The sequence below is a fragment of the Rattus norvegicus genome, chromosome 5 (assembly GCF_036323735.1).
Source record: "Rattus norvegicus strain BN/NHsdMcwi chromosome 5, GRCr8, whole genome shotgun sequence".
NCBI classification, from domain to species: Eukaryota; Metazoa; Chordata; class Mammalia; order Rodentia; family Muridae; genus Rattus; species Rattus norvegicus.
In genome coordinates, this window is record NC_086023.1 from 6,351,866 (window position 1) to 6,423,954 (window position 72,089).

General features: G+C 38.4%; 1 pseudogene; it reads right to left on the reverse strand.

Moving 5' to 3' along the window:
• Nucleotides 1-20,617: 20,617 nt before the first annotated feature.
• LOC102548339 (uncharacterized) lies at nucleotides 20,618-32,647 on the reverse strand (annotated as a pseudogene).
• Between the last annotated feature and the right edge of the window lie 39,442 nt (nucleotides 32,648-72,089).

The window sequence follows — 72,089 nt, forward strand, 5'->3', positions numbered from 1 at the left end:
ATCATGTTGCCTATACCACCCATGTAGTACAAATTTAGACCCTACACCAACAAATGATTAAGCTCTAATGTTCTAATTTTCAGACAGATTGCTTTTCCCATCACTAGTCTCAGATAAAAAATAACTTGCTGTTGTTTGGGTTTTTTAATGTAGGAGGCTTTGAAGTCCTTAGGGATTGATTTATCCAAGACTTAAGATTTGTTCCTATTATTTCTCAGTGTAAGAAACAACTAACTTGTTATGGCTCTTTATGGGTTCTAATCTCATCTAAAAGGAAAAATGTATAACACTGCATTTTAGGTGGTATACAATATACATTTAGATGAGAACAGCATTGTTTGACAACTCTTAGGTGAAATATTGCAGAAACACTACTAACATACAAACTTGTTTTCTTTTCATTTATCTATTAAGAAAATATGATTTCTAACTAAAAAGATATTTGCATTTTTAACAAAACAATAACTATGACACAAGAGGACCTTGAGCCACAGTACTGAAGCTACTCTTTTGTGCTCCTGTGGAGAGGAGGCTAGAAAAGGAAGTGCTTTTGAATTATGCATTCTGCATTATTGGACCTTCTGCATTTGCAGTTCATTTCTTTAAAATTCATTTGTAAGCTTCAAATCTATGTTCATTCATAGACAAGCACAGGGAAGGTATAATTCCCTCAATTACTTTCCTATTGAGTACATTGCTGACCAAAGTGTGCCTTCTTGCTTGAATGCTAAGAGAAAATGCACTTTGGGGAATATATTTCACCCTCCTTTTTTCCTTTCTTTTTGTTTTTGAATCTGAGTATCTTGTTGGTGATTTCACTGTTAGAAATGGCTCTAAATTTGCATTAAGTGGTTAGCATTTCAAGAGTTTCTAAGGGCAGAGGCTCTGATAAATCTTGATAAAATGGATGCAGCTATTAAGGCAGACAGACAGGACCCAAATTAAGAAAGTCAGAAATGAAATGAGAGACATAACAGACATTGAAGAAATTCAAAGAATCATTAGGCTACAGTCCACAAAATTGGAACAGCTAAATGAAGTGAATGTTTTTCTATACAGATATCATTTATCAAAGTTAAATCAAGATCAGGTAAACTAAGTCATCTTATATAAGCCCTAAGGAAATACAAGCAATCTATAAAAGTCTAAAAACCAAGAAGAAAAAAAAAAGCCCAGGGCCAGGTGGTTTTAGTGCAAAATTCTACCACTCCTTCAAAGAAGAGATAATGCCAATACTCCTTAAACTATTCCACAAAATAGAAACAAAAGGAACATTGTCAAACTCATTCTATTAGGCCACAGTCACCCTAACACCTAAACCACATAAGACTCAACAGAGAAAGAGAATTTCAGACCAATTTCCCTATGACCATTGATGAAAAATATTCAATAAGATACTTAGAAATCAAATCTAAGAACACATCAAATACATTATCCACCATAATCAAGTAGGCTTCATCCCAGTAGTACAGGAGTGGTTCAATATACAAAAGTTCATCGACATAATCCACCATGTGAACAAACTAAAAGAAAAAGTGAGGAAATAAAGGAGAAAAGAGGTAAGTATGTGGGTAGGGGAATAGGTGGGTGGCTGGGTAGGTAGGTATGTAGGTGTGTAGGTAGGTAGGTATGTGTGTAGGTGGGTGACTGGGTAGGTAGGTGGGTGGGTGGGTAGATGGGTATGTTGGTAGGTAGGTGGATAGGTAGGTAGGTAGATAGGTGGGTAGTTGGGTAGGTGGGTGGATAGGTAGGTAGGTGGATAGGTGGGTAGTTGGGTAGATGGGTGGATAGGTAGGTAGGTAGGTAGGTAGGTAGGTAGGTAGGTAGGTATGTAGGTATGTAGGTAGGTAGGTAGCTGAGTAGATGAGTGGGCAGGTAGGTGGGTAGATGGGTAAGTATGTGGATAGGTAGGAAGGTGGGTGGGTAGGTAGATAATAAAGGAAATAGAAATAAAGAAAAATAAGAAAAAGTTGAAGAATTGTAAAAGGACTACCAATAAGTTGGTAGTATTGTCAAGCAAAAAGCTGAAAGAATTTACAGAAATATTTTCTGAGGTAAGGAAACTGAACGTTTTAGCAAGTGCTGCTGGGAATGCATTTTCAGTGGGGGATAACACGTGAAAAATATTTAAAACACAAGGTTGGTAGGTTGTACAGACCAGGCAGCTACAGAGGAATGTACAAAATGTGTTATTTTATAGAAGGTTCACTTAGAAAAGCTGATTTTTAATACTGTAAAACTGATATGCATTGTAAAAATGTTGGCAAGCAAGTCTATTTATAATGCAAATAGATTCAGATGCCTCTGGCGTTAAATCACTCACAGACTTTGAAATTAATTGTTAATTAGATATGTATTTTTTAATTGGTACCCACAAATGCACAATAAGCAAGTCTATGTTTCACCAGCTAACCAGTCTGTAATCAATAGCTTACTGAACCCTGTTTCTACTAGGTACATAGACCCCTTATATGATGGTTCAATGTTTTCAGATTCTTTCTGAAATAAAACTGAGAACGCTAGTACATATCTATAACCTGAATTGTAATAGCTGTGAAATATAAGACACATTCTTCCCTCCTAAATATAAATACATATAATATATTTGAATGTAAAAATCAAACCTCAAATTTAGGAAGGTGGCACCAACAACTACCAGAAATCTGGAGACAACACCACCCATTAGCTAGAATGAGTATTTTCTGAAAGTAACTAGTCATCTCTAGCATATGGTATCTAGTACCACGTTTCCTAGTGAATCTTAGTCATACATTATCATTTATTTCATGAACAACAGAAGCAATTACATATTAGTGCTTTATTCAGTTGGCAATCACAGCAACTGCATCATTCATCATATGTCCATCTGCTTTTCATACCTTCTGAAAAGAGGAGGACCCATGGGCCCCATTTCAGTATCATTGAGACCCAAGGTAGTATGCAGTACATAGTGAATGCTTTTTTGTATAAAAAAAAGTCTGTTAAGCAAAATAAAGTACAAAAATAAAATTCATAATCACAGAAATTTTAACAATAGATTTTTTTCAAAGACAGTCATAGCTACATTCAATTAAAATTTCCAGAAGTATGATTTAGTATTAAGCTTCTATTACTCTTTTTCAGAATGTTATTACTGAAGGGGTTTGCAATCCCATAGGAAGAACAACAATATCAACCAACCAGACCCCACCAAAGCTCCCAGGGACTAAATCACCAACCAATGAGTACACATGAAGGGACCCATGACTCCAACCACATATGTAGCAAAGGATGGCATTGTCCAGCATCAATAGGGGGAAAAGTCTTTGGTCCTGTGAAGGCTTCTTTCCCCAATGTAGGTAATATGTTTGGGAGGAAAGTTTGTCAGAATAATAATTGGATGCACACTTTTCCTGGTCATATAATTCTAACAGGGTGTCAGGGTTGGAGTGGGTAAGTAGGAGTTGGAGCGTCCTCATAGAAACAGGAAAAGGGGGAGGGGTATGGAAGGGGAAGGGGATAACATTTGAAATGTAAATACTTAAAATATCCAAGAAGAATAAAACTTAAAAAAGAATGTTATGACTGTATAAATAAATACTGAATACTTAATTATAGGAACAAAAGTACTAAATGTTAGAATTATATGACCAGGAAAAGTGTGCATCCAATTACTATCCTGACAAACTCTCCTCCCAAATACATTTTTATGAATTGACAACAAAGATAAATATAGCTACTAGAGCAGCATACCAGCAACATTCATGCACACATACAAACACACAGTTTGTTTTGCTCTTTTGGTATTCATGACTTGACCCAAATACTAATTCAGGAATCATTGGATATCCAGTGATAAGGATATTTGTTTTGAACCACATCCCCCATCCCCACCCCTACAAGTAATCCATGAATGTATTCCTCTTAGGCTGTTCACCTTTCAACCTAAAATGTGTTTGATATTAAGTTTTTCCAATCAGTGACGCCATTGTTGTGACTATATTTACATGACCTTTGCATTTCTTCATTTCCTGTGAAAGGCCTGGAGGACTTCATGAGCCTGCCATCTCAGTGCACTCAAAAATATTTGCTCCAAAGAAAAGATAATTTTATAGTTCAAGAAATCTCCAAATTGAAATAAAAGGTAGAAACATATCACAGTTCAGAAGCATTCAGTTGTGGCAGAGTGCATCTAGCGGTTAAAAAGGCTTAGAGAGGTCCTGAGGTTTACATGTCAAGAACTCTACATCCTAGTAGGCTGAATGCAGCAGCTTATAGTTCATTTCACAACTTGTATGCCAACCAGTGAAAAGACCATTTATCAAAAGATTGATGTCAATGAAAGATGTCACTGTAGTCTTAATAAAATTATATATTATATATATATATACATACACACACAAATACAAATTCAGAAACAAGAAAACTACTCATTGTATATTACCAGTTGTTTACTCTTAAGAGCATCACAAACACACCAGGCTTTCTGTTTAAGGACTGGGTTAAGAAAGGATGTCCCCTTTATTCTCAGACCCCTTCCTTCAAACAATGCTGAAAATCTGTAAGCTCAACATTTTTCTGTTACACTCAATATAAAGGAGGAAAGTGAAAAATGCACAAGTAGGTCAGTTGGCATCACTCATTCTTTCCTTCAAGATCAAAACAGTTTCATCTTGTGGTGGACAATATTTTCTTATATACTTTAAGCTTAATGCATGCAAGTCACAACACAATATTCTTTATCTAAGGTGCTCCCATTATCTACATTCATTCAGTAACCCCATATCCTGTGAGCCTACAGTAGGGATTATCTTGGAAGTTGGTGATTTGGGGGAATAGTCACTATTTTCATGACAGTAATTTATTCATATAGACATCAAAGTTTTAAAACTATTACTTTCATAAACACAACTTATTGAATGTCACCTGTGCTATGAATTTTAGTACACATAAATGTCATAAACATGAGGACAGTACAGACTGTTCTCTCTACCAAAAGGGCTTCCAACATGAAGCAGCCTATGGATTTGATGGTTTACCTGAATTCGGTAATAACTACCACTGAGCAACGAGGACACAGATAGTGCAGGGATTGTATCTTCAGGGTACCTGTATTAAAAAGAAGAGACTACATTTCTCCTTCAATCAATATGAAGAATTTGGTTTACGGAGAACAAATGTCAATTGAACATTGAGTGCCAAGTAAGCATGAAAATCATTAGGTAGATAGGTAGCTTTGAGGTGGCTAGATGGCAGATAGGGAATGAAAAGGCTCACTTTGCCATTTATTCTTCATGAACAATGAAGTGTCTCACATATTTAGAAGATTATCTCTGTGAAAATAGATATGTCTCATAAGGGTTAGGATGACAGCTGAACAGGAAGGCAATGAGAGGAATAAAAAAAGTGAAGACTTCACCATTTACAGCCTAAATTTTAGGGTTTTCAACAAGAATATTTACTAGTTATAAAACTGTTAACTTCAAACTTTGGGCAAGATGGTGGCATGTGGCTTCATGACTCGCACTAGAAAGCATGTCAGAAGGCCAAGTGTTCTGAACATTAAACACACACACACACACACACACACACACACACAGAGAGAGAGAGAGAGACAGAGAGACATAGAGACAGAGAGACAGAGACAGAGAGACAGAGACATAGACATACACACACACACAAAAGCAAGCACATCCATCCACCGATGTACACATATTTCAAGAAGGCACAAGACAGCCTCTGACTAGTTCCAGATTGAGCTTCCCCAAGCATACAAAAGAAGAATATTTTGCTGGGCAGGGACCTCAGCAGAAAGCAAGGTGGTTACCAACACTCTAAATGATCAGAAACCATTGTTGTCTGTGCAAATACACACAGGAACTCAGGGCTAATTATTCTTGAAACCTATGAGCAATTGTTTATTTTTTTCAACATGTGTTTATTAATTATTTAATACATTTACATGTTGTACCCCAATTATATTCACTTCCCAGGTCAATCATCTCTTTGTAATCTCTCCAAAACCCCCCAAAAAGAAAAGGAATACCAAGCTAAATTGGGATTACCTATAAATTTCAGTGGAGATCCCCTTAAAGAAACTGAGTCCTACCCCACCGCTATCCATTTCTCTCACCTCACGATAACTCCTAGGAAAGTATTCCTAATATAATGGACATGTTTTTCACAACTTTTTCAAATTTGTGAGCTAGAACACCTTTCAGAGGTATTTTCCGAAATTTTTTACCAAGTAGAGAGAGGAGTGTGTACAAACATGTCTGTTTTAAATAAATGTAATAGTGCAGTGGAAAAGGGACTGTCAGGAGCAACTTGGAGAGGATAGGATTATTTGGCCTACATATCTCAAGTTGCAGTCAAGGAAACTAAGGCAGGAACTCTCACAAAGGGAACGAACCTAGAGGCAGGAGTGGATGCACAGAGGAGTGCTGCGTATTGGTTTCTCCTCATGGCCTATTCAACCTAATTTTTTGTAACAGTCAAGACTATCAGCCTAAGAGTCCTGCATAATGCACTGGGCTCTTCCACACTGCTAATTAAGAAATGCCCTACAAGTTGCCCAAAGCTAGATCTTGTAGAGTCATTTCCTCAGCTGGTGTTTCCCCCATCTCTGATGACTCTAGCTTATGTCAAGTTTATATAAAACTATCCAACACAATCAACCTTAAAATTGAACATGATCCCCAATAGTTAGCCAAATAAGGTCGCAGAAGGAAAAATATAAACATTTATCAAATGTGCATTCCAGTGGCCAAGAACCAATTATCTATCTTTTTGCATTTTTAATAAGTAATACATAGTGTTTCATCAGTACAAGAAGCTGCATTTATAGTATTGGTTGAGGATAAGAGCATATGTTGAATTAATGGTTGAATTAATATCAGTTAATTAACTGAGTTTATACAGTAAAAGAAAAATGTGATTCAAATAAATATGCAGATTGCTCCATGATCATCTTTGATGTCCTATCACCTGACCATAATATTCAGCTTAATATTTTTACTCCAAAGCAATTTATTTGAGAAATGAACAAAGGCACATAGGAAGGAAGAAATTAAAATTAAAATGAGCTGGGGAAATAAACATGGTTTCATTCAGAATTCCTTCTGTCAAAAGGAAATGCAGGGACAAAATGTGGAGCAGAGACTGAAGGAAAGGCCATCCAGAGACTGTCCCACCTAGGGATCCATCCCATCTACAGGCACCAACACCAGACACTATTGATGATGCCAGGAAGTGCTTGCTGACAGGAGCCTTGTATAGATGTCCTCTGAGACTCTCTGCCAGAGCCTGACAAATACAAATACGGATGTATGCAGCCAGATATTATACTGAGCATGGGGACCCTAATAGAGAAATTAGGGCAAGGACTAAGGAGCCAAAGGGTTTTGCAACCCCATAGAAAGAACAGCATATCAATCAACTAAACCCCCTAAAGCTCCCAGGGACTAAACCACCAACCAAAGAGTACACATGAGGGGGCGCTAGGTGGGACACATAGCTCCAGCTGAGTATGTAGGAAAGGATTGCCTTATCAGGCATCACTGAGAGGGGAACCTCTTTGTTCTGTGGAGGCTCCCAGTATAGGAGAATGCTAGGGTACTGAGGCAGGAGTGGATGGGCAGGTAGGGGAGTGTTGCATGTAATATTAAAAAACAATCCACAATATCACTGGCTAGGCACCGGTCAGTGGTCTTGGTCTGTTCCCAGCTCGGTACTGAGCCCAAACCCACATGTTTTCCCTTGGCAAGGCCTCTCCAGATCTCCTAGGTAGCTCTCTCCTCACCATGGCATGCTGCTGCCAAACCCACTCAGCACTCCCAAATTTCCACAGCTAGCTTGGGTGCACTCTCAAAAACCCATGCTCTGCCATGGTTACTTTTAGAAATAACATTTTTCTTTGTCAGTTGTTATCAGTTGGAGATAGTGTCTGGTTTAGAGATAGGGTCTTCATTTGTTTCCTTTCTTTGTATTATGACTCCAGTGCACAAACACCTGTAAAGGCCCTGTGTATGCTGTCATGGTCTCTGTGAGTTCATGAGCATCAATCCTGTTGTATCTAGAAGGCCTTGATTCCTTGGTGTACTATGTCTTTTCTGCTCTTATACTTTTCTGCCTCCTCTTCCAGAGTTCCTTGAGCCCTGAAGATTTGACAGAGACACTCCATTTAGAATGTTTTGTGCCAAGGTCTCTCACTCTGCATTTTTTTCAGTTGTAGGTCTCTGTGTTTGGTCCTATTTATTTAAACTTCCAATTAAACTTTGTTTGTGGAATCATAGCTAATTATTTTCAGGTAAATGACATGGATCATGTATCCTGGAAAAAATTTCCGGGAGTATATGGTCACACATAAAACTACTCATTTATAATATCCTACTTTTACAGTTATTATTCCTCTCTTTTTGGTTCATGAGCTTCTGAAAGGTCATTGTTATATATGCTCATAATTACATTTAATTGGCATCCATCTTAGAAAATTAATATAGTGTCTGACCCTGCATAAAGATGCTCAAAATTAGAAAAAGAGGATGGATCCTAAGTCACTTATCACTTACAATTGAAAGTCACTCTTGCACGACCATTGAATTTCTAAACCACTTTTTAGGGGGACATAACATCATATAGTTGTCTCCTCTCTCTTGATGCATACATGTACTATGTAGAACAGACTCTCTTCTCCAGTGTTTCATCCAGACTAGTCTTTCAGTGGTGATTCTCCAGTATCTTTCAGGTATTCTTTATGGGTGGCCTCTTCCTGGAAGCACAGCACCTGTCTGGATAAGAAGAGTCCCTCCACACATCTTTCAGAATAGTTGTAAGTTCCTCAACATCTCTTTCAATATACAGAGGGTAGCTCACTAAAGGTGATGCTATGTGAGTTTCCCTGCCTTTACATCAGTTTTACCTAAATTCACCAATAACCATTGTGGATGAGTCTTTGCTAGTAAAAGAGGCCAGGAATCTGGGGAGTCCTAGAGCCAAAGTTGGCATTAAAGTAGCTTCTAATCTTCCAGGGATAGATTTGCCTTTGCAGCTTGTCTATACTTAGCAACTAATCCAGAATATCCAGAGGGACTATCCTTGGAAGGGAACAATTTCAAGTGCAGAAAATGGGCTCTGGGTCAGTTTTGATCCTTGAAGCCAGAGATCTTCATTTTATACTCCTAGCCATCACATAGGATAAGTGTTCTGAAATACAAAGAATAAAAATCCTGTGAAATACCAATTTGACATAATATATAGTGATGGAAATTAGTTATTGCTATGCATAACACTGTGGATTAATATCCATTCCCATCCACATCTTGGTGATGAATATTACTAATCATTTTTGTTAATCTTGTAAGCAAAAGTTGGAATCTTGGTGCATATAGGTGCATAATATATCTTGATCTCTAATAACACATTTATTATGAATCTTATTTCTTGAGACTAGGGAGAGGTACAATGCTTGGTCTATAGCGTGAGGACCCATGTTCAAATTTCTCGTACCCAAGAAGCCCAGCCACAGGCATAATATTTTGTACGCTGCATAAAGTTTACACATGGGTTATTTAAATTCTGATTTCTCTGCCCTCACATCTTGTTTTATTTGGGGTACAGCATTGTAATACTAAAACCAAGAATCTCCTCTCTCAAGTTTGTGTAAATAATTCTTAACATTTATTCTCTGCCTTGTCACTAAGTGCTGACCACCCAGTGGCTGGGTAGAATAGAGAGTAGGGTAGGACATCCACCAGATAGAAAAGAGAGAGGGAGAGGGAAAGACTCAAACCAGGGCAGCATAGAAGAATTGGAGCCCTGAAGAAGGGGTCTGAAAAACCAGATCAATAATACTGTGCAAGTACCATGGCATGGGGCTGGAAGGTAGCTAGATTAGCATATGTGGTAAAAGTAGATCACTTAACTGCTCAGCTCTTTTTTTTTTATTTAGAGAATACTTTATTAGTTTTTGTAATCAAACCCACGTATATAAGACCTTACATATTTAATACAGTGTGTTACCCCTGTACAAATGGAAAAAACTTAAGTTCAACATTTCTAGACCAATATGGCTGTTAATTTCTGTACAGTGCCAACTCAACACAGTAAACGGGGATACTTTTTTCGAAAGTTGACAGCACAGGTAAAATTTCAAAAAATTCAAATTATATATCTGTATATATATATTTATATTTATATAAAAAGACCAATAATAGCAGTGTGTTATGCATCAACAGCAGCAACAGCTTTTCCAGGTTCTGCAGTCATCTGAACAAAACTGTAGAGACATCCAGCACACTCCATTAAAAAAAAAAGTAAAAAAACAAAACCCGAGAAAACAGCACAGTTCTGTTACTCTTGTGGTACCTGGCACCATTTTTTTTTAAATTAGCTTCTCAATCATCATCTGGAAAGAAAACATTCTGAGCAACATCATTAAAAACAGCTCTGATAAAGCACGGTCACTACTACTTATCATAAAGCAGGTACAAGCTATTTTACATCCACAGAGGTATGATACAGTACTGTCCTACATCTATAATACTAGAGGATACAATTTAAAAGACATTATTTGAGACTTGATTCTACTTTTCCAGCAGAGGGCCAAAAGGATGGTGTGACACAGCTTTGTAAAGAAACATACTCTAGACAGGATTTCCTTTCACTAGTGGCACACTTCTAAGGATTCATTCTCTCCATGAATGTCAGCTAAAACTGTTATTAAAAAAATGAAATATCCCTAGAACAAAACCGTATAACCACCGGATTCACATGAAGATGACCTAGTGGAGACAAGCTGGACCTCACCTTACCAACAAGCTAGCAAATCTGTTATGTTTAAACAGTGAGACCTCCAAGGAAGGAGATGCCAAGTAGTGCTTCAAAGCTTCTGACCACAATCAAACACAGCATCCTTTTCAACAGAAGCAGAAGCTCATCTGAATATGCTCATGGATGCTGACATCAACATTTAATCATCTCCTCACTCATCCAGGAAGAGGGGGAGATCAGTTACTACTGTACTTTAATGTGTTCAACCAAATCACCATGTTACAAAAATAGCAAACTGCCATAATAAAAAATAAGGCTCCTCTATCCAGCACCAGATAGCATCATTTTACTTTCAAGCCTAGAAATTGCACACTTGTATATAAACCAATCAAAGATGAGGATTGAGAGTTCATCTTGGTGGATTTTTCCTTTGATGAATATGAAGTGTCCTTCCTTATCTTTTTTGATGACTTTTAATTGAAAATTGATTTTATTTGATATTAGAATGGCTACTCCAGCTTGCTTCTTCCGACCATTTGCTTGGAAAGTTGTTTTCCAGCCTTTCACTCTGAGGTAGTGTCTGTCTTTGTCTCTGAGGTGTGTTTCCTGTAGGCAGCAGAATGCAGGGTCCTCGTTGCGTATCCAGTTTGTTAATCTATGTCTTTTTATTGGGGAGTTGAGGCCATTGATGTTGAGAGATATTAAGGAATAGTGATTATTGCTTCCTGTTATATTCATATTTGGATGTGAGGTTATGTTTGTGTGCTTTCATTCTCTTTGTTTTGTTGCCAAGACGATTAGTTTCTTGCTTCTTCTAGGGTATAGCTTGCCTCCTTATGTTGGGCTTTACCCTTTATTATCCTTTGTAGTGCTGGATTTGTAGAAAGGTATTGTGTAAATTTGGTTTTGTCATGGAATATCTTGGTATCTCCATCTATGTTAATTGAGAGTTTTGCAGGATACAATAACCTGGGCTGGCATTTGTGTTCTCTTAGGGTCTGTATGACATCTGTCCAGGATCTTCTGGCCTTCATAGTCTCTGGCGAAAAGTCTGGTGTGATTCTGATAGGTCTGCCTTTATATGTTACTTGACCTTTTTCCCTTACTGCTTTTAATATTCTTTCTTTATTTTGTGCGTTTGGTGTTTTGACAATTATGTGACGGGAGGTGTTTCTTTTCTGGTCCAATCTATTTGGAGTTCTGTAGGCTTCTTGTATGCCTATGGGTATCTCTTTTTTTAGGTTAGGGAAGTTTTCTTCTATGATTTTGTTGAAGATATTTACTGGTCCTTTGAGCTGGGAGTCTTCACTCTCTTCTATACCTATTATCCTTAGGTTTGATCTTCTCATTGAGTCCTGGATTTCCTGTATGTTTTGGACCAGTAGCTTTTTCCGCTTTACATTATCTTTGACAGTTGAGTCAATGATTTCTATGGAATCTTCTGCTCCTGAGATTCTCTCTTCCATCTCTTGTATTCTGTTGGTGAAGCTTGTATCTACAGCTCCTTGTCTTTTCTTTTGATTTTCTATGTCCAGGGTTGTTTCCATGTGTTCTTTCTTGATTGCTTCTATTTCCATTTTTAATTCCTTCAACTGTTTGATTGTGTTTTCCTGGAATTCTTTCAGGGATTTTTGCGATTCCTCTCTGTAGGCTTCTACTTGTTCTCTAAGGGAGTTCTTTATGTCTTTCTTGAAGTCCTCCAGCATCATGATCAAATATGATTTTGAAACTAGATCTTGCTTTTCTGGTGTGTTTGGATATTCCGTGTTTGCTTTGCTGGGAGAATTGGGCTCTGATGATGCCATGTAGTCTTGGTTTCTGTTGCTTGGGTTCCTGCGCTTGCCTCTTACCATCAGATTATCTCTAGTGTTACTTTGTTCTGCTATTTCTGACCGTGGCTAGACTGTCCTATAAGCCTGTGTGTCAGGAGTGCTGTAGACCTGTTTTCCTGTTTTCTTTCAGCCAGTTATGGGGACAGAGTGTTCTGCTTTCGGGCGTGTAGTTTTTCCTCTGTACAGGTCTTCAGTTGTTCCTGTGGGCCTGTGTCTTGAGTTCATCAGGCAGGTTTCTTGCAGGGGAAAAGTTGGTCCTACCTGTGGTTCCAAGGCTCAAGTTTGCTCGTGGTGTACTGCCTAAGTCCTCTCCGCGGCGGCAGCAACCGGGAAGATCTCCGCCGCTCTTTCGGGGAGCCTCCGTGCACCAGGGTTCCAGATGGCGTTTGGTGTTTTCCTCTGGCGTCTGGATGTGCACAGAGTGCAGTCTCTTCTGGTTTCCCAGGCGTGTCCGCCTCTCTGAAGGTTTAGCTCTCCCTCCCACGGGATTTGGGTGCAGAGAACTGTTTATCCGGTCTGTTTCCTTCAGGTTCCGGCGGTGTCTCAGAAGCAGGGATCCTGCTGCTCCTGGGCCCTCCCCTACGGGAACCCAGAGGCCTTATACAGTTGCCTCTTGGGCCAGGGATGTGGGCAGGGGTGGGCAGTGTTGGTGGTCTCCTCCGCTCTGCAGCCTCAGGAGTGCCCACCTGATCAGGCCAACTGCTCAGCTCTTGAGGTGCAGTTTTGAACAAATCTTATTTCTTCTGTGTGATTATTGGGGAATAGCATAAGGTAAAGAAATATAGCCACTGGATTGATTCACTGCTACATTTATACTAAGATTAATTCATTTGCACCCAGCAACCCTGTCTTTCCTCCACAGCAGGGTTACAAGCATGAGCATAGCCAAGTCCAGCTTTCTAAATGGGAGCTGGAATATGAACTCAGGACCTCATGCTTACAAGGTGGACATTTTCATCTGTTGAACCATTTCCATGGGCTGTTTCTTCCTGAATGACAGATGAATCATTCTTGCTTTTCATCTTTGGGCTATTTCCATCTTCTAAGTTTCTCTTATTTTTCCTCCAGTAACTCTCCCTAAGCCATTACTTTTATACTTATATATTAACAGTCCTTCAGAAAGATCTTTCAGTCACATGAAAAGAAAGAGGTAATTTAATAGCACTGGCTGATCCTACTTGAAAGGATAAGTAACTGCCAATATCTGTATCACATGTCTCTAACCACATCACTCTTCATGAAACCCATGTGTGGGAAATTGCCCTTAAGAAAATGTGGTGCATGTGGATCATGCCACCACCGGAACTGGAATACAACTGGTGAGAGCTTATGAGGTGGAGCATGCTCAAATTCCAGAAATCTCAAATTTGAGTCCAGCATGGTTGGGGTTAACTTGCTCTCTATTTTCCTGTCAGTCTTGAAGCACCTAACTCAGAGAACCTCAATCAGATTGTCACAGACATTTGGTCATTTAACCCAGCATATGGAATGCCTTTCCATGCTAATGAGGCATCCCTGTAGCCTTAGGCTTTAGCCTTTCCCTTCCTGGTTACTCTCATGCCCTCACCCCCATAACTGGTATAACCCTTGGTTCACCTTGAATAAAGTATATGCACTCAAACCCATCCCCAACTAAGAAATATGAACAAGCTAAGATCATCTCAGGGAGCTGGTTCATTAAAGATCATTAGACTTCACTCCCTTGACTCCCTCCCTTCTTGTAAGGGACTATACTTCACCCCCTCCTGGCCTGGGTCCCCATAAGGAAGAAACAGACCACAGACCTTACCCATTCTGGAAGCACCCTGTCCTCTCCAAACCAGTGTACCCAAGACACCCAGACACCCTGAGAGGTGAGGAGGAAACCAGTCCTACAAGCAATGACTGACTGCTTTACATGGTCAACAAACTAGAAAGTCCATTACAAGACCCAACTTTACTTAATATTATAAACCTTCCAATGTTTACATTCCAGAATACAAATGTTTTAAATTTCTAAACTAATTTTCTATTAAGATCTTTCTTCCTGATTCTCCTCAACATAGAGAAAACTAAAAGCATCGAATGTATTGCATCAGTATTTCTCATTATTACTGAATATAGCTCACAATTTCTAAGATACCTAGAATTATATTAGTCAGCATTATGTTACTGGATACAATACTTGGTACATGCTGCTTGTAAGGTAGAAGAGGGTTATTCAGTTCAAAGTTTGGGGATAAAAATGTCCAAGCTGCTTATCACAGCCACTCTAGTAAAACCCAGCTCTTGGCTGCATTATTTCAAGGGCTGGCATCAATGGCAGGTGTGTGTATCAGAGCATGTAAGCAAGTACATTTTGAACAAGGGCAGGAGGAAGAAGCCAGGTTTGCCTTCATTTGCCTTGACTCTGTAAGAATTCCAGGAATCACGTAGGTGCTACTTCATGCTTCCAGTGATCTAAGAACTTCCTATAAGACTCTGACTCCTAAAGGTTCTACCTCCTCCCAGTAGGACAACCTTGAGAACCAAATTATTAATACATGACACCTTAAGTGACAAAATTAGGTTTTGTTCAAACCATAGCACAAATTGATTCACATTTTAATTTCTCTAAAATTGAGAAGTATCTCACAACGGATACAATACTATAAATAAATGATAGGCTTCTTATTTCTCTACTTATTCATGTGGAGTAAAATATTCATGCATGTTATAACTAATGATTCACATTTCATGAGATTAAACCATTTTCCATAAAGCCATTGAACTTTTGTTCAAGTTCAGCCTCCCTATCTAACTATTGTTCAAATGATTTAATATTTGGCCCTAAAATAAAAACTGAATTCCTCCAGCAGTCATATCAAGGGAGCTTAGCTATTGAAGGTTCTTTTTGGAGTTGATAAAATGTCTGCATGAAATGTGTGAACAATTACAATGATGTGATTGTTGGAGCTAAATATTCCTTTGCTAGCTGGGAAAATATTATTAACCTAATGATAATATTTCCCTTTAAAACCAAGAGATTTTTTAATACAAATAATTCCTTGAATTTTGCAGACTCTTTAGATTAGAATTGCATCTGTGTCTAATAAACTCTATTTGTCCTTAGGGGAAAGCTTGGTGGTTATTTATAGTTAAGTAATGTTAAGTAAAAATAAATAAATATATATATATATATATATATATATATATATATATATATATTAAGGGTTCCTGCTGAACAATGTAAAAATTAAAACTAAGAAAAGAAAGTGTTTGTCATTGGAGCATGGCCAGTATATTGTAAATCTTTACTGTCTTCAGGTTTTTGCAAAGACTGTTATCTGACTGCCGCCCCCCCTTTTATTTTTTATTTTGCTATGACTGCTTGCTCTTCACTACTGATTATTTTCATGTGGTTTTCTTCTGGGTAGCCTCCTTCTATATCCTCTAACAGGTCAATAAACCTCAGCTATACAAACTATCATAGTTGTGTGAAATAATGTGTAACTTCCTCAAGACTTTGTGCTTCTAAAAGATGATGCAGCATTACACATCAAGGGTCTATTGAATCAATATTGTGGTTTGAATGAGAAATGTCTTCTATAGGCTAGGTACATGAATACTTGGTCCCCTGTAGATGGTATCATTTGTATGGTGGATTATGGAACCTTTGAGACATACATAATTGCTGGAGGGATTAGCACATTGGGGACAGACTGAGAGCTTATAGTCTCACCTCACTTCCAGCTCACTTTCTCTGCTTGCTTTGAGTGAGTGAAATTGTGATCGTCCAGCTTCCTGTTCCTATTACCATGTCAGCTGTTTCCTGCTATACCTCCCACCACGATGAACTCTCATCTCTTTGGAACTGTAAACCAGTATAAATGCTTTCATCTATGAATTAATTTTGGTCACAGTATTTTATCACAGCATTAAAGAGCAAGTGATACAGACAGGTTTCTGAACATCTGGTCTGGGATGAAACAAATCCACAGCTAACTCCTTTGGTACTCTCAGCTTTCTGAAGTTATTTATATCCATGTTGGCCAAATCTGGAAGGTAGATCCCTCCATTTATTTCTCAAGATTTGGTTTCATTTTTTGCCTATATCTTTACTGGCACATTCTTCTATTTTCACAAGGTCTTATTGTACCACAAGCAAAACACTATAAACTGTGCATCACAGAAATATAAAAGAGTTCCTAGATTAAAACCAATGGCAGAAGCCAGTATCACCATACCCGAGAATCAAAGCAATACCCACTAAAGTAATCCACTCCAGCTTTAGAGATCAATTTATCATCTGTCGGATTTTTTAAGATCGATTTATTCATATTATGTGAATATACTCCCACTGTCTTCAGACACACCAGAACGGGACATGAAATTCCATTATAGATGATTATGAGTCACCATGTAGATGCTGGGAGTTAAACTTAGGATTTCTGGAAGAGCATTCAGTGCTCTTAACCTTTGAGCTATCTCTCCAGCCCTATCATTTGTTTTTAATATTTTTTCCTTAAGTACTCATAATTTCAATAGAAAACCAATTCAGTAATGTGTATTAATAATACTAATAAACTAAAGAAACATACAGGTCTGTCTTTCATACTGGGAAACTAATATACTAGTATCCTTGTTGTGATGCTGTGTCTCAGACGAAAACTGCCATGTTATGGAAAAACACTATCATTTGGCTCTCTAGAATGTGACCTTTCTAGTGGTGGCTTTGTTCTCTCTTAGTTTCTATTCCTATTAAAGGATAGTCTCTTCGTGCTTTATTGAGGCAAGTACCTGATATGCACTCAGTGTTTGTGCAATGATGGAAATCACTGTAACAAAGGCTAAATACAGATCCACATTTTGCACACTATATGAAATTTTCTTCCTGAGATTTCCTCACCAGTACACTCATAACTAATTGGCTGATAGTCACAAGATAATTCCATCTTGCCAAATATGCAGTTCATGCCATATTCAACAATCTTCACTTGTCCCCATCCTCATCAAATTTTGAGTTAAATTTTAAATCTGTATGTGTAGGTATATACCCAGAGTGGAGCAAGAAGAACATATTTAGTATCCCGAACTAAATATATAAATTTGATACCAACTTTTTAACAGACATCATTCATTTTTTTCCTTGGCCTGCAGGTTGAACTTGTCCATGAAGGCTGGATTTTTTTCCCAAGAACCAAGAAACAAGCTGATGTAATGTTCATTTTCAATTCAAACTTGGCATTGAAAAGATAACAAAGTAAATTCTAGTTTCTGCCAAAGCTAATAAAAACATGAGTTATGCCAGATGCCCCTAAAATATATTGGGCAGCTCATGAACACACTCATTTAGTACTGTGTTAAAAACATAGGGCAGATTTCTGCTCCTAATGCTCAAGAAAATTGTCAACATGAAGTCCAGAAGGCCCTGCTATGTGTAGTACACCCCAACCAAGCTGGACAGTACAGCACACACTTGTTTTAGTCCTGGTTTGTAGATGAAACTGTAACTATCTTCAGTTCAGTCTAATTGACCCAACAGAGAGATGTTTTCAAAACCAGCCCTATTCTTACTTTTTTCCGACAAGTCAATAGTGTGTCTTGAGGTAATTTTAACTAGTTCCTTTGTGTAACTTCCCTTCTGTCATCAAAAAAAAAAAAAGGTTTCAATAAAACTCATCAAAAGGAAATCATGAAATTATTCCTTTTAACTTTTTCTGGCTTAGAAAAAAGAGATGTATAAGACTCTAGAGGGAGGAAAAAGGTGAACTTTGGGGAAATCCTTTTAATTGCTAGAACCCAACTGTGATTTTAGAAACAGTGTTTAGGATCTCCTAGCCAACTAAATAAAAAGATGGCAGATACACCAGCAAATCCATTTGGAAATAGGTTCTAGACACTTGGAAGGAAAGGACATATTTGCTAAGAGAGAGAGAGAGAGAGAGAGAGAGAGAGAGAGAGAGAGAGAGAGAGAGATGGAGGGAAGAAGGGAGGGGGAGGGGAGGGGAGGGAAGGGGAGGAGAGGGGAGGAGAGGAGAGGAGAGGAGAGGAGGGAAGGGAAGGGAAGGGAAGAGAAGAGAAGAGGAGAGAAGAGAAGGGAAGCTAATGTCACAAACATGGTTTGAAAGTCAAGCCATCACAGGGGCAACTACAACAAGGGTTTGAACATTGGTTACAATCTCTAGAGTTCAGCCTCTGTTTGAAAGTGGTTACAATGATTAAGTTTCTAAGTTTCTATCTGTGTGTGGAGTTAGTATGCTGTGGTCTTTGCTTTTTGTTGATGTTCTTTCTTTCTTTCTCTCTCTCTCTCTCTCTCTCTCTCTCTCTCTCTCTTTCTTTCTTTCTTTCGTTTGTAACAGTTTCAAGAGTCTTTCATGCTTAAAAGTAGCAATTACCCTGAGGTTACTTACATTCCTGATGAGTTAGGAGACAAAGGCAGGTACACATCCTAGACAACAGCAATTAACATATACTTTGCTTGGTTTGGTACTTTGAGCTACAGACTGAGGAGGGAAAAGCACACTAATTAGTTATCAAACACCAAATGATCAGTTAGTCTTTAAAACATCCATACAACTAACGATCAAGCAGTTTATATTTAGGAAATTCTTTGAATACAGATACCAGTAAGAACAGTTAATGAAAACAGAGACTATGAATTTGAGAATGAGCAAGGGGGAGTATATCGGAGTGTTTGGAGAGAGGAAAGGGAAGTGGCAAGGAAATGATATAATTATATTATAATTTCAAAAAAAGAAAAAAGAAAAAGTCTGGGACTGTAGCTTAGTGGTTGAGTGCCTGCCAAGGAAACATGAGGCCTTGGTTTCAATCCCCAGTACTGCCAGAAAAAAAATTAAAATTAAATATTTTCCAGATTAATAAATTTGAGTATGCCATCACTGGATGAGAGGAATAAACTCAAGAGACCAAAGGGAAATTTGAGAAACAAAGAAGAGCCCAACATCCATTAGGCCAAGAGGGTATGAGGCTTCTACAATTCCCATCCTCACTTTCTTTGATAGGTGCTTGGATTGAGGTGGTTAGAGTTCTACCCAATATTCCTCTGTTGTCATTGTTCATTCCAAATCATTATGCTAAGGAAAGAGCAAGAATTCAATCTCAATCTCTTATTGAGGACTAATGATATGACAATAATCACAGTCTGCAGGGCTCATAAAAGAGGAACCACCTTAGCATTCCTAGGCCTGAGCACTGAGTCCATGCTTCATCCTTCTTTCCATCATGAGCCAGTTATAAACACATGGTAGAAGCTTTGTAACTATGACATAAATGAAAGAGGACAGCTCACAGAAAGTTACCATCATCGGGTTCAGACACTATCAGAATTGGGTGCTTTCTTCATTTAGTTGTTTTATATTTTAAGTAATAGTTTTATTTATTCTTTAAAAACTTTTGATAATATCCGATCCCCTCCTCTGACCCTGTTTTAAAGACATTTTTACTCTAGTCTTCACAGCATGTGAAAGCTTTAACACACCACAAATTTTTGTTCTTATACTGGGGATTTAGCATAGATTCACCGTAAAACCCATTATCATGGAGACTTTGGAAATGGCCTGAGTATTTTCATGAGGATGCATACATTCCTCAAGAAAGTAAAGATTTTCTGATCTGGGGATATGGTTTTAGTGTCTCTCAAGAGAGAGAGAAAAAAAAAGGACAAGGAAATCCAAAACAAGCAACAACCATCAAAGAGGAAAATAAATCCACAGTGTAGTTATACAATGAGGAGAAAGGCATAATGCTAGAACTCTGAATTCCTTTGAAAGTTATAAATCAATCTCAACAATTTGCATAACCAAAGTAAAGGAAGAAGGCAAGAAAGACTGTTTTAAAAAGTGGCCTGTTTACCAAAGCCAGAAGCTAGGATTTAGCCTGATAGAACAAGAACTATCAGCATCGGAAATATTTGAGTGTCACATCTGTCCACAAATTAAATTCCATGATATGTTTGGAGTAATCTGGGGAACCCCTCTCAACAGTGTTGTTCCTTTCTTAACCTGTTGGTTTAAGGGCATTAGAATTCCAAAATGACCAGGGAAAAATTTGCGTTCCTAGTCCATTGGAATGTTCATTATGGCTCCAGGTAGGAGCACTCCCCCATCTGGGACCAAAACTTCTAGGCCAGCAGAATCTAGAGTTGCAAGGACAGTAAGCAAAAATTTTCCTAGAGGGTCACTACGAGTGATAGTAAGTGTAACTATTCCCTTTTCCACTTCTTGATTCCTAGACCCATGGACCCTGATTATCAGAGAAACTATACCATATGCTGGACACTGATTCAAAGCATATACTGCCTTCTGAAGAACTCTGCCCTAGCCCTCCATGCTGCTGCCCCCTAATTAACTCTGTAACTGCATCTTTAAAAGGCCATTCCATCTTTCTATCAGACCTGAATAGATAGATGATGATGGGGACATGGTAAGACCAGTGGATTCCATAATTGTGGGCCCACTGTCACACTTCTCTGGCTATGAAATGAGTTCCTTGGTCAGAAGCAATACTTTATGGAATACCATGACTATGATGATGATGGATGGGGCATTCTGTAAGTTTATGGATGGTAGTTTTGGCAGAAGCATTATGTGCAGGAAAGGCAAATCCATAACCAGAATAAGTGTCTACTCCAGGAAGAACAAAACGTTGTCCTTTCCACGGAGGAAGTGGTCCAATGCAGTCAACCTGCCACCAGGTTGCTGCTTGGTCACCTCGAGGAATGGTGCCATTTCTGTGGCCCAGTGTTGGTCTCTGCTGTTGGCAGATCTGGCATTCAGCAGCATCTGTAGCCTTGGTGAGTGAAAATCCATGTTGATGAGCAAACGCATAACCTCCATCTCAGTCACCATGGCCACTTTGTTTATGTGACCATTGAGCAAAGGAGCATTGAGCAATTGAGCTGAGGAAAGAGGTCGACTGTCCACAAAATGGTTCTTATCCATTTGATTATTGAACTCCTCTTCAGTGGAAGTCACCTTTTGGTAAGCATTTATATGGGACACAAATACATTCATATCCTTTGCTCGTTTGGAGAGATCAATCCATATACTTCTTTCCCAAATGTCTTTCTCACCAATTTTCCAATTATGATCTTTCCAAGTCCCTAATTAGCCAGCCAATCCATTGGCTACAGCCCATGAGTGAGTGAGCAATCATATATCTGACCATTTCTTTTTCTTTTTCTTTTTTTATTAACTTGAGTATTTCTTATTTATAATTCGAATGTTATTCCCTTTCCCGGTTTCCAGGCAAACATTCTCCTAATCCCTCCCCCTCCCCTTCTTTATAGGTGTTCCCATCCCCACCCTCCCCCCATTGCTGCCCTCCCCCCAAGAATCTAGTTCACTGAGGGTTCAGTCTTAGCAGGACCAAGGGCTTCCCCTTCCACTGGTGATCTTACTAGGATATTCAATGCTAGAGGTCAGAGTCCAGGTTCAGTCCATGTATAGTCTTTAGGTAGTGGCTTAGTCCCTGGAAGATCTGGTTGCTTGGCATTGTTGTTCATAAGGGGTCTCGAGCCCCTTCAATTTCTTCCAGTTCTTTCTCTGATTCCTTCAACGGGGGTCCTACTCTCAGTTCAGTGGTTTGCTGCTGGCATTCGCCACTGTATTTGATGTATTCTGGCTGTATCTCTCAGGAGAGATCTACTCCGGTTCCTGTCAGCCTGCACTTCTTTGCTTCATCCATCTTGTCTAATTGTGTGGCTGTATATGTATGGGCCACATGTGGGGCAGGCTCTGAATGGGTGTTCCTTCTGTCTCTGTTTTAATCTTTGCCTCTCTATTCCCTGCTAAGGATATTCTTGTTCCCCCTTTTAAAGAAGGAGTGAAGCATTCACATTTTGATCAACTGTCTTGAGTTTCATGTGTTCTATGCATCTAGGGAAATTCAAGCATTTGGGCTAATAGCCACTTATCAATGAGGCCATACCATGTGTGTTTTTCTGTGATTGGGTTACCTCACTCAGAATGATATTTTCCAGTTCCAACCATTTGTCTATGAATTTCATAAAGTCATTGTTTTTGATAGCTGAGTAATATTCCATTGTGTAGATGTACCACATTTTCTGTATCCATTCCTCTGTTGAAGGGAATCTGGGTTCTTTCCAGCTTCTGGCTATTGTATAAGGCTGCTATGAACATAGTGGAGCATGTGTCTTTTTTATCTGTTGGGGCATCTTGTGGGTATATGCCCAAGAAAGGTATAGCTGGATACTCAGGTAGTTCAATGTCCAATTTTCTGAGGAACCTCCAGACTTCCAGAATGTTTGTACCAGTCTGCAATCCCACGAACAATGGAGCGGTGTTCCTCTTTCTCCAGATCCTCACCAGCATTTGTTGTCACCTGAGCTTTTGATCTTAGCCATTCTCACTGGTGTGAGGTGAAATCACAGAGTTGTTTTGATTTGCATTTCCCTTATGACTAAAGATGTTGAACATTTCTTTAGGTGTTTCTCAGCCATTCAGCATTCCTCAGCTGTGAATTCTTTGTTTAGTTCTGAACCCCATTTTTAATAGGGTTATTTGACTCCCTGCGGTCTAACTTCTGGAGTTCTTTGTATATTTTGGATATAAGGCCTCTATCTGTGGTAGGATTGGTAAAGATCTTTTCCCAATTTGTTGGTTGTTGTTTTGTCCTAACCACAGTGTCCTTTGCCTTACAGAAGCTTTGCAGTTTTATGAGATCCCATTTGTCGATTCTTGATCTTAGAACATAAGCCATTGATGTTTTGTTCAGGAAATTTTTTCCAGTGCCCATGTGTTTGAGATGCTGCCCTAGTTTTTCTTCTATTAGTTTGAGTGTATATGGTTTGATGTGGAGGTCCTTGATCCACTTGGACTTAAGCTTTGTACAGGGTGATAAGCATGGATCGATTTGCATTCTTCTACATGTTGACCTCCAGGAGAACCAGCACCATTTGCTGAAAATGCTATCTTTTTTCCATTTGATGGTTTTGACTCCTTTGTCAAAAATCAGGTGCCCATATGTGTGGGTTCATTTCTGGGTCTTCAATTCTGTTCCATTGGTCTATCTGTCTTTCTCTATAACAATACCATGCAGTTTTTATCACTATTAATCTGTAATATTGCTTGAGTTCAGGGATAGTGATTCCCCCTGAAGTCCTTTTATTGTTGAGAATAGTTTTAGCTATCCAGGGTTTTTTGTTATTCCAGATGAATTTGCAAATTGTTCTGTCTAACTCTTTGAAGAATTGGATTGGTATTTTGATTGGGATTGCATTGAATCTGTAGATCGCTTTTGGTAAAATGGCCATTTTTACTATATTAATCCTGACAATCCATGAGCATGGGAGATCTTTCCATCTTCTGAGGTCTTCTTCAATTTCTTTCTTCAGAGTCTTGAAGTTCTTCTTGTACAGATCTTTTACTTGCTTGGTTAAAGTCACACCGAGGTACTTTATATTATTTGGGTGTATTATGAAGGGTGTCGTTTCCCTAATTTCTTTCTCGGCTTGTTTCTCTTTTGTGTAGAGGAAGGCTACTGATTTATTTGAGTTAATTTTATACTCAGCCACTTTGCTGAAGTTGTTTATCAGCTTTAGTAGTTCTCTGGTGGTACTTTTGGGATCACTTAAATATAGTATCCTATCATCTCCAAATAGTGATATTTTGACTTCTTCTTTTCCGATCTGTATCCTGTTGACCTCCTTTTGTTGTCTGATTGCTCTGGCTAGAACTTCAAGAACTATATTGAATAAGTAGGGAGAGCGTGGGCAGCCTTGTCTAGTCCCTGATTTTAGTGGGATTGCTTTAAATTTCTCTGCATTTAGTTTAATGTTAACAACTGGTTTGCTGTATATGGCTTTTACTATGTTTAGGTATGGGCCTTGAATTCCTATTCTTTCCAGGACTTATCATGAAGGGGTGTTGAATTTTGTCAAATGCTTTCTCAGCATGTAATGAAATGATCATGTAGTTTTGTTCTTTCAGTTTGTTTATATAATGGATCACGTTGATGGTTTTCCATATATTAAACCATCCCTGCATGCCTGGGATGAAGCCTACTTGATCATGGTGGATGATTGTTTTGATGTGCTCTTGGATTCGGTTTGCCAGAATTTTATTGAGTTTTTTGCGTCGATATTTATAAGGGAAATTGGTCTGAAGTTCTCCTACATTGTTGGGTCTTTGTGTGGTTTAGGTATAAGAGTAATTGTGGCTTCATAGAAGGAATTCAGTAGTGCTCCATCTGTTTCAATTTTGTGGAATAGTTTGGATAATATTGGTATGAGGTCTTCTATGAAGGTCTGATAGAATTCTGCACTAAACCCATCTGGACCTGGTCTCTTTTTGGTTGGGAGACCTATAATGACTGCTTCCATTTCCTTAGGAGATTTGGGCTGTTTAACTGGTTTATCTGTTCCTGATTTAACTTCAGTACGTGATATCTGTCTACGAAATTGTCCATTTCCTGGAGATTTTCAAGTTTTGTTGAATATAGGCTTTTATAGTAAGGTCTGATGATTTTTTGAATTTCCTCTGAATCTGTAGTTATGTCTCCCTTTTCATTTCTGATTTTGTTAATTTGGACACACTCTCTGTGTCCTCTCGTTAGTCTGGGTAAGGGTTTATCTATCTTATTGATTTTCTCAAAGACCCAACTTTTGGTTCTGTTGATTCTTTCTATTGTCCTTTTTGTTTCTACTTGGCTGATTTCAGCTCTGAGTTTGATTATTTCCTGCCTTCTACTTCTCCTATGTGTATTTGCTTCTTTTTGTTCTAGAGCTTTTAGGTGTTCTGTCAAGCTGCTGACATATGCTCTCTCCTGTTTCTTTCATAGCCACTCAGAGCTATGAGTTTTCCTCTTAGCATAGCTTTCATTGTGTCCCATAAGTTTGGGTATGTTATACCTTCATTTGCATTAAATTCTAAGAAGTCTTTAATTTCTTTCTTTATTTCTTCCTTGACCATGTTATCGTTGAGTGGAGCATTGTTCAACTTCCATGTATATGTGGGCATTCTTCCCTTATTGTTATTGAAGACCAGCTTTAGGCCGTGGTGGTCCGATAGCACGCATGGGATTATTTCTATCTTTCTGTACCTGTTGAGGCCCGTTTTATGACCAATTATATGGTCAATTTTGGAGAAAGTACCATGAAGTGCTGAGAAGAAAGTATATCATTTTGCTTTAGGATAGAATGTTCTATATATACCTTTAAGTCCATTTGGTTCATGACTTCTCTTAGTCTGTGTACGTCTCTGTTTAATTTCTGTTTCCATGATCTGTCCATTGATGAGAGTGGGGTGTTGAAATCTCCTACTATTATTGTGTGAGGTTCAATGTGTGTTTTGAGCTTTAGTAAGGTTTCTTTTACGTATGTAGGTGCCCTTGTATTTGGGGGGTAGATATTTAGGATTGAGAGTATCTTGGTGTATTTCTCCTTTGATGAACATGACGTGTCCTTTCTTATCTTTTTTGATGACTTTTAGTTGAAAATTGATTTTATTTGATATTAGAATGGCTACTCCAGCTTGCTTCTTCAGATCATTTCTTGGAAAGTTGTTTTCCAGCTTTTCACTCTGAGGTAGTGTCTGTCTTTGTCTCTGAGGTGTGTTTCCTATAGGCAGCAGAATGCAGGGTCCTCGTTGCGTATCCAGTTTGTTAATCTATGTCTTTTTATTGGGGAGTTGAGGCCATTGATGTTGAGAGATATTAAGGAATAGTGATTATTGTTTCCTGTTATATTCATATTTGGATGTGAGGTTATGTTTGTGTGCTTTTCTTCTCTTTGTTTTGTTGCCAAGACGATTAGTTTCTTGCGTCTTGTAGGGTGTAGCTTGCCTCCTAATGTTGGGCTTTACCATTTATTATCCTTCATAGTGCTGGATTTGTAGAAAGATATTGTGTAAATTTGGTTTTGTCATGGAATATCTTGGTTTCTCCATCAATGTTAATTGAGAGTTTTGCAGGATACAGTAACCTGGGCTGGCATTTGTGTTTTCTTAAGGTCTGTATGACATCTGTCCAGGATCTTCTGGCTTTCATAGTCTCTGACGAAAAGTCTGGTGTGATTCTGATAGGTCTGCCTTCATATGTTACTTGACCTTTTTCCCTTACTGCTTTTAATATTCTTTCTTTATTTTGTGCCTTTGGTGTTTTGACAATTATGTGACGGGAGGTGTTTCTTTTCTGGTCCAATCTATTTGGAGTTCTGTAGGCTTCTTGTATGTCTATGGGTATCTCTTTTTTTAGGTTAGGGAAGTTTTCTTCTATGATTTTGTTGAAGATATTTACTGGTCCTTTGAGCTGGGAGTCTTCACTCTCTTCTATACCTATTATCCTTAGGTTTGATCTTCTCATTGAGTCCTGGATTTCCTGTATGTTTTGGACCAGTAGCTTTTTCCGCTTTACATTATCTTTGACTGTTGAGTCGATGATTTCTATGGAATCTTCTGCTCCTGAGAGTCTCTCTTCCATCTCTTGTATTCTGTTGGTGATGGTTGTACCTACGGCTCCTTGTCTCTTCCTTTGGTTTTCTATATTCAGGGTTGTTTCCATGTGTTCTTTCTTGATTGCTTTTATTTCCATTTTTAATTCCTTCAATTGTTTGATTGTGTTTTCCTGGAATTCTTTCAGGGATTTTTGTGATTCCTCTCTGTAGGCTTCTACTTGTTTATTTATGTTTTCCTGTGTTTCTCTAAGGGAGTTCTTCATTTCTTTCTTGAAGTCCTCCAGCATCATGATCAAATATGATTTTGAAACTAGATCTTGCTTTTCTGGTGTGTTTGGATATTCCGTGTTTGCTTTGGTGGGAGAATTGGGCTCCAATGTTGCCATGTAGTCTTGGTTTCTGTTGCTTGGGTTCCTGTGCTTGCCTCTCGCCATCAGATTATCTCTAGTGTTACTTTGTTCTGCTATTTCTGATAGTGGCTAGACTGTCCTATAAGCCTGTGTGTCAGGAGTGCTGTAGACCTGTTTTCTTGTTTTCTTTCAGCCAGTTATGGGGACAGAGTGTTCTGCTTTTGGGAGTGTAGTTTTTCCTATCTACAGGTCTTCAGCTGTTCCTGTGGGCCTGTGTCTTGAGGTCACCAGGCAGGTCGCTTGCAGCAGAAAAGTTGGTCTTACCTGTGGTCCTGAGGCTCAAGTTTGCTCATGGGGTGTTGCTTATGAGCTCTCTGTGGTGGCAGCAACCAAGAAGATCTGTGCTGCCCTTTCCGGGAGCTTCTGTGCAACAGGGTTCCAGATGGCATTTGGTGTTTTCCTCTGGAGTCAGAGATGTGGGCCGAGTGTAGACTCTTCTGGTTTCCCAGGCGTGTCTGCCTCTCTGAAGGCTTAGCTCTCCCTCCCATGGGATTTGGGTGCAGAGAATTCACCATTTCTTATTCCAAACAAACTATAATACCATGTGTGCTGACTGAATTTCTGCCCACTGCGAAGATTTTCCTTCACCTGTATCTTTCAGGGTTGTCTGAGAAAGGGGTTGTAATGCTGCAGCTGTGCATTTCTAGGTGGTGCCTGCATAATGTTCAGAGCAGTCAGTAAACCAGATCCTAGTCTTCTCTTCTTCAGTCAGCCAATCATAGGGAACAAACCATGAGGCTATAGGTGCATGCTTGGCAGCAGATGGCAGGAGTAGAAACTATAGGCATTTGAACAACTTCATGTAACTTGCTTGTGCCTTCAGGACCTGCTCAGACCCAATAACTCATATACCACTTCCACTTGATGATAGACTACTGATATGCATGCCTTACTTTATGACTTAGAGGGTTTGGTAACACCCAGCTCATTTCAGGTTGCATGGTAACTTGGTATCCTATTGTCCAACGTTCAGTTTCCACTTAGGCCCAATAGCAGGCCAAAAGCTATTTTTCTTCCTTCCTTCCTTCCTTCCTTCCTTCCTTCCTTCCTTCCTTCCTTTATTTCTTTTTTATTGGTTATTCACTTTACTCAGATTTCAAATTTTATCCCTTTCCCAATTTCCCCTCTGGAGTCCATCTATCCCTTCCCCCATTCCCATGCCTCTATAAGAGTGTTCTCCCACCTATCCACCCACTCACCCACACACCTACTCCCTCCCATCTCCCTGCCCTGGCTTTCCCCTACACAGGGTCATTCAGCCTTCACAAGGCCAAGGGTCTCTCCTCTCATTGCTGCCAAATAAGGTGATCCTCTGCTACATATGTGGCTGGAGCCATGGGTCCTACCACGCATACTCTTTGGTTGATGGTTTAGTCTCTGGGAGCTCTGGGGGTTCTGGTTGGTTGATACTGTTTTTCCTCCTACGGTGTTGAAAACCCCTTCAGCTCCTTCAGTCTTTTCTCTAACTCCTCCATTAGGGACCCTGTTCTCAGTTCAATGGTTGTCTGTGAGCACCTGTCTTTGTATTTGTCAGGTTCTGGCAGAGCCTCTCAGAAGACAGCTATATCAGGCTCCTGTCAGCATTCATTTCTTGGCATCCACAATATTGTCTGGGTTTGGTGACAGTATATGGGATGGATCCCCAGATGTGGCCTTCTCTAGATAACCTTACCCTCAGTCTCTGCTCCACACTTTGTCTCTGTATTTTCTCCTGTGAATATTTTGTTCTTCATTCTAAGAAGGACTGAAGTATTCAGTCTTTGATCTTCCAACTTCTTGAGTTTCAAGTTGTCTGTGGATTGTATCTTGGGTATTCCAAGCTTTTGGGCTAATATCTTCTTATCAGTGAGGATATGCCATGTGTGTTTTTTGTGATTGGGTTATCTCACTCAGGATATTTTCAAGTTCCATCCATTTGCATAAGAATTTCATGAAGTCATTGTTTTTAATAGCTGAATAGTGCTCCATTGTGTACCACATTTTCTATATCCATTCCTCTGTTAAAGAAAATCTGGATTCTTTCCAGCTTCTTGCTATTATAAATAAGACTGCTATAAGCATAGTGCAGCATGTATTCTTGTTATATTTTGGAGCATATTTTGTGTATATGCCCAGGAGTGGAAAAGCTGGGTCCTCAGGTAGTATCATGTCCAATTTTCTGAGGAACCACCAGACTGGTTTCCAGAGTGTTTTTCATAGGGAGAAGAGTTGTTTGCTGATGATGATAGACCTTTGCTTCAAAATCCCAAAGTTCTCTTCTGTGATTCACCTACAGGCCTGCCAGAGGCTTCAAATAGCATCTCTATCTGCCACCAACACCTCAAGTACCACGCAGTCTGCTGGATCATTTTATCCAAGTGGTAGAGCAGCCTGCACAGTAGATTGGACTTGTTGAAGAGCCTTCTACTATTCCAGACCACACACAAAGCTAGAAACTTTCTGGGTCACTTGGTAAATGAACCTGAGTAACACTTCCAAGTGAAGAATGTGCTGTCTCCAGAATCCAGAGACCTACTAAACTTTATGCTTCTTTATTGGTGGTGGGAGGGGCCAGGTACAATAACTTACCTTTCACCTCTGCATACCACACCACTGGACTTCTAAGAATTCCACTGATATAGATGATCCTTGAATTTTGGTTGGATTTATTTCTGATCCTATGATAGGCATATGTGTTACCAATGAGTCCAAAGTGAAACTACTTCCTGCTCATTTGGACCAATCAGAGTAATGTCATCAGTACAGTGCACCAATGTGATATTTTGTGGAAGAGCCAAACAGTCAATATCTTTTCTTACTAAGTTATGACAAAGGGCAGGAGAGTTAATATGTCCTTGAGGCAAAACTGTAAAGGCATACTGCTGGCCTTGCCAACTATAAGCAAATTGCTTCTGGTGGTCTTTACAGACAGGTACTGATCAGTGGCTGCATGCCAGGCACCAGGAGATATGTTAATTTCCTAAAGAAACAAAACTACATCTGGTACATCAGCTGCAATCAGACTTACTACCTGATTTAGTTTTCGATAGTTAACTGTCATTCTCCATGATCCATCTTTCTTCTGCACTAGAAAGGAGAGTTAAAGGGAAATGTGGTGGGAACCACCATTACTGCATCTTTCAAGCCCTTGATAGGTGGCAGTAATTTCTGCAATTCCTCCAGAAATGTGATACTGCTTTTGATTCACTATTTTCTTTGGCAAAGGCAACTCTAAAGGCTTTTATTTAGCCTTTCCAACCATAATAGCCCTCACTCCACAGGTCAGGGAACCAATGTGGGAATTTTGCCAATTTCTAAGTATACCTATCCCAATTATATATTCTGGAACTGGGGAAATGACCACAAGATGTGTTCGGGAACCTACTGGCCATACTATGAATTAGACATTAGTCAAAACTCCATTAATCAACTGTCATCCATAGCCTCTACTCTAACTGAAGGACTGCAATGTTTCTTGGAATCTCCTAAGATCAGTGTCAATTCAGAGACAGTACCCAATATACCCCAGAAAGTCTGATTATTTCCTTTTCCCCAGTGTACAGTTACCCTTGTAAAAGGCCATAGATCCCTCTGGAGAAGAACTGGAGAAAGGGTGACAGCAAAAATTTTAGGTGTCTTATCAAGATCCTTCCTCAGGGGAAACTGACTACCCCTTCATTCACGGAGTTCAGGGTCTACAAACTGGCTCAAGTCTGAAAACTGATTCACAGGGCAAGACTGCCTTTGACATGATCCATCATACAGTAGGCTTTCTATCTGTTTGATATCTGGAAATATCATGACTGATCAGCTAATACCAAAGGTCTGAAAAAGTTATACCATTATAAATTTTACCTCTCCTGTAGTGACCATTATGGGATAAACATTGTTTTGTCTACACTGTCCATTATAATAACAATAATTGCCTTGTCTCTGGTAATTCAATGCTGCCACCTACCTGGTTGTTGTTGCCTTTGGGCCCAATTAAACCCATTGCATTTAATTCATGTATTTGAACAGCTCTATCTCAAGCCCTAAGGTCCAGCACAGGAAAAGGGCAAAAACAAAACTCTTCAAATATGCTGGTGCCCCTCTCACCAGTTTGCATCTTATAGGATTTGTGAGAGATATGTATTCTGGGCCTTCCCATTGTGGAGGATTAGGTTTTATACAACATATCCACTCTAGCAATGCAACTTTCCTGAGCCTTAAAATCCCTTCATCAACACTAAACCAAGGTATATCAGTCATCTCCAAATCCCTTTCAGTAGACCATCTTTTGATTAATGCTTCAGCCAACCATTCAAACAAACTTCTGACACCTTTTATAGGTGCCTAATATGTGCAAGTGTCCATATTAAACCTAGAATCTCCACTCAGAGAGCCCAAGTCAATAAAGTCAGCCTGATCTAGGTTTATGTTCCTTCCGTCATTATCCCACACCCTTAAAAGAAAAATCCCTTCCCATACATATTCCCCAAATTTCTTCTTAAATTAATTAGAAAATTCATTAAGCTTCTTAGTAGTATAGTACATTCCCTCATGGACTACATCTTTTACCTACTCTCTAGGGGCCTATTTTGCCTTGAGTCTGGTCATTAGTCTAAAAGAAACTATTGGTGAACTTGGAGAAGCATCAATATTATCTTGTCTGGTTTTTCTTCAGTGAAAGTCACTGCTGGTTTATCAGACACTGAGGGGTTAATATCCTGATGTGAAAACAACATTATTTCAAGGGGTGGGGTTGAGGGTCCCACTTCCTCAGGTGGGGTAAACCCTTGACAAACTGAAGATTCAAAATTCTCAGCTTCAACAGGGTCCTCCCATACATCCCCATCCCAAGTTCTAGGATTCCATTCTTTGCTAATTAATGCACTTACTTTAACAGCTGATACCCTCTGAGACTGAGACTTGAATTTTCACTGTAATTCAGCCAACTTTATAATGAGGGTCCCACTTTGATTTTGTGCAACTCGAGCTCTGTGACTGTTAGAAGATTCTCTTCAAAGGCAAACTTAGAAAACTTTAGATTCTTTACTTATATCTGGAGCCATTTGATTTTATCATACAGCTCATTCTTTTCCTTCATCAATTGTTCTAGAGATACTAAGAGCAACAAGCCAGCAAAATCATTCTCCAATTTTTCCCCCAACTTGTAGAAAGTTTTGTGCAGCAAATGACCTAATTCATGAACGTTCTTTAAGTTTAAAATATAGTTTGAACCACAGATCCTCAATAGTCTCTGAGCTCCCAGGAGACAGAGTACCTAGAAAGGTTTCCGTCATTGACGGTGCCTGTGAATTATTAAACCAACTCCAGATTCTTAAAAGATTCATCCTTATACTTCTGCTCCTCTAGAACCACTCAAGGTACCAACTTCTGTATTAGTTGGGGTTCTCTAGAGTCACGGGACTTGTAAGGGAATTTGTTGATGACTTATAGTCTGTAGTCCAACTCCCCAACAATGGTCAGCTTGTGAATGGAAGTCCAAGTATCTAGCAGTGGCTCAATCCCACAAGGCAAGCAAGTGAAGAAGAGAGAGCATCTTCCTTCTTCCAATGTCTTTATGTAGGTCACCAGCAGAAGGTGTGTTCCAGATAAAAGATGTGTACCACCATGCCTGGATCTGGGACTTGGTTTGTTCCAGATGACCTTTGTTTAAAATAAAAAAATAAAAATGAAACGGTAAATGTTTTTCTCTGGGTGTTTTACCCTGCTTGGGTTCCACACCTCAGTGCCCCAGATATCTGCTGGATATCTTGGCAGAAACACAGCCCAGCCACACACTTCCTTACACTGAGACTCTTACATATAAAAACACACCACACAATAATCTTAGATCCAATTGGTAAGATATAATTGCCCACTTAAACATACAAAGCCCGGTACTATCTATCCCTTGCACCTTTTATTTACCAAGTCTCCAGCTTCTCCTTCTCCCACAACAACTCCTTGCTTCTCTCTCTCTCTCTTTTCTTTACTCACTCTCCCAAATATATCAACTCTTTTATGCTTTAGTTTCTCCTTCTCTTACAACGACTCCTAGCTTCTCCCCTCTCTCCATCTCCTGTCTCCTCTAACTCTTCTCAGTTCCCCATCCTGTCTCTAAACTGTCTTTACTCACTCTCCCAAATATATCAACCCTTTCATGCTTTAGTTTCTCTTTCTCTTACAACGACTCCTAGCTTCTCCCCTCTCTCCATCTCCTGTCTCTTCTAACTCTTCTCAGTTCCCCACCCTGTCTCTAAACTGTCTTTACTCACTCTCCCAAATATATCAACCCTTTCATGCTTTAGTTTCTCTTTCTCTTACAACGACTCCTAGCTTCTCCCCTCTCTCCATCTCCTGTCTCTTCTAACTCTTCTCAGTTCCCCATCCTGTCTCTAAACCGTTCCCTTCTCCTCCTAGCTTCCTTCTCCTTCCCTCACACTCTCCACTGTTCCATCCTCTCCCTCTCCTGCTCAGGTTCCACTGGCTCAACTGTCGCCAACTGTCCTCTCTAACCCTATTCTCTGAATCTAATCCCCCTCTTGCTCCTGACTTTTCCCTCTGTCCAAATCTCACGCTCTTGCCTTTATTTAACAAATTCAGAGAAAATTTCAAGGCAAACCACAACAGACCTTGAACTCAGCGAACTCCTTGCCTTAGTCTCCTGGGATTCATAGCTCCTAGGCCTCAAGATCTCCATGCTAAGATCCAGGTCAGAAACTTGTATCTCCCAGCCTCAAGATCAGGATCAAAGGTGCGCTTTCCAAGTCTGGATTATAGTTCATTCCAGATACAGTCAAATTGACAACCAGGAGTAGCCACTTCAGGACTGTAAAAAAAGATTAATAATTTTTAAAAAAATATTTTAGTTCATAAAAGTACAAGTTGGTAGACAGTTTTTACTTTATTATGGGAAATCTTACAGACATGTGTTGGCATGGAAAGGGTTAGGGAAATACACAATAAAATTACTTTCTGTAGATTCCATCACTATACTACACAGGGTTGATAGACACATAGCAAAGTCACAAGGTAAAGTTGAACTAAGCACTGCAACATGCAAGATCCTGCCTCCCACAGCCTCTGGGATGGAGTTCAGAATGTTTGACGAGGTCACCTAGACCATCCCTTCCTGAAGGTATGAACAAATACTTTGGAGACAGCAAAGAAAATGGTGCTACAGCCTCAAAGACTACATCCTGTTCTCCCCTAATGTCTTAGTCAGGGTTTCTATTCCTGCACAAATATCATGACCAAGAAGCAAGCTGGGGAGGAAAGGGTTTATTCAGCTCACACTTCCATGTTGCTGTTCATCACCAAAGGAAGTCAGGACTGGAACTCAAGCAGGACAGGAAGCAGGAGCTGATGCAGAGGCCATGGAGGGGTGTTACATACTGGCTTGCTTCCCCTGGCTTGCTCAGCTTGCTCTCTTATAGAACCCAAGACCACCAGTCCAGGGATGATACCATCCACAATGAGCTGGGCTCTTCCCCCTTGATCACTAGTTGAGAAAATGCCTTACAACTGGGTCTCATGGAGTCATTTCCTCAAGGGAGGCCTTTCCTTTCTCTGTGATAGCTTCAGCTTATGTCAAGTTGACACACAAAACCAACCAGGACACCTAATACATCATCATTAATTTTATTGACTTTACTTCAGCCAACCCGAAGTGTAACTAATATAAATTTTGAAGTCTATGCCTGAAATGAAGACTTTCCTTAAAAAATAATTTTGCAATCAGGTAGAGAATGATACTGTCCAAAAATATATTCTGGAAAATTATAGACAATTGTTTGTCCATGGCTAAATACTTTTCTCTTAGAAAAGTTTTCTCTTGGAATTTTATAACATGTACTATATGTTAATAAAGTTATAATCTCAGATGGTTCAGAGGTTAAGAGAGATGGCTGTTCTTACAGAAGGCCCAGGTTTTGTTCCCAGCACCCGTGTCAGGTGGCTCATAACTACCTGTTACCACAGTTCCAAGAACACAAATAACTTTTAAAAATAGATGAGATGTTATAATTTTAAAGACAATAAATGGTTCAAGTTTTAATTTTGCTACATTGTACAAGAAATTGGACTGGACCCAATTAATTACTATTACTAAGCTATTACTAAGCTGCTATTACTAAGAGCACAAATGGGCTAAGCTTCATACTGCTGTGGTCTGAACCAGAAATCTAAGTTGACTGAGAGTTCAGTGAACTTGAATCTTCACAATGTTAAGTAAATTTAATTTCTACACTCACAAGTGTAAAAAAGATATTAAGAAGACACACAGAAGAAGCTGCCTTTTTGGAAATTTTGACTATGCTATGTCTTTCTCAAGTGCCGTCTATAGGTTCTTCAGTCCAGAGTATACAATGAGGTGAAGAATTTTGCCTTCACACCCAAGCCTGTATTTTCCTGATGACCTCAAAGTAACCACAAATAAGATGGGGGTGGGGGGAGGGAGGAAGGGAGAAGAGAGAGAGAGTAGAAAGAGCAATGGGATAAATGAAAAACAAAACAGTGAGTTCAGCTTACAACTGATATCCAGAAGCCACGATTGGCTCTGCTTGCTTGCACAGGATACAGAGAAGTAGCAGAAGGCTGGAAGTCAGTTTATTTTGATAGGAATCACAATGCCTTAAGTGATACGCTGACCTCTAAATGCCCTAGCATGGTGGAAACGAGGAGATCTGGACAGCTCTGACGACAGAACCTTTTCTGTAACCACTACTATGGCCAGGGATCAGAAAAAGCAACAAAGAACTCCCAGGCATAAAGGTGGAAAAGAGAAAGAATAGCTGAAAAAGAATTCATCATGGGATCAGAAGCGAAGAAAATAGTTCCTTCCCTGAACCCTTTTATTAGAGCACTAACCCCATTTATGAGGACTTTATTCCCATGACCACATTACATACTACCTTTCAGTGCCAGGATATTGATTGGGAATTAGAATTCTGCCATATAAATTTGCAGTGGAGTATACTACTGAAGTATTTAACTTATTTCAGAAATGTATTTTTTTCTTAATTCTAGGACTTTGACTTAAAAATTCTGGATTATATTGATGTGAGAAAATTGACAACCCTCAAATTCTGTCAGTATATTCTTCATGGTTAAGAGAAATATTTTCTTTTTGTATACATAGAACACATGTTTCGCAAGCAAGGGAGAGGCCATTGGTTTGTTGTATCTAGTTCATGATCCTGGATTTATTTGTATGATATTTGCTTTACTACTTAGAATGTGTGTATGTCTCTGTGTGTATGTGTATGTTTGCATGTGCATGGGTATACATGTGTATGTATGCACACACAAGTAGATGCCTGCATGTTTGTGGAAGTAAGAGAAAAACTCATGAGAATCAGTTCTTTCCATCCATCATTTGTGTTCTAGGGATGGAATTCAGGTTGCCATTTCAGGAGTTATCCTCCTGAAAACACTAGCACTTGAAATTGGATAGCTGATAAACAAATTTACAAGTGTTTTGTCTCTTATCTCATAGAGCTTTAGTGGAAGACATGAAATACATATATACATACATAAATGATGCTAAAAGGTTTGAAGTAACTTCTGTGTTTTACCAGGCATTTTTTTTTAATTTATTTATTCATCTTACATCCTGATCACAGCCTCTCTCTATCCTCTTCTCCTATTCCCAACCTTACAAATTTCTCCTCCATTGTTCCTTCCCTTCTCTGAGAAGGGGAGCCCCCCTTGTATACCATCCACCCTAGGACATTAAGTCACAGCAAGACTGAGGATATCTTCCCACTGAGGCCTTATAAGGCAGTCCCTCTAGGAGAAGGAAATACCATGACATTACCTTGACTTTATAGATTATTTCTTTCATTTTTTGCTACTGTGGATGAAAGGAAGCCCACAAAGCCTTACCCTTATATGAAGTGACTTATTTTTATAACCCTCTAATTTCCCTGGCAAGTGCAAAGGCATCTCTCAACCCCAAGGTACTGTTGTTTTGTTTGTTTGTTTTAGTTCTATTTGTTCCTGGAAACAGAAATCTTTATTTGGGACAAGTTATCCTCTTCATTTATAAATTAGTAGGTTGAACAAAACACAAATAAGCATGAGTCTTACTTCCTATGAATTTATAAAGTCCTATTTGTTCATGAGAGAGAAAACAAATAATCATAATTACAATACCCAACTGATGTCTGAAGTGTAGACAGATCACAAGCCACACAGTATGAAATCTTTCCACCCAAACACCTGGTAATATAACAGGAGAATAAAGAAGAAAATGTGTGTCCCTTCCTTAGGTGAGCCATAATTTTAATAACCCATGGACGAGAAGAAGCTGTTGTTCCCATTTCATGAGTTTATGGTCAGATCATGAACACATAATCAGATTCCCAGCACTCTCTTCACATTCTATCTTGTATTTTATTATTTATTTTAAGCACCTCAAAATCAAGAGTAACTGCAAATTTTGCTAAAACTCTTCCTTACATAACTGTAGGGTTTTAGCTACTCATCACAATGCTTGCCATACACACACACCCTTCTATTCTTGATGTGAGATAATGGGTTTTCTGCTGATGTGTTTCTTCCAAAAGGTTTGTAGTGTTTTTACTCTATTTGTTTTTAATTCTGGGAAGTGTTTGATAAACACAAAAGTAGCATTTTGTTATATTGTTTATTTTTTTGGTTTTTGTTTGTTTGGTTTTTATTCATTTGTTTGCTTGGTCAGGTCTCTCAAATAAAGGCTTTTGATTATGGAGAAATTACTCTAGAATGTAGATCTTACTCCTCACAACTTAAATTTTCAAGAAATAGTCTAAGACGTTTAACATTGAAAAATAAAACACAAAACAAGAACAAAATCTTACTAGAACTGAGCAATCATTTCTTTTTTTAAGCCAATTCATATAGAGCTAACTTTTGTATCTATGTACTTTATTTTTATGAACTCATGCAGTTTTATGAATCCTTTTAAACAGATAAAACAGATAAAAACAATAAAATGATACATACTACACATTTGTTATTATATTGTTATATAACACATTTGTTATTTATAATGTGTTAATTTTATAACCTGTTAATGCTTGGAAAATGTAATTTCTGATTAATGTGCATTTGTTAGGACCACCCAAGTTTCCGTCAAAATAACACTACCCCATCTGATTGGAAAATTGAAAAGGAAAGTCTATAATTCTCTCAACTTAGTGAGGTTTCTGCCAAGGAAGAATTCCAACCACAAACTCCAAGTTAGTAGGTTCTCAATAAATCACTGTGGGAGTAATAGTGATATGACTACAGTTTTTGGAACTATATTTGAGTGCAAAATACAGACGACCATTGTGGAACACAGAAGGTACTAAAGATCCCACTGTGTCACATAAGAATTCAACTTTTATCAACTCTGTCCCTCAATCTTATCAACTTGCTTATCTCCTGAACCTGACTTAAGGTTGGACATTTTCATAAGGCTTTTCATTAAGAACAGTTACTTCCCAAAGCATATTTTCAACTGGAGGTCAGCATGTAGAAGAATGCAGATCAATCCACTCTTATCACCCTGTACAAAGCTACAAAGTTGTACAAAGTCCAACTGGATCAAGGACCTCCACATCAAACCATATACACTCAAACTAATAGAAGAAAAAGTGGGGAAGAACCTTGAACACATGGGCACTGGAGAAAATTTCCTGAACAAAACACCAATGGCCTAATGTCTAAGATCAAGAATCCACAAATGGAATCTCAGAAAACTGCAAAGCTTCTGTAAGGCAAAGGACACTGTGGTTAGGACAAAACGACAACCAACAGATTGGGAAAAGATCTTTACCAGTCCTACAACTGATAGAGGGCTTATATCCAAAATATACAAAGAACTCAAGAATTAGATTGCAGGGAGACAAATAACCCTATTAAAAATGGGGTTCAGAGCTAAACAAGTAATTCACAGCTGAGGGATGTTGAATGGCTGAGAAACACCTAAAGAAATGTTCAACATCTTTAGTCATAAAGGAAATGCAAATCAAAACAACCCTAAGATTAAACCTCACACCAGTGAGAATGGCTAAGATCAAAAATTCAGGTGACAGCAAATGCTGGTGAGGATGTGGAGAAAGAGGAACACCCCTCCATTGTTGGTGGGATTGCATACTGGTACAACCATTCTGGAAATAAGTCTGGAGGTTCCTTAGAAAATTGGACATTGAACTACCTGAGGATCCAGCTATACCTTTCTTGGGGATATACCAAAAGATGTCCCACATATAACAAAGACACATGCTCCACTATATTCATAATATCCTTATTTATAATAGCCAGAAGCTGGAAAGAACCCAGATGCCCTTCAACAGAGGAATGGATACAGAAAATGTGGTATATCTACACAATGGAATATTTCAGCAATCAAAAACTTTATGAACTTTACGAAATTCATAGGCAAATGGATGGAACTGGAAAATACCATTCTGAGTGAGGTAACCCAATCACAGAAAAACACACATGGTATGCACTCATTGAGAAGTGCATATTAGCCCAAATGCTTGAATTACCCTAGATGCACAGAACACATGAAACTCAAGAAGGATGACCAAAATGTGAATGCTTCACTCCTTCTTTAAAAGGGGAACAAGAATACCTTTGGGAGGGCATAGGGAGGCAAAGTGTAGAAGAGAGGCAGAAGGAACACCCATTCAGAGCCTGCCCCACATGTGGCCCATACATATACAGCCACCAAACTAGATAAGATGGATGAAGCAAAGAAGTGCAGGCTGACAGGAACCGCATGTAGATCTTTCCTGAGAGACACGGCCAGAATACAGCAAATACATAGGCGAATGCCAGCAGCAAAACACTGAACTGAGAATGGGACCCCCGTTGAAGGAATCAGAGAAAGGACTGGAAGAGCTTGAAGGGGCTCGAGACCCCATATGAACAACAATGCCAACCAACCAGAGCTTCCAGGGACTAAGCCACTACCTAAAGACTATACATGGACTGACCCTGGGCTCCAATCACATAGGTAGCAATGAATAGCCTAGTAAATCACCAGTAGAATGGGAAGTCCTTGGTTCTGCCAAGACTGAACTCCCAGTGAACGTGATTGTTGTGGGGAGGGCGGTAATGGGGGGAGGATGGGGAGGGGAACACCCATATGGAGGGGGAGGGGTATGTTCCTGGAAACCGGGAAAGGGAATAACAATCGAAATGTAAATAAGAAATACCCAAGTTAATAAAGATGGAGAAAAAAAAAGAAGTGGACTCATAAAAGAATCTCCTTGCAAAAATGCTGTTCAGTTACAAAATGAGATTAGGTTAAGTTATAAATAACATGACTTATATCACATGTTAGCTTATGTAAGGATCTACAAAGTCAAAAACATGTTTTCATTTAACTATATATTCTAAACTTTGGGCCATGAAATTGCTTTAAACATTTTTTACATTCATGTGTGAGCATTCTATTTGTGAAAAAAATACAATGGAAAATGAGAGAAGATGATTGGAAAAGAGAAAAGGTCAGCAGAAAGGGAAGAGGATGGAGTGGAAGAGGACTGAGGAGAAGAAAGGGGAATACAGAGGTTAGAAAAACAGGAAAGTGTCATCCTTTAAGCTTGTGTAGGCCAAGAAGGAAATTTAAGATGACCAGGTAATGTACGAATGTGACAATTTCAAGCAGAAAAGCTACATTTAAATCAACATTTTGAAAGTAAGTTCTTTCTCTTGGGTGGGTGTCTTAGGGTTTCATTGCTGTGAAGACATCCATGATCAAGGCAACTCTTATAAAAAAATATTTAATTGGGGTTGGCTTTCAGTTTCAGGTTCAGTCCATATCATCATGGTGGAAAGCATGACAGCATCCAGACAGATAAAGTACTGGAGAAGGAGTTGAAAGTTCTATATCTTGATGTGAGGTAGCCAGGAGAAGACTGACTTCTGCAGGCAGCCAGGAAGAGGCTCTCTTCTTAGCTGGGCAGAGATTGAGCACTAAGAGACTTCAAAGCCTGCCTACATAGTTGCACACTTCCTGCAACATGGCCACACACCTACCAATAGTTCCAGTTCCCAAGGGCCAAGCATATTCAAACCAGCACAGAGTGGAATGTCTTGAGTTGGATAAACCAGATACTTCCACTATTGAGCTATAGGTAGCTTTCTATGTTTATCAAAATACTGGAGCTAATTAACTTTAGAAGACAAGATTTATTTTAGCTCATGGTTTCAGAAGTTTCCATCAAGGTCATTTTCTCATTACATTTCGACAGAGGATCAGATTTGGGGAGTATAGATGAAGAAACTTCTCACCTCATGGCATGCAGAGAGATAAAATGGCAAGTAAACAAAATGTAGGTTCCATTGGCACTTTGAGTGCCTGAGACCAGTCACTGGACCCCATCTCTTTAAGGTTATACATCCTGATAGGGTCATCAAACCTGGTCTAAGTCCTTACTACTCACCTCTGGAGGAGCATTCAGATACAAATGGTAGCAAAACATGACATAATTCATCAAAAGATAAAAATAGGTACCAGGAATAGTTTGAGACATAGTTTTAAATTTTCACATTCAGACATATATGACCACCACCTTAATTCTGTTTCTTCTATAGGAATTACTACATGGATAGATCCTAGAAAGATCCAGATGTATAATGAGAGCTTTTTAGTGTCAGTTCTTAGAATAGTCTTACTATGAGATTAGTATACGTTGCTTGGCCATCCCTGGTTCAAGCTGAATTGTTGTTCATACACTACTTACTCTTAGTGTGTGTAGCATCCTTATATAATATATTGTTCAGAGTTGCTTATTGTATATTACATAGCATATTTTATTTAGCTTCTATGCATTCTTCACTGTTGCAAGAGATATTTGAGATCACGAACCAAGTCAGTCATATCTATACTCCAAATATCTAAATCTTAGTAATGATTTCTTAAACGTGAAGAAAAGAATCAATGACCTATCAATTGATTATGATAACTTCAAAATAGATTATTTAAGTACATTTGAACTACTACACTGAACATATGTATTAAAAACTAATTTTAAAAAAGTTTATTTTTTAAAATATTAAGACAACTTAGGAGCAGTAAATATGATGTCTATGAAACTGCCTTAACAAAACTAAAATTCACAATAGAGTTCAACTATTATCTTATGCAAAAGGTTTAGAAGTACAGAATAGCTTGTGCCCTTTTCTGTTCTCATTTCTTTAGCCAGAAGGATGACATTTGGAACAAGGCTTATCTTGTTTGCATATTTGGGCCTGTGCCACTGTTCAATCTTCATGTTCTGGGAAAGTCATAATAAGACTATGACTGGGCATTTATTTCAGCAAATGCTGCAATATGCTTTACATGTAAGCTAGCTTAATCTTTGAATAGTGTGTGTGAGTGTGTGTGTGTGTGTCTGTGTGTGTGAGAGACTAACCATACTCTTGTTTTAGAGTTAAAAAGAATAAAGAAATGCATAGATCATTTAGATAACTTTCTCAGAAATGGTCAAAGATTGTGACATGCATGATCATTGAAACCCTGTGCCCTGACTTCATATTTCACAACTTAAATCTACCAATCTCTGCCTCTCCAATATATGTATTCTCTAGAAGGCTACTCTTGGTGGCAACAGTGTTGAAGGGTGCTTATTGCCCTCTTAGAAGCTCAGCCAATTTCTCTCACTGGGTAGCTCCACACTTGAATGACCTATCTTCAGCTATGATTTCTAATTTTTCTTTCTTTTTCTATTTTTTCTTTTTCTTTCTTTCTCTCTCTCTCTCTCTCTCTCTCTCTCTTTCTTTCTTTCTTTCCTTCTTTCTTTCTTCTTCTTCTTCTTTTTTTTTTGTTATTGTTGGTTGCTGTTTTGTCCTTATGACAGTGTCCTTTGCCTTACAGAAACGTTGCAATTTTATGAAGTCCCATTTGTCGATTCCTCATCTGAGAGCATAAGCCATGGGTGTTCTGTTAAGGGAATTTTCCTCGGTGCCCATATGTCTGAGATTCTTCCTCTCTTTTTCTTCTATTAGTTTGAATGTATCTGGTTTTATTTGGAGGTCCTTGTTCCACTTCGACTTTACCTTTGTTCAGGGCAATAAGAATGGTTTGATTTGCATTCTTCCACATGCTGACCTCCAGTTGAACCAGAACCATTTGTTGAAAATGCTATCTTTTTTCCACTGAATGGTTTTAGCACCTTTGTCAAAGATCAAGTGACCATAGGTGTGTGGATTTGGTTGTGGGTCTTCAATTCTATTTCTTTGATCTACCTGCCTGTCTCTGTATCAATACTATATAGCTTTTGTTACTGTTGTGCTGCAATACAGCTTGAGGTCAGGGATGGTAATTCCCAAGAAGTTCTTATATTATTAAGAATAGTTTTTGCTATCTTGGGTTTTTTTATTCAAAAAGATTGCAAATTTCTATTTCTAACTCTATGAAGAGTTGAACTGGAATTTTGATGGGGATTGCACTGAACCTGTAGATTGCTTTTGGCAGATTAATTTCACAGTATTAATCCTGCCAATCTATGAACATGAGAGATTGTTCTATCTTCTAAGATCTTTGATTTCTTTCTTCAGATCATTCACTTGCTTGGTTAGAGTTATACCAAGGTATTTTATGTTATTTGTGACTATTATGAAAGGTGTTATTTCCCTAATTTCTTTCTCAGCCTGTTTATCCTTTGAGTAGAGCAAGGATACTGATTTGTTTGAGCTAATTTTCTATCCAGCCACTTTGCTGAAGTTGTTTATCAGGTTTTGGAGCTCTCTGGTGGAATTTTTGGGGTCAATTAATTATACCATTACATCATCTGCAAATAGTTATATTTTGGCTTCTTCCTTTCCAATTCGTAATCACTTTGACCTCCTTTTGTTGTCTGATTGCTCTAGCTAGGATTTTGAGTACTATATTGAATAAGTAGGGATAGAGTGGGCAACCTTGTCTAGACCCTGATTTCAGTGGGATTGTTTCCAGTTTTTCTCCATTTAGTTTGATATTGGCTAGCTGGTTTGCTGTATATTGCTTTTACTCTGTTTAGGTATGGGCCTTTAATTTTTTGTTCATTCTCAGACTTTTAACATGGAGGGATGTTAGATTTTGTCAAATGCTTTCTTGACATCTAATGATATGATCACGTGTTTTTTTCCCTTTGAGTTTGTTTATATAGTGAATTAAATAGAGTTTCCATATATTGAAGAATCCCTGCATTCCTGGGATAAAGCCTACTTGGTCATAGTGGATGATCATTTTCATATGTTCTTGGATTTTGTTTTCGATAATTTTATTGCATATTTTTTTCATTGATATTCATAAAGGAAATTGGTCTGAAGTTCTGTTTCTATTTTGTGGAACAGTTTGGACAGTATTGGCATTATCTCTTCTTTGAAGGTCTGATAAATTTTCCACTATGATTTCCATTTTAACTTAACTAAAGCCATTCAATATCTTAAAGAAATAAGCATTTTTATTGTTGTTTATTTTACCATTTTAATTTTCTAAAACCCACTCACTACTCCATTTAATTAACTCTATTTAGATGTACAAGCCTGAAAGGGAAACTGTGATCCGAATTCAGTTATTGCTGTGAGCATATGTGATATATGATATATATGGACAGAAGAGTGTTACTGCTATTGAAAACTAGAAATGGTTGTATGGAAATGTTAATGAAGCAGATGTTATTTCCCCACTGAGTGATTAATATGACTAAAATTGCACCAAGTTCCCTCAAAGATCTACCTTGACTAAAGGTCTTTTATACTAAGATAAGGCAGTTTTGAACTCAAGATTCATCAAGTGCTACCATTACCTAAAATCTAACTGAAACTTCTTTCCTTCATGCAGCTCAATGATTGAGATCCTCCTACATGTGCCAGGTATTATGCTAGAGAATGAAAATACAGCAGCCCCCAATAAATGCCTCTTCCTTCTTGGAACCTTATACACATCAGGAGAAAAACTAAATGTAATGATGTAATTCTAATACCAGCACACAAGAGTCAGAGGGGAGGACCTCTTAACATACTACCCATTCATCTGGCTAACATGATACCATCCTAGGCTACACAGTAAGAACAAGCAAGCAAAAACAAATGAAGAACAATATAGTAACGGATCAACACATTACTACAACTGAGAAAGGTCCTATTACTTTCAAAGAGAGCAAGGAAAGTGTATGGCACAAGAAATCTAAGCTAGAAGATAAGTCACAGTAGCCAATGTGTGTGTGTGTGTGTGTGTGTGTGTGTGTGTGTGTGTGTTCACATTTTGGTTTTGCTACATACACAACGGTGATAGTTTATACTAAGGTTGGAAAGAAGAAAATTGTGAGAAACAGAAACAGTTACCAACCCTTTTAAAAAGGGTGCTGTTTCATTTTCCCATAGTCCATAAGCCCAGAGACACTGTTGGAATAACAGCAAAGGCCCAATAATAGAAGCTATTTATGATCAAGAAAATAGAATTTCTAGCTGGATCAGGATCTAACATTACAGGTAGGTTGTTCTTGCCTCCCAAGGACTACACCTAGGAGAGAGGGTTGACCTGAAGCTGTGCTAAAGAAACAGGCAGAACTAACCTTTCCTTTAATGAGATGCTATACCCTTCCTTTCTAGAATCCCTGCTCATGGTAAAGTAGCTTACCCAGCTACATCCATTCAGCTTTATGAGTCTGCCTTTGTTTCCAAGTTATTCAGAAGAGTGTAACTTCTCCTTAATCCTAACTCTTTTCTAATCATGCTTTTCTTAACATTTTGGATTTTCCCAATATTTGGGTCTTCCTCATTCTTTCTCCTTAGCTTCCTTCCCTACCATATGGATGTCTGACTGCCATGTGTCTGTAACCTCTATACTGATATAAATACCATAGCCTTTCCTTTTCTCCTAGAGGCAATTGCCTATAGTATTTTCTCTTTTCTCCTTTAGACTTTAGTAAAATTTTCATAGAGATTTTGTTTTGATCCATTCTTAAATTCTTATATTGAGACCAAGAACCTGAACAGAGGGTCTAAATTTCCCCTGTATCATCTGGAATGTTAAATGGGACCCCAAGATTCCAGGCATAGCATAAAGCAGTTTCAGTGAACATGCAAGGTTTAGTTTGCTCATGTGAAAATATTTGCCAGCACCAATATGACCTGATCCAGTTCAAACTAGTTATCTGGTATCCTTGGTAACTTTACTTATGACTCTTGACTCAGAGTTTGCTGACAAAGCTGCAAAGTCAGTAAGTAAAGAAAATGCTGACCACAGACATATTATGATTTTTAGGAATGATGACAGAGGGTAGACTCTAGAGTTCCTTTTTAAAAAACAGACAAGCCTTCTCCGGGCAAAACCTTATAATGAAATTATAAGCCTGAAATTGTATTTAGGTACTCCGAAGTTTCTTGGTACCAAAAGTTTCTAACAACCTGCCTAAATAGAAACCCAATGAAAAGCATGATATACTTTATGTATCTTAAAATGGTTGATTCTGTAAATTTAGGAAAGCATAAATCAGGCTACAGTGGCAGGTTAGCACATAAGGATGGTTATTTATCTTTAGAAGACCTAAGTGTGGTTCTCAGCACCCATATTAGGCAACTCACAACCATTTGTAACTCCAGTTCCAGAGGATCAAACACCACCATGGGCACCTGCATGTATGTGGTACATATAAACTTACATGGACACACACACACACACACACACAGAGACAACACACAACATACAATACACAATATACATAAAGAGACAGAGAGAGACCGACACTCACACAGACACAGAAACAGAGAGACAGAGACACTGAGGCACAGAGATAGTTCCAAAAACACTACTGTGAATAACATTTTCATGGTCTTCTAAAGAGTATGGTACACACACACACACACACACACACACACACACACACACACACACACACAGAGATACAACACACAACATACAATACACAATATACACAAAGAGACAGAGAGAGACAGACACTCACACAGACACAGAAACAGAGAGACAGAGACACTGAGGCAGAGAGATAGTTCCAAAAACACTGTGAATAACATTTTCATGGTCTTCTAAAGAGTATGGTACATGCGCCATTGCTAAGAGTGATAATATTGTACTGCCTAATTCCCAAAAATTGCCTTATCTTCTCTGCAAGTGAAATTAGGGAAGAATGAAATTGCTGGAAAGTTTCTGAACAGAAATTAGGTCATAAGAGGACCAATAAAAGACATTTTTACCTTAAAAAGATGTTAAATTCTGAGTTCAGTAGATTCAACGTGCTTTCTTTAACTGAGCACCACAGAGGCCAATTGCCATGTTTTTCTGTCCTCCATCATGGTTGCTTACTCTCTTATCTTCTTTTCCACAGGACCCAGGATTTTTACATTTTACATTTACATATTAAAATGAGTTAGAATAATCAATCGCTACTTCTGTTGATATTCTAATAAATATGAGCAAGGAGGATTTAGGTATGTGTGGGTACATTGGCCATAGCATATTTCCTAAATGGAATTAAAATGTTTGATAGTCATTACACTATATATTTGTGAACTACAATATATTTTTATTTACTAATGACAAGAAAATATGCAAAAGCTTCACAGCAATACAAACCGTGAAAATCACTCACCCAACAAAGTAGGACAGAAACTGTATGCTCCAGAAGAACATGTCCATCTTGTTCTCAGAACTCAGTCCAAGTCACACTCACAGCGCATGTGGGATACTTTAGCAAAGAACTTATTATTTCTGTGTTACACAGAAAAAAAAACCTCTGGTTACTCTCTAATCAGGCATATTTGGTTGACTAGCAAAATAAAGATGCTTTAGCTAATATGAGGTAAAAATAAATTCCAGACTCTTGACTCAGTGCTACATTTATACATGTAAAGATTCCAAAGTAATTAACTCTTACTTGCCTATGATGCTTATATCAAATACAGAAACTGACAAGTAAGAGTAATATTTTCATTTCCTAAATTCTATAGTTGTTCAAATCACTAAGCTTCAAACATGATAGAAAAAGTTATGTGCTGTGATGTAAATATTCAGTTTATCCGGGCCTCAAATATTATCCATAATTTGTTCTTTGTATCATATACTAGCCTCTGCTAAAGTAACTCTGCACTTTGTCTATTGAACTATTTCCCGAAATGTCACTACACCTTGAGTTTTTCTTCCTTCATTTACTAACATCTGCCATGACAATATCTTCTATAAGATATTTATAATAACTCTGCAACTTTTCAGTCCAAGTTCAGAACACAACATCGATGCATCTATCTTACCATGACAGCTAAAACTGACCTTATTCCAATAAATGCACATATTCTTTTCACACTTGGCCAAGTCACCTTGTACTATTTCTTTATATTGTAAGAAGGAACTTGTTATCTTTAGAGTCAAACTCTTGTAGGTATGGAAGGAGGTTAAAAATTAGGGCAACTAATTGCATGGAGAAAGAGAAAGATGAAGGCACTGATCTAAGCCAGTTATTGAAAAGGGTATAGACTTGTTTTTCCATCTTTTGTTCAGTGAATTTACTAATATGGTTATAAGTGGTTTGTATTTCAATGTAAGTCTCTTCATCTTATTTTGAATTTGCTAGTACATTTTATATGCATAACATTTCAATCTAAATGTGATGTTTTATACTGCTCACAATTATACAATTGATCTACATGTTCAATTAAGCTTGTTTAGGCTCATAATGACATGTGCTTTCACCTAACAAGAGAAACAAGTAAGAAAGAAGAATCCAAGGATGATGGGAAAACCCTCTAGGGACTGAAATTTTGCTGGGAATACTACTAAGCTCATCTGCACAACCATCTGGGAATGATCCATCTTTAGAAGCCTATGTTCTTCCAATCTTCTTGAAAATGGGCAATTTGGACTTGCTGATGAGTTGCCAGAACATTCTGGTTTGGTTCTTGTGAAGAAAGTTTTCATCTGTCACACTGACATGCCCTACTATTTCTAGAAACTGTGTTTGGAACAAAACTCTTCTTTGTGACATGTGTAAAATTAGTCATTCTTGTAAGATTAAGGGAAACATTTGCAAAGGTTTTCCCATTCAGATGGTGAATCTCCTGGGCAGAGAGGATTTATGATTCTTTGAGGAGGGTCAACTGAGTACCAACTTACAGTGCCAAATAAAAGCATGTCTTCATAAAATTGATGGTGGTGCATACTCCAGGGAGAGAAATGAACTGGGAGAGACAACAACTCTTTACTGAAGAACGTTGCCTAGTCTCCCCTTGTCTTTATATTTTGGTGGATTCCATTTTGTTTTGGAACCAAGATAAAGTTTTTTCATCTCATCTTCCAAGGCAACTTTACTTCTGTGTTTGCATTTTGAAAACATGATGCTTAGGAACACAATAGTCTCCTCCTAGTTCCCCATAACTCCTCTCAAGACAATGTATAGCCCTTTTGTTAAGTAATCAATTATTCCCTCTAGCTGTTTTATTTTCTATTAACTCAAACACCAGAGAATTGTTCAGTTTTGTGAGAATTGTCCATTCTAGCCCTCATAGTTCTCAAGTAATTTCCTATCTTCTATAACAGCAACACTCAGTCAAAATTTTATATTGAAAGGCTTAATAATCAGACAGTGTTAGATATACAAAAAGTACTCCATTCACCCAGCTACATGACTGCTTGTGAAAGTGTGGCCCCATTTATAATAAAAACAAAAATCCAGACAACATTATATTTTGTGAGGACACAAGGCCATGGAACTAGTGGCATCATTAACCACAAAAGGGGCATTTTGAATGACTATCTTGTCTAATCAGGCTCTACCTTCAGACTCTACCAGAGTAATACATCCTATTGACTTGAACATATTCCCTTTTATTTCAGATGTTTTACTTATGACAATGGCTATCACATTGTCAACAATGTGTATTGTGAATAAGACTTCAAGCTTCTCCAGGGCAGATATGGAAGTTAAATTCAATGCAGTTAAACTTAAGTGTCACAGCACTACTTACCATTAATTCCCCCAGGGATTTTAAGTTACTCGATCATATGATAAGGGATTTCACATGATCAAAATGTCTGAATGGTTGAGAACTTTGACTCACAAGATGTCTGATTCAAATATCGATTAAAACTCCAAGGTCAGATGACAGATATTATACCTTATAATAAATATCAAAGTTCAAAAATAAATCAGCAGTGAAAATTGCTGAGAAAATTAGGTTCTGATCTTTCTTTTTTCTATTCAATGTGTTTGGAAAGTGCATGTAACTTAAAATGGACACTCCTCACTCTCTGCCTGTACCCAGAGCTGAAAGCCATTTGTCAGGAACACTGACACTCCTGAAAGCAGAGGTTAGATCACTACCTCTGCTCTAAAGAACCTGCCTGTAGCCCTCAGGACACATTAACCAAGAAACAGTCTGGGACAGGATCCTTTCAGTTTCTGCCTGTGCTCAGAGATGAGTTGGTCCAATACCTCTCTGTACCCGGATCTCACTTGAGTCTCCAGGAGTGCTGACACACAGGCTTACAGAAGGGTCAAGTTACTGTCATAGACAGTGAGACCAGGTAATACCATAGACAACCATATGGCAAGGGGCGAGGGAAGACACCTAAGCAGTAGAAATCAAGACTACTTGACATCATCAGAGTCCAATTTTCTCACCAATGCAAACACTGGATATCCCAACACACTGGAAAAACAAGATTTGGACATAAAATCACATCTCATGTTGATGATAGAGGATATTAAGAAGTACAGAAATAACCACCCCCCAAAAATACCCACAGGTAAGCAAATAGAAGCCCTTAAAGGTGAAAAACAAAAAATCCCTTAAAAAATTACAGGAAAACACAACCAAACAGGTGAAAGAATTGAACAAAATTGGAACAAAATTGATCTAAAAATGGAAATTGAAACAAAAAACTCCTTTTAAAGGAGTGAAGCACCCACATTTTCATCATCCCTCTTGAATTTCATGTGTTCTGTGCATCTAGGGTAATTCAAGCATTTGGTCTAATATCCACTTATCAATGAGTGCATACCATGTGTGTTTTACTGTGATTGGGTTACCTCACTCAGGATGACACTTTCCAGATCCATCCCTTGGCCTATGAATTTCATAAAGTCATTGTCTTTGATAGCTGAGTAGTATTATATTGTGTAGATGTACCAGATTTTCTGTATCCATTCCTCTGTTGAAGGGCATCTGGGTTCTTTCCAAGCTTCTGGCTATTATAAATAAGGCTGCTATGAACATAGTGGAGCATGTGTCTTTTTTATATGTTGGAGCATTTTTGGGTATATGCCTAAGAGAGGTATAGCTGAGTTCTCAGGTAGTGCAATGTCCAATTTTCTGAGGAACCTTCCGACTGATTTCCAGAATGGTTGTACCAGTATGCAATCCTACCCACAATTGAAGAATGTTCCTCTTTCTCCACATCCCCACCAGCATCTGTTGTTGCTGGAATTTTTGATCTTAGTTATTCTGACTGGTGTAAGGTGAAATCTCAGGGTTGTTTTGATTTGCATTTCCCTTATGACTAAAGATGTTGAACATTTCTTTAGGTGCTTCTCAGCCATTCAACATTCCTCCGCTGTGAATTCTTTGTTTAGCTCTGAACCCTATTTTTAATAGGGTTATTTGTCTCCCTGCAGTCTAATTCTTGGGTTCTTTGTATATTTGGGATAAAAACTCTCTATCAGTTTTAGGATTGGTAAAGATCTTTTCCCAATCTGTTAGTTGCCGTTTTGTCCTAACAACAGTGTCCTTTGCCTTACAGAAGCTTTGTAGATTTATGAGATCCTATTTTTTGATTCTTGATCTTAGAGCATAAGCCATTGGTGTTTTGTTCAGGAAATTTTCTCCAGTGAAAAGATAGCATTTTCAACAAATGCTTCTGGTTCAACTGGAGCTCAGTATGTAGAAGAATGCAAATGAATCCGCACTTATCACCCTGTACAAAACTCAAGTTCAAGTGAATCAAGGGCCTCCTCATAAAACAAGATACACTCAAGCTAATAGAAGATAAAGTTAAGAAGATCCTTGAACACAGGGGCCCTGGGGAAAATTTCCTGAACAGAACACCAATGGCCTATGTTCTAAGATAAAGAATCAACAATTGGGACTTCACAAAATTACAAAACTTCTGTAAGGCAAAGGACACTGTGATTAGGACAAAGTGGCAGCCAACAGATTGGGAAAAATCTTTACCAATCCTTCATCCAATAGAGGGCTAATATCCAATATGTACAAAGACCTCAAGAAAGTAGACTCCAGAGAGTCAAATAACCTTATTGAAAAATGAGATACAGAGCTTAACAAAGAATTCTCAGCCTGCGGAATATCAAATTGCTGAGAAGTACCTAAAGAAATGTTAAACATCCTTAGTCATCAGGGATATGCAAATTAAAACAACCCTAAGCTTCCACATCACACCAATCAGAATGGCTAAGTTCAAAACCTCAAGTGACAACAGATGCTGAGGAGGATGTGAAGAAAGAGGAACTCGTACATTGTTGGTGCAATTGCAAGCTGGTACAACCACTCTGGAAATCAGTATAGAGGTTCCTCAGAAAATTGGACATATTGCTACCTGAGGACCCAGCTATACCACTCTTGGCCACATAACCAAATGATGCTCCAATATATGACAAGGACTCCATTGTGTTTATTGCAGTCTTATTTATAGTAGCCAGAAGCTGGAAAGAACCCAGATGCCCTTCAACAGAGGAACAGATACAGAAAATGTGGTACTATTCAGGTATCAAAAACATGGCTTTATGAAATTCAGAGGAACTAGAAAATGTCATCCCGAGTGAGGTAACTGAATCACAAAGAAATACACACATGGTATGCACTCACTGATAAGTGTATATTAGCTCAAAAGCTGGCATTACCCTAGATACAATCTACAGACCACATGAAACTCAAGAACAAGGACAACCAAAGTGCAGATGCTTCAGTCCTTCTTAAAAGGGGAACAGAAATATTCATAGGAGGAGATATGGAGGCAAAATTTGGAGCAAAGACTAAAGGAACGGCCATTCAGACCAGGGGATCCAGCCGATTATATATATATATATATATATATATATATATATATATATATATATATATATATCCACCAAACCTAGACAATATGGTTGATGCCAAGAATTGCATGCTGACTGGAGCCTGATATCACAGTCTCCTGAGAGGGTAAGCCAGACCATGACAAATACAGAGGCCAATGCTAACAACTAACCACTGAACTGAGAATGGGGTCTGTATTGGAGAAGTTGGAGAAAGGATCCAAAGAGCTGAAGGGCTTTGCAACCCCATAAGAACAATAATACTAACCAACCAGAGTTCCTAGGGACTAAAGTACCACCCAAAGAGTACACATGGACAGACCCATGGCTCCATCTGCATATGTATCAGAGGATGGCCTTGTTGGGCACCAATGGGAGGAGAAGCCTTTGGTCCTGCCAAGGCTGGACACCCCCTCCTCCAGTGTAGGGGAATATCAGGGCTGGGGGGTGAAAAGAGGTGGGTAGTTGAGGGGTAGAAGAAAGGAGAGGGGGTTATAATATGGATTTATGGATGGGAAACTGGGAAAGGGATAACATTTAAAATGTAAATAAAAAATACCCAATAAAAATGTCATCTTTCACTCTGGGAGCCTGAAGATAGGGGCACTCAAGCGGCAGGTCCCCTGTGATCCAGACACTGCCTGGACCTGAAGGGAACTGATCAACAGCTCCCTGCACCCAAATTCCGTGGGAGAGAGAGATAAACCTTCAGAGAGGGAGACACACCTGGGAAGCCAGAAGAGACTACACTCTGCCCACATCTCTGACTCCAGAGGAAAACACCTAAAACCATCTGGGACCCCGGTGCATGGGGGCCTAGAGAAAAGGCAGCACGGGACCTTCTGGTTGCTACCCTCACAGACAGATCAAAAGCAGCCCCCCAGGAACTTCAGCCATGGGACCACAGGTAAGACCAACTTTTCTGCTCCAAGTGACTTGCCTGGTGGACTCAGGACACATGCTCACAGGAACAGCTGAAGACCAGTAGACAGGAAAGACTACACCCCTGAAAGCAGAACACTCTGTTCCCATAACTGGCTGAAAGAAAACAAGAAAACAGGTCTACAGCACTCCTGACACACAGGCCTATAGGATGGTCTAGCCACTGTCAGAAATAACAGAAGAAGGAAACACCAGAGACAACCTGACGACGAGAGGCAAGAACAGGAACCCAAGCAACAGAAACCAAGATTACATGGCATCATGGGAGCCCAATTCTCCCACCAAAGCAAACATTGAATATCCAAACACACCAGAAAAGTGAGATCTTGATTTTAAATCACATTTGATCAAGAAAGACATAAAGAACTCCCTTAGAGAAGTGCAGGAAAACATAAACAAACAAGTAGAAGCCTACAGAGAGGAATCACAAAAATCCCTGAAAGAATTCCAGGAAAACACAATCAAACAGGTGAAGGAATTAAAAATGGAAATAGAAGCAATCAAGAAAGAACACATGGAAACAACCCTGGATATAGAAAAGCAAAGGAAGAGACAAGGAGCTGTACATACAAGCATCACCACCAGAATACAAGAGATAGAAGAGAGAATCTCAGGAGCAGAAGATTCCATAGATATCATCAACGCAACAGTCAAAGAAAATGGAAAATGGAAAAAGCTACTGGTCCAAAACGTACAGAAAATCCAGGACTCAATGAAAAGATCAAACCTAAGGATAATAGGTATAGAAGAGAGTGAATACTCCCAGCTCAAAGGATCAGTAAATATCTTCAACAAGATCATAGAGAAAAACTTCCCCAACATAAAGAAAGAGATGCCCATAAATATACAAGAAGCCTAAAGAACTCCAAATAGATTGGACCAGAAAAGAAACTCCTCCTATCACATAATAGTCAAAACACCAAATGCACAAAACAAAGAAAGAATATTAAAAACAGTACAGGAAAAAGTTCAAGTAACATAAAAAGGCAGACCTATCAGAATCACACCAGACTTCTCACCAGGGACTATGAAAGCCAGAAGAGCCTGGACAGATGCCATACAGACCCTAAGAGAACACAAATGCCATCCCAGGTTACATCAAAATACCAGTCCAATTCTTCAGAGAGTTAGACAGAAAAATTTCCAAATTCATTTGGAATAACAAAAAAAACCAGGATTGCTAAAACTATTCTCAACAATAAAGGACTTCCAGGGGAATCACTATCCCTGAACTCAAGCGATATTACAGAGCAATAGTGATAAAAACTGCATGGTATTGGTACAGAGAGAGACAGATAGACCAGTGGAATAGAATTGAAGACCCAGAAATCAACCCACATACCTATGATCACTTGATTTTTGACAAAGGAGCCAAAACCATCCAATGGAAAAAAGATAGCATTATCAGCAAATGTTGCTGGTTCAACTGGAGGTCAACATGTAGAAGAATGCAGATCAATCCATGCTTATCACCCTGTACAAAGCTTAAGTCCAAGTGGATCAAGGACCTCCACATCAAACTAGATACACTCAATCTAATGGAAAAAAAATTGGGAAGAATCTCGAACACAAGGGCACTGGAGAAAATTTCCTGAACAAAACACCAATAGCTTATGCTCTAAGATCAAGAATCAAAAAATGGGATCTCATAAAACCACAAAGCTTCTGTAAAGCAAAGGACACTCTTGTTAGGACAAAATGGCAACCAACAGATTGGGAAAAGATCTTTACCAATCCTACAACTGATAGAGGTCTTATATTAAAATATACAAAGTACATGAGAAGTTAAACTGCAGGGAGACATATAGCCCTATTAAAATATGGGGTTCAGAGCCAAACAAAGAATTCACAGCTGAGGAATGCCGAATGGCTGAAAAACACCTAAAGAAATGTTCAACATCTTTAGTCATAAGGGAAATGCAAATCAAAACAACCCTGAGATTTCACCTCACACCAGTCAGAATCACTAAGATCAAAATCTCAGGTGACAGCAAATGCTGGAGAGGATGTGGAGAAAGAGGAACACTCCTCCATTCTTGGTGGGATTGCAGACTGGTACAACCATTCTGGATATCAGTCTGAAGGTTCCTTAGAGAATTGGACACTGCACTGCCTGAGGACCCAGCTATACGGGGGCATATACCCAAAACATTCCCCAACATATAACAAAGACACGTGCTCCACATGTTCATAGCAGCCTTATTTAGAATAGCCAGAAGCTGGAAAAACCCAGATGCCCTTCAAGAGAGGAATAGATACAGAAAATGAGGTACATCTACACAACAGCTATCAAAAACAATGACTTTATGAAATTCATAGGCCAAGGGATGGATCTGGAAAGTGTCATCCTGAGTGAGGTAACCCAATCACAGTAAAACACACATGGTATGCACTCATTGAGAAGTGGATATTAGCCCAAATGCTCGAATTACCCTAGATGCACAGAACACATGAAAGTCAAGAAGAATGACCAAAATGTGAATGCTTCTCTCCTTCTTTAAAAGTGGAACAAGAATACCCTTGGGAGGGAATAGGTAGGCAACGTTTAGAACAGAGGCAGAAGGAACACGCGTTCAGAGCCTGCCCCACATGTGGCCCATACATATACAGCCACCAAACTATATAAAATGGGTGAAGCAAAGAAGTGCAGGCCGACAGAAACCAGATGTAGATCTCTCCTGAGAGACACAGCCAAAATACAGCAAATACATAGGTGAATTCCATCATTAAACCACTGAACTGAGAACGGGATCCCCGTTGAAGGAATCAGAGAAAGAAGTTAAAAAGCTTGAAGGGGTTTGAGACCCCATATGAACAACAATGCCAACCAACCAGAGCTTCCAGGGACTAAGCCACTACCCAAAGACTATACATGGACTCTGACCTCATCCGTAGCAATAAATAGCCTAGTAAGATCACCAGTGGAAGGGGAAGCCCTTGATCCTGCCAAGACTGACTCCCCAGTGAAGGTGATTGTTGTGGGGAGGGCGGTAATGGGGGGAGGGTGGGGAGGGGAACACCCACAGAGAAGGGGAATGGGAGAGGCTAGGGGTTGTTGGCCTGAAAACCGGGAAAGGGAATAACAATCGAAATGTAAATAAGAAATACCCAATTAATAAAGATGAAATAAAAAACCAAGAACTTAATTATCTGAACCATCAGAAGAAAATGGACTGAAAATAATTTATCAGAACCTTAGGGACCCACAGGACACTAACATAAAAAATGAACATTTATCTAATGAGAGTCCTGTAAGGAGAGAAGGAAGGGAGTTTGTTGATGTGTATTCATAAGAAGTAATAGCAGTTGCTAAGAACTTTCCTGAAAAGTTTGGCCAACGAGAAAACCTAAATATTCAAGAACTGAATAAACTCCAATAAAATAAACACAAAGAAATATTTATCAAGACTCATAATTAAACTTCTAAAAAACAAGAATTTTTTTTTTTATTAACTTGAGTATTTCTTATATACATTTCGAGTGTTATTCCCTTTCCCGGTTTCTGGGCAAACATCCCCCTCCCCCCTCCCCTTCTTTATGGGTGTTCCCCTCCCCATCCTCCCCCCCTTGCCGCCCTCCCCCCAACAATCTAGTTCACTGGGGGTTCAGTCTTAGCAGGACCCACAGCTTCCCCTGGTGCTCTTCCTAGGATATTCATTGCTACCTATGAGGTCAGAGTCCAGGGTCAGTCCATGTATAGTCTTTAGGTAGTGGCTTACTCCCTGGTTGCTTGGCGTTGTTGTACATATGAAGTCTCGAGCCCCTTCAAGCTCTTCCAGTTCTTTCTTTGATTCCTTCAACGGGGGTCCTATTCTCAATTCAGTGGTTTACTGCTGGCATACGCCTCCGTGTTTGCTGTATTATGACTGTGTCTCTCAGGAGAGATCTACATCCGGCTCCTGTCTGCCTGCACTTCTTTGCTTCATCCATCTTCTCTAATTGGGTAGCTGTATATGTATGGGGCACATGTGGGGCAGGCTCTGAATGGGTGTTCTTTCTGTCTCTGTTTTAATCTTTGCCTCTCTATTCCCTGCCAAGGGTATTCTTAAAACAAGAAATTTTTAAACTCTCTGTAAAGACAGTTTAAAGGACAACAAATGAAGGTCATGGAGCATTGATGCATTTTTTTCACATTTTAACTGTTAAACAAGACAGTCTGATACTAAATGCAATATCAAGAAAGATCATTTTTTAAGCACTGAGAAAAGCAGTAAAAATATTCTGTTGTTAAAAAAATGTCATCTTTCATACTACATAAACAATATGACTTTCTTTACCTACTATAGCTGCCACAAGTGGAATAGAAAAGTTTGCATACACGCAAAGGCAACATTTTTGCATAATCTTAAGTGTTGTACTAAAACTTAGCCAGATGGTAGCTCTTAGGTTGTCTATAGAAAAAACTTGGTAGTGGACATGTTTTTGGAAGAAGAAACTAATTGCTTCATCCTGAAGCTACACAACATAGCAAGCACATTTTGTTTCACTTAGATTGGTTAGATTATTAAATTCACATAAGATTAGAGAAGCCTGCTCTTGGAGATTTATGATGGGCTACAACCCCACCTCATCTAAGCAGTATAGCTTGGCATTGCTACTGTTAACATCCCGAGAAGCTCAGCTACTCCAGTCTGTGTTTATTGAGTAAATGAGAGTCAGGTCAGGTCTTCTGCCCACCCACATGGTTCTGCAATTTCACATTTCCTTGTGAAATGACTTGGAGGTTCATGCTGGATCTTTCCCTGACTCTGCTGCCAGACAATAATACTTCCTGTATAAACCTCATACAAGTACAGAACAGAGCTGCCTTGGTGAACTGCTAACACATGTGATAGAGAGATTCTGTATTATGCTATGATAAATTATTTCTTTCTATTAACCTCATCTTTTAGGCATCTTCTTTTTACATTTCATTTATTTGTATTGTATATGCTATGATTCCTGCCCTTTACCAGCCTAACTTTCTCTGAAAATATATTTTTATTTGGACTCAATTGCCCAGGAATCTGTTTCCCTGTAATGGAAAGAAGTCAGTGTGCTATGGACTGCAGCTTGTTTTGATAGCTGGTAACTTTAAGCCAAAAGGGACATTACTGTTATCAAAACAAAAGCAGCTTTTCTTAGAAATTGAATCTGACATGGTCTCCTTTACCCTTTACCCAACCCTGCTCTTTCTTCCTGCCTGAAGTTGTACACCTTGACTGCAGGCAATATCTCTACATTTTATTAAGGCCCTTTCCCTTTAATTCTCATGGGCCATCTATAGAAAAATCAGTTCCTTAGGCAGAGTCCCAAAAAGCAACAGTCAGGGGCACAGTAAGCCAACAAACTCACCCAGGGTAACAGTATTAAGTAAAAAAATCACATTCTATTCTTTACATAAAAACAACTAAACTGCAGATCCTGTGCAATTTGGAGGGTCTCTATTCTTTAGAAAGGGCAGGAAGAAATGGCTAGTAAACATATGTTCAAATTGAACCACATAGAACGATCTTAAGTTCTTGTAATGCCAGTAGAACAAATGTCTGTATAGTATTTTAGCTGGGCAGGTGACCAGAGCAGGGATAAAAACCCAGTAAGAATGCTTTTCCTGTCAAATGTTGTGCTGGATTTCTTAAACTATTTCTAAGTTAGAAATGAAAGAGGGAACAGACACTAACAGTAAGTCAATCAAACTCTTTTGTAAAAGTGACTTCATTGATGCTGACACCTTCTACTAAATAAATATAAGCAGCTGGTTTCCATCAGGGGCAGTTCAACTGCTCCAGGAATGATGAGGCTCTGTGCATGAGACCTCAGCAGTATCATTAGCTGCTGGATGTGTTGATAGCCTAATGGTTCTGTTCTGCTTCTCCTAACCATGGAAAACAGACCACAGGGCTGGAGGTTTGTACCAGCAGTCCAGCATCTGCCAAGCATGTAGGAGGTCCTTTACACAACCCCAGTAGTACAGAAAGAAAGAAAATGATGATATATAACAAATAAGTGTAAAATATGGCATGCTGTCAAGATGCATCTCGTATGTTTCTTAAAGTTCTTCTAAAATTGCACTATAGGAAAAAAGATTATCAAAACAAAAAGACAAAATATATGAGATTCAATTAATGAACCACTTAATTTAGTCTTACATAATAAAAACCTGGAATTATTACTGAAGTATCTGAACAAGACAGTTGTATCACTAAGAAAATTCATCTGTATTGTGAGATATCCAGAAAAAGAATCTCCTTAACTTTGAAAGGGTTCACTGAGGTTTATATGCTCCAGATTTGCTAGAATAGAAAAATGTGAAAATCAAGGCTGAGAAAAAAAGGAATCAAGTAGATGCTAAAGAAATTGTTCTGATGTCACATGGATAAGTGCCACATCACTCCCATCCACATCTCCCAGGAGAACAGAGCTTTATTCTTTGTAGATAGTGCCTGGAATATTCCACATGTCCTTGCAACATAGAAGACACCAGTGAGGCAACCACTTGTATATGGCTGGGTCAGTTCCTAAAAATACATTGTCCTCGTGGGAGTCACCAAACATTGATCACATGTCAGTATTGTCCTTGCAAAACTGAAGAAGAAAAAATATTCTCATATAGCTTTCTTGGTTGTAAAATGGAGTTCTACCTTATACCAAGTCCCAGACATGGAGCTTTGTTTCAGAAAGAAAGATTTATTATAAAATTGAAAGTTAAGAGAAAATAGATTGACATGAAAATGCAAATATATTTTTTGTTTTCCTTTTTCACTGGATATTTTTCTAATTACATTTCAAATGTTATTTGCTTTCCTGATTTCCAATCCATAAGCCACCTATCCTATCCTCCCTCCCCCTTCTCCTATGAGGGTATTCCCCCTCCCCACCCACCCCCTTCCCACCCTGACATTCCCCTACAATGGAGTTTCTAGCCTTGGCAGAACCAAGGGCTTCTCCTCCCATTAGTGCCCAACAAGGCCATCCCCTGCTACATTTGCATCTGGAGCAATGGTTTTCTCCATGTGTATGTACTCTTTCGGTAATGACTTAGTCCCAGAGAGCTCTGGTTGGTTGGTATTGTTGTTCTTTTGGGGTTGCAAGCCCCTTCAGCTACTTCAAACCCTTTTCTAACTCCTCCAATGGGGACTCCCATTCTCAGTTTAATGGTTTGCTGCTAGCATTTGCCTCTATATTTGTTATATTTGGGCTGACCCTCTCAGGAGACAGCTATATCAGGCTCTAATCATCCTGCACTTCTTGACATCAGAAATACTGTCTAGGTTTGGTGGCTGTATATATATATATATATATATATATATATATATATATATATATATATATATATATATATATATATATATGTGGGTTGGATCTCCAGTTGGGTCAGGGTCTGAATGACAATTTCTTCACTCTCTGCTCCAAACTTTGTCTCCATATCTCCTACTATGAATATTTTTGTTCCCCATTTTAAGATGGACTGAAGTGTCCATACTTTGGTCATCCTTCTTGAGCTTCATGTGGTCTGTGGATTACATCATTGGTAATTTGAGCTTTTGGGCTAATAGGCACTTATCAGCAAATGCATACTATGTGTGATTTTTTGTGATTGGGTTACCTCATTCAGAATGATATGTTCTAGTTCCATTCATCTGCCTATGCATTTCATGAAATCATTGTTTTTGATAGCTGAGTAGAAATTTACTATGTAGATATACCACACTTTCTGTATCCATTTCTTTGTTGAAAGGCTTCTGGGTTCTTTCCAACTTCTGACTATTATAAATAAGGCTGCTATGAACATAGTGGAGCATGTGTCTTTGTTATATATTGGAGCATCATTTGGATATATGACCAGGAGTGGTATAGATGGATCCTCAGGTTCTACTATGTCCAATTTTCTGATGAACCTCCTGACTGATTTCCAGATTGGTTATACTAGCTTGCAATCCCCCAAGAGTGGAGGAGTGTTCCTCTTTCTCCACATCCTCCCCAGCATCTATTGTCACCTGAGGTTTCGACCTTAGCCATTCGGACTGGTGTGAGTTGGAAGTTGAGTATTGTTTTAATTTGCATATCCCTGATGACTGAGGACATTGAATATTTCTTTAGGTACTTCTCAGCCATTTGATATTCCTCAGCTGAGAATTCTTTGTTTAGCTCTGAACCCCATTTTTAATAAGGTATTTGTCTCACTGCAGTCTAACTTTGTGAGTTTTTTGTATATTTTGGATAAAAGCCCTCTATCAGTTGTAGGATTGGTAAAGATCTTTTCCCAATCCGTTGGTTGCCATTTTGCCCTAATGGCAATGTCCTTTGCCTTACAGAAGCTTGCAGTTTTATGAGGTCCCATTTGTCGAATATATATTTTGATCTTAGAGCAGAGGCCATTGGTGCTCTGTTCAGGAAGTTTTCTTCAGTGCCCATGTGTTTGAGGCTCTTCTCTACTTCTTCTTCTATTAGTATGAGTGTATCTGGTTTGATGTGGAGGTCCTTGATTCAGTTGGACTGGCACTTTTTACAGGGTAATAAGAACGGATCAATTTGCTTTCTTCTACATGCTGACCTCCAATTGAACCAGAACCATTTGTTGAAAATGCTGTCTTTTTTCCACTGGAAGGGCTTAGGTCCTTTGTCAGAGATCAAATAACCATAGGTATGTGGGTTCATTTCTAGATCTTCAATTCTATTCCATTGATCTACCTGCCTGTCTCTATGCCAATACCATACAGTTTTTACCACTACTGCTCTGTAATACAGCTTGAGGTCAGGGATGGTGAGTCCCCCAGAAATTCTTTTCTTGTTGAGGATATAGTTTTTGCTACCCTGGATTTTTGTTATTCTGGATGAATTTGCAAATTGCTCTAATTCTATGAAGAATTGAGTTAAAATTTTGATGGTGATTGCATTGAATCTGTAGATTGCTTTTGACAAAATAGCCATTTTTATCATATTAATCCTGCATGTTCACAAACCTGGGAGATCTTTCCATCTTGTGAGATCTTCTTCAATTTCTTTCTTCAGAGACTTGAAGTTCTTGTGATACAGATTTTTCACTTGCTTGGTTAGAGTTACACCTAGGTATTTTGTGTTATTTGTGACTATTGTGAAGGGTTTCATTTCCCTAATTTCTTTTCAGCCTCTTTATTATTTGAGTAGAGGAAGGCTACTTATTTGTTTGAGTTAATTATATATACAGCCTCTTTTCTGTAGGTGTTTATCAGGCTTAGTTGTTCTCTCGTGGAACTTTTGGAATCACTTAAGTATACGATCATATCATCTGAAAATAGTGATATTTTGACTTCTTCCTTTCCAATTTGTATCCCTTTGACCTCCTTTTGCTGTCTGATTGCTCTGACTAGGAATTTGAGTACTATATTGAATAGGCAGGAAGAGATTGGGCAACCTTGTCTATTCCCTAATTTTAGTGGGATTACTTCAAATTTCTCTGTATTTAGTTTGATGTTAGCTACTTGTTTGCTGTACATTGCTTTTAGTATGTTTGTATATGGGCTGTGGATTTAATCTTTCCAAGACTTTTAACATGAGGGAGTGTTCAATTCTTTCAAATGTTTTCTCACCATCTAATGGAATGATCATATGCTTTTGTTCTTTGAGGTTGTCTATATAATGAATTATGTTGACAGATTTCCATATAGTAAACCATCCCTGCATCCCTGGGATGAAGCCTATTTTATCATGATGGATGATCATTTCAATGTATTCTTGGATTCAGTTCGCAAGAATTTTATTGAGTATTTTAGCATCAATATTCATAAGGAAAATTTGTCTGAAGTACTCTTTGTTGGGTTTTTGTGTGGTGCAGGTACAGGCATAATTGTGGCTGAATAGAATGAATTGGGTAGTGTTCCTTCTGTTTATATTTGGGGAAATAGTTTGGATAGTATTGGTATAAGGTCTTCTATGAAGTTTTGAGAGAATGCGGCACTAAACCCATCTGGTCCTAGGCTTATTTGGTTGGGAGACTTTTAATAAATGCTTCTATTTCTTTAAGAATTGTGGGACTGTTTAGATGGTTTATCTCATCTTGATTTATTTTGGTACCCGGTATCTGTCTAGAAAATTGTCCATTTCACCCACATTTCCCAGTTTTGTTGACAATAGTCTTTTGTAGTAGGGTCTGTTAATTTTATGAATTTCCTCAGTTTCTCTTGTTATGTCTCCCTTTTTATTTTTGATTTTGTTAATTTGGATATATGCTCTCTGCCCTCTGGTTAGCCTGGCTAAGGATTTATCTATTTTCTTGATTTTCTCAAAGACCCAGCTCCTGGTTTTGTTGATTCTTTGTATAGTTCTTTTTCTTTCTACTTGGTTGATTTCAGCCATGAATTTGATTATTTCCTGCTTTCTACACTTCTTGAGTGTATTTCCTTCTTTTTGTTTTATAGCTTTTAGGTGTTCTGCCAAGTTACTAAGGAATGCTCTCCCCAGTTTCTTTGTGGAGGCACTCAGAGCTATAAGTATTCCTCTTAGCACTGCTTTTATTTTGTCCCATAAGTTTGGGTATGTTGTGTCTTCATCGTCATTAAATTCTAAAAGGTCTTTTTTTTTCTTTGTTTTTTCCTTGACCAAGTTATCATTGAGTAGAGCTTTGTTCAACTTCCATGTTTAAGTGGGTTTTCTGTCATTTTTGTTGTAATTACAGGCCAGCCTTATTCCATGGTGATCTGTTAAGATGCATAGAATTATTTCAATTATCTTGTATCTGTTGAGACCTGTTTTGTGACTGATTATATGGTCAATTTTGGTGAAGGTACCACGAGGTAATGAGAAGAAGTTATATTTTTTTGTTTTAGAATGAAATGTTTCATAGATATCTATTAAATCCATTTGGTTCATAACTTCTGTTAGTTTCACTGTTTCTCTGTTTAATTTCTGTCTCCATGATCCATTGATAAGAGTAGGGTACTGAAGTCTTCCTCTATTATTGTGTGAGGCGTAAAGTGTGCTTTGAGATTTAGTAAAGTTTCTTTTATAAATGTAGATGCCCTTGCATTTGGAGCATAAATACTCAGGATTGAGAGTTCATTTTGTTGGACTTTTCCATTGATGAATATGAAGTATCCATCCTTGTTTTTGTTTGTTTGTTTGTTTGTTTGTTTTGTTTTAACTTTTGGTTGAAAGTCGATTTTACTCAATATTAAACTGTCTACTCCAGTTTGTTTCTTGGAACTATTTGCTTGGAAAATTGTTTTCCAGCCTTTTACTCTTAAGTAGTGTCTGCCTTTGTCACTGAGCTGTGTTTTCTGTATGGAACACAATGCTGGGTCCTCTTTCCACAACCAGGCCATTTCTTTTCATTGGGGAATTGAGTCCATTGATGTTAAGAAGCATTAAGGAATAGTGATTGTTGTTTCCCGTTATTTTTGTTGAAGAGGTGGAATTATGCTTTTGTGTCCCTCCTTTTGGGCTGTTGCAAGAAGATTATTTTCTTGGTTTTTCTAGGGTATAGTTATCATCCTTGTGTTGTAGTTTTCCGTCTATTATCCTTTGTAGGGCTGGATTTGTGGAAAGATGTTGTGTAAATTTGGTTTTGTCATGGAATATCTTGGTTTCTCCATCTACTTTAAAAGTTTTGCTGGATATAGTGGCCTGGGCTGGCATTTGTGTTCTCTTAGGGTCTGTATGACATCAGGTCAGGATTTTCTGGTTTTCACATTCTCTGGTGAGAAGTCTGATAGGTCTGCCTTTATATGTTATTTGACTTTTTCCCTTACTGCTATTAATATTCTTTGTGTATTTGGTGTGTTGACTATTATGTGATGGGAGGAATTTCTTTTCTGGTCCAAGCTATTTGTAGTTCTGTAGCCTTCTTGTATATTTTTGGGCATCTCTTCCTTTAGGTTAGGGAAGTTTTCTTCTATAATTTTGTTGAAGATAGTTACTGGCCCTTTAAGTTGGGAGTCTTCACTCTCTTCTATACCTATTATCCTTAGGTTTGACCTTCTGATTATGTCCTGAATTTTCTGATGCTTTGGATTAGGGGCTTTTTGCGTTTTACGTTATCTTTGATGGTTGTGTCAATGTTTTCTATGGTATCTTCTGCCCCTGAGAGTCTCTCTTCTATCTCTTGTATTTTGTTGGTTTTTCTTGCATCTATGACTCCTGATCTCTTTCCTAGGTTTTCTATCTCTGAGGTTGCCTCCTTTTGTGCTTTCTTGGTTGCTTCTATTTCCATTTTTAAATCCTGGATGGTTTTGTTCAATTCTTTCACCTGTTTGTGTTTTCCTGTAATTGCTTAAAGGATTTTTCTGTTTCCCATTTAAGAGCTTCTACTTGTTTACCTGCGTTGTCCTGTATTTCTTTAAGGGTGTTATTTTTGTCCTTCTTAAAGTTCTCTATCATCATTATGAGATGTGATTTCAAATCCACATCCTGCTTTTTCAGTGTGTTTGGATACCCCGTATTTGATTTGGTGGAAGAACTGGGCTTTGATGATGCCAAGTATTCTTGGTTTCTGTTGCTTAGGTTCCTGCCCTTCCCTCTTGCCATCTGGTTGTCTATGGTCTCGCTGTCTCTGACAGTGGCTTGACACTCCTGTAACCCTGTGTATCAGTAGTCCTGTAGACTTGTTTTCTTTCAGCAGGATCTGGGTACAGAGAGCTGCTGGACTCATTCAGTTTCGAGAGCAGGCAGAAACCATAAAGGGCCAGAATGTGAGCAGAAATTGAGGTCTCCCCTGAGCTCTAAGGAATGTCCTCACTTCTGAGGATCCAGCTCTCTCTCCAACAAGATTTGGGTACAGAGAGCTGTGGGACTGGTTAAGCTCTGGGAGCAGGCAGAACCTGGAAGGGTCCTGTTCCAGACTGCTCCTGGGTTAGTGTGTCCTGAAGGCTCCAGGCAGGTCCCTTGGAGCAGAAGTCATAGTCTTACCTCTGTTCTTAGGTATGTCAGCATTTCTGGCAACTGGCCTTCAGTTCTGGGCACAGGCAGAGACTAGAAGGATTCTCTTCCTGGCTGCTACTTGGTTCTTGTATCCAGAGGGCTCTAGGCAGTTTCCTTTTGGGCGAGGAATGTGAGTAGAAGTGGTGGTCTCCCCTGAGCTCTCAGGATTGTCTGCACTTCTGAGAGTCCAGCTCTCTCCCCCACAGGATTTGGGTACAAAGAACTATGGGACTGTTTCACCTCAAGTCGCAGGCAGAAACTTGAAGCATCCTGTCTCAGACTACTTCTGTGCTTGTGTCTTGTTTTTTTTAGTATCTGAAATTTCCTCCTCACTTATTTCTCTGAAAAGGTAAAGATTCTTTGTTTTGTTTTGTTTTGTTTTGTTTTGTTTTGACAGTTAACTTAGTTGTGCCAATCCCAGATCTCAAATTATCTGTCAGGTATTATGGGTTAAAAGTTATAACCATTTGTATTTTGAAGGGAGTTTAACATTGGTTATCTAGAATATCTATGGTAGTATTAATTTTGTTTTTCCTTATGTACATGGGCTACCACAATAACCCTAGGAAACACTCCTCTATTTATTAATCATGGTAACCATGTCCTCTTTTTCTAAGAGTGCCAAATACTTGTTTGTGTGTTCTGTGATTGGTGTGATTTGAATCTAGAATGCCCTTTATTTGCTCACTTGGAGCACTTGGTCCTCAGCTAAGGACACTATTTTGAAGGCTGTGGGACTTTCAAGGGATAGAAATTACTAGCAGAAGGGAATCAGTAGCAGCAGGGCTTAAATAGGTCTACATTCTTCTGATTCTGGCCTGGGATTTCTGCTTTCTGATCCACCAAACTTTAAGGATCCTCTACCCTTCTACCATCATGGGGCTGTCTCTGTGGCAATGTCTTCCCCACTACAATAGACTAGAAATAACTCTTGAGATTATGAACCAAAATAAACCCGTCTTTTTATGTTATTTCTTTCCAGTATCTAAAGTATTATATGAGGACTTTTTACAGACCAAGTACTCACCACTAGCAGTCTCAAGACCTCTGTGACTGAAGTATCTTTTCAACTGGTTAAGTGAGTCAATCACAAATACTTGACTTACTCTAGCAAACTTATCATTCACAACCTTTAAATTCTTTTTCATGCCTTCTAAGGAATGAGGCATATTTGCTATGAGGAATATTTGCTATCTCATTTATTTAAAATACACTACATTTTGATCCAGGTTTTATTCATCCAGGCAATAAAACACATCTATTGAATAGACTGATAAATTCAATCAGATGTAGAGTTCTTCTTTCTACCTCAGAAATCTTTCCACAGATCGTTTTCAAGATTTAACCAAAAGAGATTTTTCCAGTTCTTTCCATTGGTTTGGGGTAAAATTTATTTTCTAGATTAAACTTCAAATCTGGTTTCTTTTTTATTCTCTATTCCAGATCTAGTGATGATTTTGCAAACATGAAGGTACATACAAGTCTTTAAACTGAAGAATTGACTTCTCTTGCTTGACAGAATTTTTTTTATTTTTCCTTTTTTCATTAACAAAAGTGACCTCATCATTTTTACATCAATGGTGAAATGACATTATCAGACACAGAATTTGTGATGGAGGTTGGTGAGGGAGGCTCATGAAGCCCTGACCCAAAATGATCTTCTTTCCTTCTAATATTATCCAGTATACTCTGTGGAATCTACTTTTTATCCCTTCTTAATCCCAATCTAGGTTTACATGGCTGTCCTATCATGTCTTAGGAACTAGCAGACTTTACATCCATGAATTACCTTGGAAACTTTCCTTTAATAGAAATCTTATGAGTAGCATCTACAGCTGGTAATTTATTCTTTTGCTACTGAGTGACAAAAATTCCCAGAAATTCACTGGGCATTATTAAGTGGAATTGCTGCTGATTTTAATCTCAATTTAACCACAGACAAGATCTTTATCTCACTGGAGACTACTAGCCTACTTCCTAGTCACAATTGCCATGTAAGCTAGGTCTTTGGTTATAACTATTTCAAACCCACTTTCGTTGTTTTTTTCCAACATCATATTGAACAGACAGGTTACTAACAGTTCAAAGGATCATCAGAAGTGCTGGAGAATCAGGAACAGAAAATGAAATGGAACAACACATGGCATTGAGAAAAGACAAAGGTCCCAGTTTGATATGGGCATGGGTATGATGTTCTCTCCCTGATGGGAAGTAACTTGGCTTTTCTGTGACTATGCCTCATCCTCATGCTCACTTTCTTCTTCATCCTCAAATTATGGATACACTAGGGAGCCAAACAATCAACCTGGCTTCTCTTTCCCAGAGTAGGATGGATTCACTTCTAGAAAAAAATGCACACAAATATGACTAGAAAATTAACCAATATAAAACTCCATCTACTGTCTGTTGAGAAATAGGCTTAAAGTCAATAAGTAATATTTGATACTTCTTATCATTCTGAGATCAGAATGTTTAAAAATGAAAACATACACATGAGTTTGTAAACTTTTCTAAATGTTTTATTTCCATTTGTTTTACAATGCATGAAGTTGTGTTTCTTGTAAGCAACTGTGGCTTATCCTATGGTTTAGTAAAGATTTCTCAGGGTTTAGACAAATAATATCTCTATGTATTCAACAATGCACAAATGACTCATTACCTGTTTTGTTATACATTTGTGTCTTTACCTATCTTTCTTATAGTTTAGACTACCAACAGTCCCTGTTAAAAAAGCTATCAGCAATGGCATCTGTAGCTAGTATAGAGAAGACAACTGATTCAAGTGTACTACCTTTGAAAAATTTATAGCCACCTTGCTTTGAAATCCTATAAGATTCAGTCACATATTAGAGACAAGCACAGTTCCAGAGAAACTTAGAAAAGAGGCCACTATTTTGCTATCAAGGATTTTATATAAATGATCTCAGAAATGAGACCACCCATTATCAGGCCAGTGAACTAAAGTGAAGGTATCTCAAAGCAGCCTATCAGTTCTAACCATAAAACATCTTCAGATTAAAATGTCAGTCATGATTTTTATCAAATGGGACACTGATTTTATTTTCCATTAACTCTTCTTCCTTATAATAGTACAAGAGTAATAGAGGTCAAAACCATTTGATGTAGGCGCATTGTTACTATCAATTTGTAATCTCACTTCTTACAGGTATCATCTGTTACTCAGCTCTTAATGACAACTGTATTTTTCATTACATATGGTATTTCCACCATCTGAAAAAAAAACAAGATCCATCAGAGTTATTAGAAAAATCAAGGACATTTTCAATATAGTGAAAGGTAAACACCAGTAAATGTTTTGCTGCCCCCATAACTAGCAACATTCCAAATAAAATACAAATAAAATAATTTTTGTATTTATTTCTATTATTTTGTTATATGATTTATTGCACAAACAAAATATTTGGAAAATATTTTAAAACATCATTTTACATTTTAGAAACCATTTCATTTAATTATGTCATTATAATCATCCCTCTAAGATGGTTACAATGATATATAGATATTTCAATTTTACCAAGAAAAAACTAAAACCAAGGGACATTGAGTTGCATTTAGAATGGGTCTTCCCATCTCAGTTAACCTAATCAAAATAATTCCTCACACATACATCCAAAGAATGTTGTTCTGAAGAGATAGCCCAAGAAAATGTGCCAATCGAATTTATAAACACAATGTATTCTGGCAGTTGTGTTTGATATTTATTTATTTAGTACTATTTGCACATAACAGCTGTCTTATGGAAGTTTTTCAGCATTAAATGCCATTATTTGTACCTCTGTCTTGTAAGTCTCTTCATCTGGCATCCTCTTCATCTAAATGGATATTAAAATGAATTTTAAAAACTCATTCATTATGTCTTTCCTAGATGTTTCAACTTAAAGTACTTTTACCAAATGCTAGTTCTACATCTGGTTTGATAATGTACTACAAATACAAAAAAGAATACATGGCTAAAACCTTCAGGGAGTTCACATTCTCCAAAGACACATAGTCAGAATCACCTATTGGTGGGACTATCAAGTGGTAGTTTGAGCTAGAATCAAAAATAGATAGTTATAGAAGAATAGCATAGAGAATGCTATAATTCAGAGACTTGGTATAAACCTTACACAGATGAGAATTAGGTTTTCTGGTGAGCATGAGCTATTATAATAGCCTATTAACCTCTTCACCTATCAACAACTACTACCTCACCAAAGTGCCCTTTTAATTGTTAGAAAAAAATAACTTTCACTAATAATGTTAGGAATTGATGCTTGCCCATGGAATAGGTTTCAATTTAGGTCAGTTATTAGTTAGCTATTCCTTCTCTGCTCCATCTTTGACCCTGTGTTTCTTTTAGACAGAACAAATTTGAGGTAGAAAGTTTTATGGGTGGATTGTGTCCTTATCCCTCCACTTGAGGGGGCTTGTTCAAGTTCCATGTTGCCACTATTAGGCATCTCTGCAAAGGTCACTCACATTGTCCTCTGGGACCCTCCCTTAACACAGCTCTCTAGAACTTCCTAGAGATTACCCCCACTCCATCTCCCCCTGGCAGCCACAGATATCTATTCATTCTTCTGGTCCTATAGTCATCTCTCCTGTCTCCCCATACCTAATTGTGCTTCCCCCATTTTCTTCTCCATCCCCTCTTTCGCCATATTTCTTCCCTCCCTCTGCCTCCAATAATTATTGTGTTCCCCCTTCTAAGTGTAATTCAAGCATAAACCTTCCTGTATACCTTCTTGGGGTCTATGGAGTGAATGTATCATGGGCATTCTGTACTTTATGGCTAATAACAACTTATCAGTGAATATATATCATGAATGGCCTTTTGGGTCTGGGTTACCTCATTCAAGATGATATTTTCTAGTTCCATCCATTTGCCTCCAAAATTCATGATGATCTT